Source organism: Ammodytes marinus (assembly GCF_949987685.1).
Source record: "Ammodytes marinus genome assembly, chromosome: 18".
Classification (NCBI taxonomy): domain Eukaryota; kingdom Metazoa; phylum Chordata; class Actinopteri; order Uranoscopiformes; family Ammodytidae; genus Ammodytes; species Ammodytes marinus.
In genome coordinates, this window is record NC_137222.1 from 13,360,784 (window position 1) to 13,432,274 (window position 71,491).

Genomic DNA, 71,491 nt, shown 5'->3' on the forward strand with positions numbered 1-71,491 from the left:
TATCACTATTGCTGTATCTCGCTTATGCTGTGGGAGTGACAGTTGTCTTCAGATCGCCTTAAAGATAACAGTGCGTCTGAGTGCTACTTGTTACGGGATCAAGCCACCCTCATGGCACACACATGCAATCCCCATCTTCATAAATCTATCTGAGATCTTATCTAGCCCAACTCTGCAGCCACCACTCCTCTTTTAAGTACCTCCAGTTCACCCTCCGCTGGTGAATAGCAATCAAGTGCCACTTGTAAGTGAAAATTTCACCCAAATTGATATTTACTTTTCAGTCATTATGTCAACCCACATGGTGGACTCATGCGATCCCATTGTTGTTGCACAGGGAGACTTTGAGGTTAGAGAGGTTGCTTTCCTAACCAGCGGGTGCGTCTTCTTCCAACTATACATCATCAAGGCCGAGCTATTGTGCTCTTCTCATGCTGTTATTTTTTGGAAAAGAGGAGAAGCTTGTTGCATGAAAGGTTGCAGGAAGTCAAAAGAAAAAACACCAGCTGCTGCCTTTAGGTAAAAGATTTAGCAGGTTATTGAAAATACAATTTTATAGTTATACCGTCATCTTGAACACCAAGCGGCATTACATTTCCATTTTTAGAGTTATTCATACTTGGAAAGAGCAACGTTACACTTCACAGCAGTTCCTACAGATAACTTATTCCTAAAACAGTTACAGTATTTAGCTTTTCATCATCCATTTTAATTTTCCCTTTCAACAGATTAAATAATTTAAGTTTTTCTGGATGATTGCACAGGCAGTTTTTGGCATATTTTAAGCCCTGTCAGTAGCCTCATCTTGTTTTGAAAACTCCCCAAAGAAAATCTAAATCCTGCCAGATGGTTGAGCGGCTTAAATTATTGAATTAAAAGACTGTCTCCCCTATTTGGTCCACCCTCGATATACAGTAAAACAGCACTGCACAGATGAAGTATGTCTGGAGTGTGGATACAACTCTTTCCAGGTAATTGCTGCAAATATTTGCCTTTTCAACCCCACCGCACAAATCTGAGCGGGTGACATTACTATCAAAAGAAGTGGTAGTCGTCAGGGAAAACCTTGCAGATCAACTTGTTTGTTATAAGGGATTCAAATTCACCTTTAAGAGTGTACCGGGGAAGGAATGACCCTCAGAAACTTCTAGTGTAAATACAGGTTTATTAGGGATGAAAATGTTCCATGATAAACAAGGGGGGGAAAGAACATTCACAGTTAATTTCATCACCATAACATGCTGCCCTGTTACATTGCTAAACTTCAAAAACCCACTGTCGCACTGCACAAATAGCTTCTTTACAAAAATACTCTCCTTAAGAGGAAAAAATGTTAAGGGGGGAAAGGGGCAGATTGGCCGCAGTAAATTGGAGATTTTTCGTCACCCTTAATTTGATCAATACCTTCACAATACAAAAAGAAAATGGCAACATTTCAAATAGTAGGCATACATCTTAATTGAATAGTCCCTATAGAATGCTTTTGCTTGTGTACGTTGTATGAACAAACCCTCATGAGCACCAATGACATCTGCAGTTCTACACTTGCATAATATACAGTGAGCTAGCCAGCAACAAACCGAGGTGTGATGGTAAAAAATAAATGACATGTACGTGAAACAGTAGGCAATTGGTCAGGTCAGTTTAGGATACATCAGAGGTGAATTAAGGATGGATGGAAAAAGGCAGGTCTTTAAGAGATCCTGTGGTAAACTCAGTCAAAGGTAATTGGTCGGTGAAGGTCCGATGAAAAGTTATTGGTCATTCTATGAAGAGGTAGGATAGTTGTCATGGTCCATTAGTCAGGTCCCAGGATTAAACTATAATGAACATTCATACAGTACTTTTAAGATTCTTAAAAGAGACAAAAAAATGCTGATCCGTCACCTCATGAGCGGTTGTTCCTCAAACTGTGTAGCAGTAAAAGAAAAAAAAAATAATCTACTAATTCATCCATTACATGACCATAAATATTCAGAGAAATAGTCCCAACATCTGATCTCATTGATGGGGCTTTCTGGTGATTTAGTTTGGTTGGCTCAGCTGTGTAAATACATATGCAGAGTGGGAACTAGTATCATTATAATCAGTGATGTATCGATGGTTACTCGAGTGGTTATACAACTAGCAATACATCTATATTTGTGCGATGAAATCTATCCAAATTAAAATGTTAGGACGTTTTGGGACAAATCTAAGTTTATGGCAAATGTTGAGACTTAACAAAAGGAAAAAAAATGACAATTTCAATTCAGAAACGCACACTTAATGATAACGATTAATTCATGTGTTCCGAAATGTGGTAACAAATTAAAATCCATCAAATGCATTGTTTGTTATACACAGAACAGTCCACTTAACATCTGGTCCTACTTTACAAACAGTGATCCTTCACTTTCGTCCAGAGCAATAATGAAGACACACATATTGGAGTGGATCAGCTATACATTCACTTTGCGGAAAAAAACTTATTTAACAGGAAGGCCAAAGGCTGGCTTCACATGTACTGTAATATTAAAACCACAAAGGATGATGGGACACACCTAGTACAAAAATACTATAAATTCCATTCAAAGCTAGTCTTTACTAACATTAAAGGACCATTTGTGGTGTTGCATCTACAAAAAAAGTCAAATCCATTTAGTTTATTTTCCACTAATTGCTTGATAGAAGATGTTTGAATGGATTTGTAAGCATTTTGGATCTTTGTGTGATCGCTGCACTAGAGGCATAAGGTAGGTGAAGGCCACAACAGACACTTGAGTGAAAAGGAAAAAAAAAATATTTGAAAAATAGCATGACTAAATTTTAATAACTGGCTATGGCTCCTAAAACGTAATCACATAGACATTTTCTGAATTTTAGGCCGAATACAAAAATCTCTCTATACAGTATAAAACTAGAACCGAGAGAACTTTACAAAAATGCTTCATCTGTGCAAGTAAATCTATCAAAAGGGAAACTTCAAATGACTATACCCAAAGCAACCTAGAGAAAAAAAGGACTCTTTACAGAGTTAAAAAACATGAGTGCTAAGTCTCTTACTTCTTTCTCTGGTGGGGTCGCCTTTAACCTTAGCTTTTGTTCCTTTTCAATTCCAATTCATCTTACATTTTCTTTACTACTACTTAATATTTCCTAAAAAAGTCTTAATGGTGAAATTTAACATATCTAACATATTGTATCTACATTTCTGATTGTTTTACAGTAATATAGGTGCCTTGAAACATGGCTGACTTACCCTTCCTTTAATATCTAAGTACATGACTACAGCGGGAGCACAAAGAAGTAAAGTATCTGCATTGCCTTGCTACTACTGTACAATGGTTGCCGTCTCTTTTATTTAGAAATGATAGGAAGGGTATGCCAAACACTTTTTTTCCGGAGATGTCCTTGAGTCCTAGAGCCATCTTACTGGCTCTGGGCGTCACGGACCTTGGCTTGCAGTGCATCACAGGTCTTCTTGGCGTCGCCTAGCAACATTGCAGTGTTGGGCTTGTAGAAGATGGGGTTGTCAACAGCTGCGTATCCCACACCCAGGGATCGTTTCATCACAATCACCTGGAGTGGGAGGACACACAAACAATCACTCATTAGCCTCATATTGGAAAATCAGAGACGACAGTACTGCAGAAGACGCTTTTTAAAAATAACTTTGAGGATCTGCAACTTTCATAAGATTAGAGATTCAGTGACACTTAAAGCTGCAGTTGAGAGTTTTTTTACTGTAATATTTGGCAAAACTGTCATAAAAGCCATTCAGCTATATGTAGGTGAAGTGGTCTGAAAATATTTTTTTAATCACTTTGCTCCCCCCTGCCTCTGTGTGCTGCCCCCCAAAATTGCCACCGCTCATGTTAATTTTGACCAATCAGAGCGAGGTCAGATTCTTATTGGCTGTGGGACCTTGGCAACGACGTTGATGCGTCAGTTGCGTGAGCGTTCACGACCCTAGCAGTCTGACACTAGCCTACTGTTTGGTACTAGGCTACTACGGCGGACAGCGAGTAGCAATGTCTTCACAAACAAACCCTCAATTTACCATTCCCAGGATACCAACAACTAACACCGCTAAGACAGCAAAAAAACGAGGAAAGACGAATGTTGAAAAGTTAACTGCTGAAAGGGAGACGGAGAGAGCTCGAAAAAAAGTACACCGGCCATGTCTTCTTGCCCTATCACATCAAGACCTCTCCGACCGCAACCTCGTCCCCTTCCTCTGCCCCTAGGCTGCCTGCCGCTAGCAGCAGGACGTCCACTGGCCCTATATAGCCCTCGTCCTGTGCTCAGTGTTGCCAACTCAAAGCGATTTTGTCGCTATATTTAGTGACTTTTCAGCCCCCCTGGCGACTTTTTTTTTTCAAAACAGCGACAAGCGACAAATCTAGCCTTTTTTTTCTGGTGTTATTGGTGACTTTTTTCGCCAAAGCAAGTATCACCTCTTCTCAACGAGCAGCGGGAGCACTGACACGCAGCCCGCTCCTCGCGCAGCAGTCCCGAGCAGCCCCTCCCAGCTGCGGTCAGAGCAGGAGCATAGATAGTAGATACACACACACCTCTCTGCTCTGTTACAATTAGTTTGCTATCTTGCCTGGCTGTTACAGCTACTTTTGTTAGGCCTACCAGCACACTTACAATGATTTTAAGCTAACATACATGGTATGTCTGTGATTAAAATGTATGCTCAATATGTACGTATGTAGCCTAGTTATCATTACTAATGTTTAGTCACCTCGGAATCGGACATGGTGTTTGTCTCCCGTCAATGTAACTGAATTCACATGAACGTGCATAGCTGTCGTTCGGAGGGAGGAACTACAGCAGGTAGAGCGTTGGGAAAACAGCCGTTGGGATCCCAACGGCTGAAACTCTCAACTGCAGCTTTAATCTAAAAGTAGGGTAAAGTATTTTATTTCAGTGGGTGGGTAGACAAAAAGAGTGCCCAATGATGCATGCATGAGTCATGTGGGAACACATTCTTGTCTTTTCATCTGTGCACCTGTATGTGTGTCTCTGCATTCATTCGTGTGAGTGTGCATGGTTAGGTAGAATGTCCTCTCTGATTTCCCCTGGGGGAAAGTGGGTGGAATCTAGTGGGAGGACTGTACAAATCCCAGGTCTCGGAGCGTTGCCAGTGGGATGCTCTGAATGTCATCATTCCACAGCGACAAAGTCACCACTAATCCGAACAGGATGGGACTGCACCTGGAACTGTAACAATCTGTGTCTATGTATCTGTGAGCCTGGGTGCGTGTTGGGAGTGTGTGTGTGTGTCTTTAAATGGAGGCCCCTCTACGGGTGTGTGGACTCCCCAACATTCAGTTGTGGTGATAAAAAACAGTCCAGTTGTTGTAAAATCTTCCATTCCTCTTTATCTTTTTGGGCTTCAGGACAACCTCATTATCAAGCATGCGTGCACCAGATGTCTCACCTGCTTAGACTTCCAGACCTCCAGCACAGGCATACCAGCGATGATAGAGTTAGGATCTTCCTGGGCGGCTGAGTTTACTGTGTCATTGGCACCGATCACCAGGACCAAGTCCGTCTCTGTTTGGAGGCATAACAAATTACAATTAGAAGAAATATCTCAATCCTTTAGTTGTTTTAGTCTCCACTTGATCTTGAAGTGCAGCATTTATATTCAAATTTCCTGTATTTTTTAAATGACGTTAAATCTTTTTTCCCCTCTTATAGTCTTTTGCTTATCAACTCAGCCACTATTAAGTCTATCTTCAAACACAATTTCATTTGTGCTATGGTTTTGTGGAGTTTGTCACACATGTGGCATGCCCTGAAATAACAGTGCCAACAATGGTTTCAGTACACTCCAAATCTGATTCTTCTTATTATGTGTATCCTGTTTTTGAGGATTGGAGATATGGCTCACTTAGTTGTGGCTCATTTAGTTGGAGATTGTGCAAGACACATTTGAATATGATGTAATCGCAATTGCGGGAGAAAGTGAAAAAAAAAGCTTTGAAGAAAAAACATGTCATGCATTCTGTAACAAGTGGTTTACATGTTACTGGCAACAACATGAGTAGTAGTTTTTTTGTCCCTAGATGTTTGTTAGCAAGCAAATAACAATCAACAAAAAATGGAAAATACGTTTATTGTCTGTCTTGCCCTGAGCTAGAGGAGAATATTGAAATCATTCTCATGGCAGTGATGCTACAGCCAGTTAGCTTAGCTTGAAGACTGGACAAAGGTGGGAAAACGGCTAGCCTGAAAATATGAATGTTATGTTTTGTTTGTGTAGTCTGTACAGAAATCAAACCTTTAAAATGACAAGTAATGGGGAGTTATGAGGTCTAACATTTTCTTGGTCAGGAGTATTTGGCATCTCCCCTTGTTGCCTGGAAACCTCACAGTGAAAACAAGACTACTAGAATTCCAGTCCAGTCAACATGTTGCCGTTTCTCCCGGCTTCCAGTATTATGCTAAGCTAACATTCTTTTGTCTCTCCTCCTATATTAAGCGTGTAAACATCAGTGATATCGATCTTGATCACACAAACAAATTGCCTCAATTAGACACTATAAAAAGACTGTGCAAAATCAAACATGTTGGGTAACAACAATTCTCGATGAATCAGGTAGAAATTTATGGTAGGTACATTTTATTTAAAAAAACAAAAAAAACAGAAAGGAGTGGACCTTACCAGGGAAATCTTCATTAATCTCTTCCATTTCCAGGACAATATCATATGGGACACCAGCCTCCGCCAACAGTACGTTGAGCTGACCAGGCATACGGCCAGCTACGGGGTGAATACCAAACCTGTGGGTACACGGAGCACTTGTTACAAAGACACTCCATTACAGGCCTGGTTATTGATCACTCTAAGAAAGACTTGAAAAATTAAGAAAGGAGATGGGATCAAATAAATAGCAGAGAAGGACCGGCGGAGTGGAGTCACTCACAAAGTCAATTAGCCATGTCATGTAATCAGAGCTGGAAATTGCCACAACATTCTGGTGGCTGGCTTTCTCCAGCCGCTTTCACTATGCGACGACCACCATTTTGGAGATTTATTTTGTATTTGTTCGGCAAAGTTTAGGCGGATACAGAGAGCAGACGAGAGAGCCTGACGGTTGTGGGATCTATCAGCGACTGTGTCTGCCGATTGAAAAGGTCAGCTTCATCCCCTTTCATGTAATTCCAAGCAGTCTAAATGTATTGGAGGTTTGAGGACAGCATGAAGACGCAGAGGCAAAAGTGTGCCGTACTTTCAAACTTCATACTGTTAATAAAATGTAGAGTCCACTGAAAAGGGAATAAAACAGCATGTGGGCCATTACGTTTGAAGAGGAGTTGTAGAGGGATTACACACAGACTGATAATAATAATAAGACGACAAAAGTGACAAATCAAGATAATGTATTATAATGCATAACAGAAAAAATAGCAGAAAAAGAGATCAGGGTGAAGGTTTTTTTTCTGACCACCCACTTTCCTGTAATCAGGCACAAATGCTCTAAGTAGCAGCAGCTGCAGCAGCCAGGATCAAACGACTGCGGCAGGACAATTACACAAGCTTCCGCTGTACCTTGTCCCTCCTCTCCTTTCGTTTGCATTTCCTCTCTCTCATGCTTTCTTTTTCTTACACACAGGTCTCTTCCTATCTTTCATATCCCAACTTATTGTCAACAAACCCCCATCCTGTAGCTCCTCTTGTCTGGCTTTCATAGTGCAGTTTACATCTTGTATAAAAGGTAACACATTTTCTTATTTCCCTTCCCACCTGAATTGACCATGCACATCTATCTATACTCTATGCAAATGTATACACACCCTGTGTTTATGAAAATATGTTTGTACATTTACTACAAACTTCTTACTCTGTTTTGATAATGTTCATTTACTTCAAATACATTAGCTTCATCATCCCTGAGAATGTCACTTAGCCCACCACCCAATCATTATTTTAGTCTTGCACTTTATATAGTTGAACTACAGTCGGACAGGTACTATATCACTGTGCATTGCCCTGTGCAATTGTGTATGTAACAAATAAACTACACTATCCCTTTACCTGACACTCTTGCCAGCCTCTTTAAGCAGTTTCACCAGCTCAGCGATGGGGTACTGGGCCTTTGCGGCACAGAGTCCATAACCTGAAAGAGATATTAAAATAACAAGTAAGAATGAGCTGATATTAAAACCGAGTAAAGACTACATATCTTTTGCCAAAACGAACCAGTCCAAGACAAAGATTTGAGGGCTGAGACCCTCATGTTGATACAGATGTTGCTAGAGGTTGTTTAGTGCAAGCAGCTCAAAACATGTCGTGACCTCAATGTGAACGAACCCAGACTCTATGACAGTTTTTAACAGGTTTGACCTTTATCGTAGCTTTAAAAAAAAGGGGATAATTAGAAGATGATTTAAGAGACGGGTCCAAGATCGGAGTTAAAAAGTAGCTAATGAGAGCAAAGTCTGGATGACAACTTTTTTTGTTAAATATCGCTACATTTCTTTCTCTTCAGCCACATGTCTCTGATGCGTAAATTAGCACAAAATATTAATATGACAGCAGTTGATGAAAACATGGTTTTAGCACAGTACATGAAAACCTATTTGTCAGCACTACACAATTGGTCAAATAACAAATTTGGAAATTTGGCGAAACAATTCTTTTGGATTATAGATAAAAAGTTTGAATCATTTTCGAGCGTACAAGTTTAATTATGCTGGTGTTGTACTTGATATTTAATCACACACACAAAACACATGTCAAACGGTCCAGTGGTGTTTACTAAACGTGTCAACAACTAGTCAGAAACTTCTTGTTTTAACACAAATCAAAATGACAAGGTTTCCAACTTAGCAAGGGGAAAGGAAAGAAAACAAAAACTCTTCAAGAAAAATGGTTGACTGTCTACAGTTGCAGTTAAGGCTTTTTACTATTCCCCCCCCCCACACACTCTCCCCATCATTACAATTATTTCAGTGCTTGTGCTCCCAATATTCTCTCTGGAGTTTCTCGTATAAGAAAAACAAGTTGACCCAGACCATGCAGAGATGGGCCACACGAAGCCAGGAAAACACTTATGTTTATCAGGCAGTCTTAACCGTTTCCACAGATGTCAATCAGGCAAAGTGACTATGACGGCCCCAATTAGGTAGAATTGTCAAAATGGAAACATGGAAACAAGGGGACTGACTGAAAGCCAAGACTGCGTAACAATATTAGTCTGACTACTCACTACTAGTGTAGAGAGAACACTTATGCATGTGGATTGTATGGGGCCCGAAACATATGGCCTTATCTAAAGGTAACTGTTGCACACAAGCTGACGTGTGACCTTTGTATAAATACTAATCATTTAGATCAAGTGTGTGCCTTTGATGTCCTGGTTTAGAGGCTTTGTGATGCCCTCACTGACCTTCAAAGCCTGAATACTTGATGTATTTCAAATCACTAGATTCCCTAAATTTAGTTTGACAGGTTCTATTATGATTCGTTCAAGATTTGCTTATTCTGATCCTCATATTTCACTGGTTTATGTTTTTCTAAAACCCTTTAAACGAAATGCCTGGTACTTTAATATTCAACTTGTCTCGTCGTGGTATTGTTTGCAGACAATTTTGGGAGAGAGGAAAAAAAAACACATCCTTTTTCATTTCCGCCCCTTCATTTCTCCTTATCCTTCCAACTAAAAAGGGGTTGGCCTGTTTTTGGTTTAAGCATTTGTGTCAGTCTCACACAAAAAAAGAAAAAGAAGATCTACACTGAATACTATAGCTATCTATCACTTCTTTATTCTCCCCCTCAGCCACGTGACCACTTTAATTTTGCAATTCTTGTAAATTGCGGGGGGTTTCCTCTGAAGAGTTGGGATTTGTATATAGGCACTGTGACTGGAATCGCCAATTTGCAGGCTGGATGCCTTTAGTCTGTGCTTACATGTACCCACGTGAGTAAAATACATCTTTGGAACTGTGACTAGTTCACAACAGTCTGGCAACGGTCGACTGAAATGTCACTGGGCCACACAATGATGAGTTTATGACAGCAACACCAAGGACCATTTTATTGGTCGGATGTGGGAGGTTCAGACACATATTCATAGCCAAATATTGAAAACATGTCAAAAGAAGAAAAAGCATGTAGCTGGAACAAAGGTTGGACCCCACACTCTAACCCACACAAAATAACTGAAGCCAATTTTGAATGTAGTATTTGAATTGTCAACAAAAGCCCAGCATACCCTCATTCCATCTAATTTTCCCTTGACCTTGTACATATATATACGCTGCACTGTAGAATGTCTATTTACCAGGGACTGACGACCACACAGAAACCCAAGTGTGTGTGTGTGTGTGTGTGTGTGTGTGTGTGTCCACTCTACCATGACTTGTCAATTAGCCTAGCAAAATGGTGATGTAACATGGGTCAAGAAAAGGTTAAATAAACAGAACACACACTTCGCTAATGCTGGTGGCTGGCAAAGTCAAAGTACCATGTTTTTCTACTCGCGTACAAGTTAGTTTAGAGTGAGTGTGTTTGTGTGTGTCCTACCTGGAACGATGATTACGCTCTGGGCCTCTTTAATCATCTCGACACTCTGATCCACGTTGACCTCTGTGTGAGTCCCGATGATCTCCATGGGCTTTCCTGTACCGGTGGAAGACGTGCCGTAGCCTCCCAAGATCACATTGGCCAGGGAACGGTTCATGGCCTGAGAAGGGAGGAAGAGATATTCTGCATTTCCTTTTTGTTTTTCTCCCTTTTGCGTTAAATTCATCGACTGCATACAGCAAAATATGGTAAATCGGAAGTACATTTGAAAGGGATGTCTCCTTTAAAAAAAAAAAAAAAAACACACACACATTTGTGACTCGAGATTGTATGCAGGACAGGGACTCTGTTATGGTAAAGTTAGAGTCCCTCCTGGTGGACAGGAAAGGAACAAATACAAGAAAAGGTGTGCTGATGTACCTGAACACATCACATGCCGTTCTTAACTTTACAACAGTGTTAAAGAGACTCAAGGCTAGAGTGCTACGGGGTTTTTTTTTTTTTTTTTTGCGACACTCACCACACACATGATGTACGACAGAATGGCTCCGGATGAGCCAATGAGAGCTCCGACAATGGTCAGCAGGTTGTTATTGAGCAGGAAGCCCTCTGCACAAAGGGCCCAGCCTGAGTAACTGTTCAGTACAGTGATCACCACAGGCATGTCAGCACCTCCAATAGCTGCTGTCAACGTTACACCCTAAAAGGATAGAAGAAGAAAACAGAAGGTTTTTAAGTATAAACAAAAGGATAAAATATAATTTAAATAACTTCACTTTCTCTGACTTTGATTTTTATTGTTGACTAGTTCAAGCAAGTGAAGGATCACAACGAGCACACAGATGATGATACTTTATACTGTACTATAGAGACTGATTATATCAGACACAGCTCATTTGTTTTGAACTGAATCTGAAAATATATTCATCAAACTTCTTATAGAAAATCCCTTTTGCTGTCTCTTTTTCTAACTCTTTTACCCATTTCCCTCTTCCCGATGGTTTATTTAAGTATTTTAACAACCCGAAATGTCTGTAAGAATTCAAGCAGATTCCAAACCGCAATATTCAAGTTTGATTCGGTTCGGTTGATGGGCCTCACTGAGGCCAAAAACAGTCCCCAAATACACTCACGCACCATGACAGCGGAGAGAGCAGAGACAGATCCAAGGCAGGTGATCCCTGTGAGATAACTGGGATCCAACATGTAGGGAATCATCCCACCAATACTGCCTGCCATCAGACTCGCATTCAGAGCATGACGACCAGGGAGCATCAGAGCGGAACTGCTCAGAACACCTGTATGGAGGGAGGGAGCGGCAGAATAAGGATGATGGGGGGGAAATGGGGGGGAAACAAAATGATATGATTAGAAAAACATCAATAATAACTGTAATCAAACATTTACATTTATTTATCATTCAGCTGGAAAGTCGTGTTCATGCATAATTTGTTCTCATGAAACGCTCGCAGCCTACATGGAAATTACATTGCGGCTGCCAGGACTGGTGCCAGCACATGAACCCGATGAACTCTTTCCCCCCCCCCCTCTCTCTCTCTCTCTCCTTTCCCTTCACAGCAGGCAGCAGTTGGTATGAGGCCTGAGACTTTCTCTTGTTAATAACTACAGTATGGCCAAGCCAATTGATGTGTTAACAATTGCTCAGGTGATACAATAACTAAACGTTTGCAAATACAATAGAAAATAGATCATTTAAAAAGGTAGAACAGAGAGACATTTTGAGAATCGATACCACTCTTATGGTTGTGCGTCAGGCACAGACCTTCAGCCAGGAGTCAATAAGCTTAGCTTAGCATAAAGAAACAGGCAGCTTAGCTGAATCAAAAGTTCTGCCTAGCAGCACCTCTAAATCCCAGAAATAAACACTTTTGTATCTCCTTTGTTTATACGTACACATAATGAAGTATAAATGCTAGGCTAGCCAATCCCCACTGCTTCTAGATTATATCCCCTGAGATAATTGACTACGAGCATCATCATCTTTCAACTGTATTCAAAGTTTAGGTCTTTTGTCTTTTGTCTACCATTGTCATCAAATGTGTGATAAATGCGCTTCACAGTGAAAATGTTTGCTTATTCACGACAATGCCTCGGTCACCTTGCAGTTTGCCATACGCCACCAAAGAGCCACTGAACGTGACTCCACCGATGAAGGTCCCGAGGTATGCAACAATCTTGGTGAGGTTGGCTGCAGGGTCGGTGGCAAAGTGGGGGTACTCGATCATGTATTCGGCCACGCAGGTGAGCACTGCAGCCAGCCCAACCAAGCTATGGAAGGCAGCCACCAGCTGGGGCAAGTCGCTGATCTGGATCTTCTTAGCAATGGCCAGGCCTAAAGGGTGAGACGGAGATAACAAAAATATAAATTGACCCAGAAAGACCCACACGCAAATAACATGCAAATCACAAGCATGTGCACACCGGACTCAGAGGAGGACTGCTGGGAAGTGGGTCCGTCTGAGGAGCCAGGTGTTGCTGATGAGGAATGTTCCGGGAAAAGTCCTTGTTTGTGAGTGGGTCTATACTTGTGTAAGTGTGTGCGGGTCCTGCAGGACGCTTTGTTGTATCTGGAAACAAGCGTAATCGTCTGTGTCGATGGTTAAGTCTAGGTTTCAGCTTTGTTACTGGAATGATTTACATTTAAATGATCAAACTGTCCTGAATGAACGCGGGAAAGTGAGTAATACACAATGCTGACCATTTCGACAGACCTCCTGGGACTGGCAGAAGGAGTTGGTTATGTTGTGTTTGATGTAGACATCACAGAGAGTCTCTGTGCTCTGCACACCTGCTCCATAATCTGGCCAAGTCCATTAATTTACATCTGCTGCAACACACTTCTTTTGACACAAATACACAGACTCACCGGCAGTGCCACCTACAGCCATGGCTGCACTCATCTGTGCCAGGAGCTCAGGAGTGGGCTTGAGGAAACCCAGAGTGGCAGCGATCCCCCCAGCGACTCCCATCATACCTAAAGTATTACCCAGACGGGATGTGGACTGGTTGGAAAGGCCGGCTAGGGCACCGACACAGCACAGACCTGAGCCCAAGAACATCATCTGGTGAGGGATAGAAAAAAATGAAAGAAGCCCCAATTATTATTACATTTGGAGGATGATTAGCTGACTTATATTTAGTCATGGGCTGATTGGCACCAAGGGACAAAGAAAGTTTTGGTAGGAATGTGGCCACTGCACATAACATCCTCACATACCTGTTCAATGTTGTATCCAGACTGCAGAGCAGCAGCGTAGCCTCCAAGAAAGACTCCACCAGGAAGCAGATAAAGGTAGCTATGTTCTGGAGGATCAGTGGGACGCCTAAACATGTCCAACATCTTCTTAGTCACTAGGAAACCACCTGGGAGGAAAACACAGAACATTTTGAACAACAGGTGTTTTAAAAGGCAATAGCTAGAAACTGTTGCCAAGCCCAATAACCAATGTTAGGCATTTAATGGGTCTACTTCATGTCAGTGGAAATATTTCAACTAAAAAACCTCAGTGTCAAACCAGGACCAGACAGTGTCTCACTGCTTTACAGGAGGAGATTAAATGACCGTGTGTATGTCTCCCCATTTGCCCTCTGGCATGATTGTAGCCATGTGCACACACATGCACCCATACATACAAAAGGTGAATCAGAGGCTAGCACTTGTTTCTTGGCTTTCAAATATAAAGTCTATGTGAGGACAATGTGGTGAGATTATATCTCCATACTTCGGGATCCCCCAGTCAGAGCTGTTTAATGTGGCCTGGGATATGGAAATGTAGAGGTCCATCAGGATGGATGGGGATTTTTTAATGTTATTGTTAATAATATTTTATTATCTAAAGTAGAGCTCTGATCAGGTGTTTACTCCACTTCTTTTATTGAAAGTGAGGCCGGTTGGCTGTGCTCTAGCAGAAGAATGGAAAACAAAGTAAGCAAACTTGAGTTTGCAACTGTCGCATTCAAACCCAAGCACATTTAACTTTTGTAAGTGGTAGGGAAGAATAGGAACTAGCTTATTAGCCGTCTAGCCTGCAAACTAATGTTAGCAGTGTCCCCAGTGGACGGTTGGTTGGTGACAGTTCAAAAGTTTAATATTAAATTAGTTGATTGCTTGTACACTTATACATTCTTAATCTCTAAAAGTTGACAACTTCTTTTATTCAATTTTATTATTTTTAAGATCCTTTTTTGGCATTTTTAATGCTTTATTTATAGTGCAGAGAGACAGATGAAATGGCGTAGAGAGGGGAATGACATGCAGAGAACCGGCCACGGGTCGAATTCGAACCAGGTCTGCTGCGAGGACTGAGCCTCATGGGGGGCACTAAAACTCATAAAACCCCAAATATATAAATTATATAATATAAATTTTTCCCCTTGAAGTTATGATTTTTCTCAAAGGGTGGCAGAGGAGACCTGATTTACAGAGCAGATATGCATGCTTGAGTATAAAAAACCCCATATCAAAACAGGAAAATATGGAATCTGATGAGACCTGTCAGCGAACGTTGATACTTGGATTGTGAGAAACTGAACATTTTTAGCTCAACATATTCAACAGACCCTGGTGTTTTCCATTCAATCCCACATCTTACGGCTGGTGAGACATGGAGGGAACGAGAAGCAGCCAGGGACCTGCTCCTCAAAACAGACACACAAGCTGAAAAAATGTCAGGGTCGGTTTTATTGGAGCTACATTTCACTATTGTGTTTCGTCCCCTTTTCCATGGAATGTTTTCTTCTGTTCCCATGGGGATTGTGGGTAATGTGGTAAACCGCTTGGAAATGTCCATGTGGAAACGAACCCATGGAGAACATAAAAAATGAAATGAAACAACCGGTAAGAAACTAGGTACATCTATAAAAGGCTGTGGTATTTTCGTTAAGGGCTTAATTTAAAGGAAATCTTTTTTCATTTAAAAGACTAAAAGGTGGTTTGAGCGGTAAAGGAACAGACAAGGGCCCAAGATTTGTGGTAGAATTCACAGCCTAGTCTTGAACTTAAAACTTTGTGGTGTCCCATGATCTCTCACACATTAAACTAAAATAAGCTTCAGTGCCTAAACCGCTGCAATATACAAGTGTACAACTCATTTGCTGGGTTTGGTGTTTACTACCCCTGCTATCTAGCTGTGAGCTAATCGGAGGAATTAAACACATTCATGGCTTAGCCCTGGGGGAAGGCTCCGTTTCCCAGGACTATTAGAGAGTGATGAGTATTATAATGGCTCTAGGAACACTTTGTCATTTTAATGGGAATTATTAAGGCTAATAGCAGGAACGAATGTGTGTGGTCCAACTCTAAGCCAGAGCCACCGACTCTGGTCTGAGCAGGTGGGTAGAAAGGGCAGCTGCAGAACTTGGTTTCGAATAGCATGTTATTGCACAATCAATATGAAACACTTCAATCTTCAGCCTAAGCTGATATTATATTGGCCAAAAGGTTGCTGTAACTGGCAGGAATCGCCGTGCGGTGTCTTATGCGCAGGTGACTCACCAGCAATGTTGACCGAGGAGATGAAGGCAGCCAGCAGAGCCAGTGTCTGAGCAGTAGTTGTTGGGGTGTAGCCACCTCCCATCAGGGACAGACCACCCACAGCCGTCAGACCTGCAGAACAGGGATATTTTAGTACGCATTAACCTGCACTTTAATAATTCCTTATTCAGTATGGTGAAAACGTTAGTGACAATGTAACAAAAACACAGTATCTTAATGAAACATTAATTCAATCATAACTTTTTTAAATCTCAACCCTTATTAACATTGTTTTATCAGATTTAAGGACATTTCTTTGACGGCTTCTCAAACCGTTTGCAACCCAGATTGGAAAATGATAAAAATAGAAGGAGAGAGCAGGAGAGGGAGTGTTTACCAAAAGAGGCTCAGGAAACCTTGATAACAATCAGCGCTGTAATGACTTACAGGCAGTAAGATTCAATACACTGCACCCTGGGAGCCTGCATTCACACGGAATTGGAGTTGTGTACAATTTTGGTCGACTAGCAGGTAGAGGGTGTATGTGTGGCAAAAGTTTGGCCTTCGCTCACTCTTCTCCTGTTTTCCCCCCAAAGTGAGCTTTGTAATCATGTGTGCGTATCACCCCCTAAACAACGCATGTTTTGAAAACGCTGCCAAATATAATTTTAACAACTTCTACCACGTAAGATAAATACAAGCTAATTACATTTTTCATCTGTTACATACGAGACAAACACATCTGTATGTTACTGTGATGAACATATAAAAAGGCCAGGATTAATATACACGTCAAGAAAGCAAAAAGTAGTATGGTGTCTACCACAAAAACACCTGAAAGTGTCACTACTCAGCAGTTTTAACTAAAGCGTGTTTTGTGTCCAACACAACATGGTTGATGCTGTTCAATAGAACTGCACCTTAAACCCTTTGACCACAAGGCTCCCAACATTTACTGTAGGTTTTCAATGGTACTAATTGCTAAGTGACTAAGTCAGACCCAATGTTGATGTTGAAGCATTGGAGTCCTTACTTTGTTGAATACATACATACAGTGTATACAGAAAGCTAATGCTAAAAATCGTACAAATCAACACTCAATAACCCACAAAGACTAATTGAAAAAACAAAATAAATATCCCTTTTATCTTGGAAATGTTTAAATTAAATTAATTAAGAGTTACATTTGTATGTTCATGACAGGCAAATGACATGACAGTCCCAATCAAGTTTATTTACTAAAATATTAGCGATACCGTGTCCCATCCTCTAGTTAGTTACACTTCCCTAAATGTTGAACTAATATGCATCATCTGAGACATGTGAAATAACAGGTGTAGCCCTATAGATACGGCACACCTTGTTTTTTTGCAAACTACTTAAAAAAAATAAAAACATAGATACACAAGTTTGGTGAGGATCAAAGGGACGTCTGGCCAACACTACTAACAGATTAGCCAGAAAGAAAGCCAATAGGCATCATTTGACACAGATACACCATCTATGACACAGACACACATCTATAGACTGAATGGGCCTGAAGGTGTGTCTCTGTGACAAGCAGCCAGGCTAAGGCAGCAGTGTGACAGTGAATCAGGGCTCTCAAGTAGATTAAAGCATTTCTATTAGACACCAGATATAAAGCCACTGGATATGAGATCAATGAGTGAAGAATTGAAGATGACCCCACACACCAGTCAGAGTCACTACTGGCTGTAACACTATAATCTCTACAAGAAGAATATAACTGTCCTTTACTTAAAACCATAAATTCCAAAAGGATTCCCTAACGTCTGTGAGTGACTGGGTGTTCGTGTCTTTACAACGCCTGGCACAACAACTGTTGGGTCACACCGTTGCCATAAGCACAGTCAGTGACATGAAGAAAGAAAAGGTAATAAAGGCCATCCTTAATATGATGTGGAAAATACCTGGACAGGGAGGAAAGGGACAGCTGTAGGCGAGAGACAGGGGAAAAAAAAGAAAGGAAAAGCCTTAAAATAAACTTTTATTATTTATTTATTTGATTTTTGGTTTCAATTTCTACTCCGTGATGATCTCATGCCTTTTAGGGCTGATCCAAATCTTAAAAGTTCCAGATAGAAAATTTCAAGAAGGCAAAAAAGAGCATAACAAAAAGAAAAAGAAAAGCACAGAACCAGAGAAAAAATGGAAGAATGGAAAAATGGAAAATAAAAACAATAAACCTTTATAAAAAGAAGTGAAACCTATCTCTTAGTTGTTACAGAACTGAGTTTTACAGTTGAGCTCTAATGTCCGGCTGTGTGCACAAATAAACGAGCAAAAGGACTTTCCTGACCCTCAAAGATCACCGACTGTGTGTTACTTCCTACCTCAGTGTGGGTCTTAAGAGTGATCAAAGCAAACGAGAACACACACATGCACTTACCCCTCTAACCTCTTAACCCCTCTGTGTTAAGCCGCAGCCGATGATAAGGTCACAAAAGTTTTTATTTGGACTTAAAAAGACAGTGTGGCTGCAGAGACCTGCTAGACTGACATGTTTGATCCTCTAGCTAGGGCTTTCATTGCATGCTTTGTTTTACCCATTTCATTTATATTATATACTCTTTCATGTTTTGGTGAGCTACAGACATGTTCCCACTCTGGAGGTTACAGGAAAAAAAACAACTGTACATTGTGAATGAATTACCAATCCAAATGTACTCTTATTGTAGTCCAAGTCTATCCAAATATAGACAATATACTATTTAATAAAAATTAGGCAAGCATTAGAACAGCCAATCCAAGTGCTGATGTATTAAACAATAGTAATTTGTCACACCACTTTACTATTTATTGAATATAACGTTAAAGGTGCCCCAAGTAACTTTCAGTTTGTGTTTATTCTTGCACCCCCTTTGGACAAAAGCAGAAGTGTTTTACTATGCTAGCTGTTGCTCCTGGGTGAGTGTAGCTATGACAAAGGCTTAAAAGAAAAACGATATAAAAATAGCATTCTTTACACTGACGGTCCCGTTTGCTGTTACATGTCATCATCAGAGGAAAAATAAGACCTTTTCAGAAATGTAATATAATATAATGCAATCTTTTAATTTAGAAAAGACTATTGTTTACCCCTAAACACAACATACCTGAGATGGCGTTGGTGACCGACATGAGTGGAGAGTGCAGAGCGGGAGTGACCCCCCACACCGTGTGGTATCCCACGATGCCGGCCAGACCAAAGGTGGTGACGATCTGAGTGAAGGCGGCATTAGGGGCTGCCAGACCCAAACCCAGCAGGGTGGCAGCGCCTAGCACACAGGAAATAACAAAGAGAGAGCTTACTTTGGCAGCTAAGAGACAGATTTGGTTTAAAATATTATTCAGGTAATCAAGATTATTAACATTTATTGTACAGAATATTGTTCTGTACCAGAAATAGTTATTATAGTCAAAGTGGTCCCCACCCCATAAGACAGGAGTTAACATCCATATGCAACCCTTGTCCCAGGTTTACATGAATGGTGGGCATTTTAACCAAAGAGAAGACATGAAACAATATGATATTTCACAAAAAAGGCCTAGAGTGAAAATAAAGAGTTCTCTATTTCCATCCTTGTATCTACCCATGCAGTTTTAATAGTATAAATGAGCTTTGTATATAGTAGATTGCCCCAATTCTAATCACGCTTAACTTGACTGTGAGATGTGGCAGCACTTGAACACACACTTTGTGCTTTTTTCCTGTAATTTCAACAATCGGGTAAAGTCATTGGGCAGGAGCAAATTATTATTTATTTTTTTGGAGCAATTTTCTTTCCATAAAAATTTAGCGAAATAAGCTATCCATGTCAGTCAAATAAGGTTATTAAAATGACAACTTGACATGTCACACCACTAAGCACCCGTTTGAAGAAGAAGAAAAAAAACATCAGCAGTTGTGTGGTGGTGTTAAGTAGGAAACTACTGGAGCACCCAAACAATGTGTGAACCACATTAACTACACGAGGAGCACTTACACAGGGCGCTGGGTGGTAACCATGGGAAACACTCACTACAGTGCTACTTCAAACACACACTCAGTGTGACACCACTTTTACAATGTACACTTCCTGACACTTACAGGGTGTCTGTGTGTGTGTCACCTCTCGCCCCATGTGCACATTCCAGAGGTGAACCAAAAAGCTGATTATTAACCTACCCTTCACCTAACCACAGACCTCAACTTCCCTTTAAGGCCATACGTGGACAACCAACAAGAATAAACCTTTTTAATGAGGGAAATTCTCAAAAATAACATTCTCTACTTAGCCAGAAAATCTAAATTGAATGGCTCATCAGCTAACCTCCAGTGTATGCGCCAGCAGTGGTAAGTGTATTCATGAAGGGGGAGATCTGTGCAGCCTTCTCCTTCTGCAGTTCTTGAATGGATTTGGGTTTAGGAGGAGCTGCAACTGGCATCTTGTTGGGCTGCGGAGGGGGGAACAGGTTCTTTCCATTCTAGAGGTGACAAGGGAGTGGCGGGATGAGGGAAAAGAGAACAAACAAAGCTCAATCAATCTTTTCTAACCATCATATTATTGGCTCAGCTTGAAGTCATCTCTTCTCAGAGAAGAGAGAAACCGTCAGAGTTGTACAACTAATAGTGTAATGGTCAGTTCAATCAACAATATCAAATGACATTTATTAAGAGCTGACTGTTGACTGTTGCTTTTATTCCATGATCTCATTACCTGGTGGTGTACGATGACCCCTGTTGCATTCGTACAACTGTGAAACATTAGACTATACTGTCAAGATCAAAGTAAGAAAACTAATGATCAGTAGGTACAGTAAGTAATATCTACATTCAGCATCATTCATTAGATGAGAGACCATTATTGTGAGGAGATATGGGTATTTGTTTACCCCAATAGACTGATTACAGCAAAGGAAATATCTCTGAATTTTAAGGATCTGTGACTTTTAGACTGTTATACTGTAAATAACAAGGGTTCACCTAAATGAAAAATCATGGATATTGAAGAAATAAAGACAACTCTTCATTATTTGTAGTGGTAGACAATCACTGCCTTGCACAATATCAGCTGGTATATATATTTGTTTAAGTATATTTTATGTTTAAAAAAGTAAACATTTTGATTAGGATCCAGTCAACTTTGTTATTTGAGAATGATTAGCTACATCTGTACGGACCACAATATTGTATGGTTAAATAGTGAACTTGTTTCTAAATTATTGCACAAAGAAAGAGTATGGAAAACATGAGGTGGTCAATATGTGCAAAAGTGGAGGTACTTAAAACAGGCACACAAAAACTAAAAAAGGGAATGGACTGGCAGCTGTCAAGAGTTCAATGTGTTGATACCTACTGTACTTATTACAGATAGCAGCATTTTTGTGACCAGCTGTGAGTGGCCAATAATATTTGAAGGCCAATATCTTTTCAGGCTCTTATTAACAATTCAATACTCATTAAATTGGAGCATTTTAGACAAGAGCTCAAACCTTCATAAAGAGCTGTATCTAGAAGAAAAAAAATCCAATTCTAATCAAATAAGAAATACCTATTCTAATTGTGTTTTAGTGCAACATTACTCGGTGTTTATATAAAGTGTAAATAAAGATATTAAAATGTCACTATAGGTTAGCCTTGTACTGGGAGTACAATTAACCTGTTACACCAATGTACCACTAAATTTAATTTGTTGCCATTAAGGAACATTTGGGTACAATTATCTTTAAATGGTCAAGAGGCCTTTCTCACTGACTTCACAAGTGTGAAGATGCTCTAAACAGAGGGAAACATGAGAGAAGTATCCTTAGAGTGACATCTAGTGATGGTGAAGGGGCCTGCATGGCATTTTGATTTTTTTTTTTTCCATAGCACTGCATGGGATCATCAGCTGAATATGTGCATTGTTTGCTCAGCCTCTTGGCCACAATGAAATTGCATACCTGCATGACAACAGATCCCCTGACCACATGGTCCGCGGTTCCGTAGTCAAACACTTCCTTGACGTCGAGGTAAAAGTTGTCAGTTCCGGGGCTGAGGGCTCGCATCAACTTAGTGATGTTGTTGGAGTACAGAGTGCTGGACTGCGTCGGCAAACGGCTGGGCAGGTCTGTGAAGCCGATATGGGTCACTCCCTACAAACATAATAGAAAAAAATAAATAAACAAAAGACGATGTACAATACCCTCCAAAAGATAATCAACATGACACAAATAACTGCAATTTATGTGAGAATGTGTGATAAGCAAGTGCACTGACATTGTATACGGTCAGCTCTCCAGGTACTGTGGTCTCAATGTTTCCTCCGGCCTCTGCAGCCAAGTCCACCACCACTGACCCGTCCTTCATGCTCTCAACCATGGCTTTGGTGATCAGGATAGGTGCACGAGTCCCTACAATGTTACAATGGGAAAATAGACATTGAGGCCTTACACATGCTTGTCCAACAAGCGAAAAATCCAATCAAAATGTACAGCTGCTGTAGATACTTGGCCACACAAAGTACAAAAACCATCATAGTAATGGAAAAAATATGAAGCCATTGTAAAATACACTCTTTAACATTGTGGTCGAGTTATTTTCAATGTTTAATATGCCGTGACTCATTTTTTTCTTCTAAATTCTGTAAACCACCAGCCCAGGGCTACATGTCTCAAATTTTTTTATATTTTAGATTCCATGAAAAGATATATTTTTTTTAAGTGTCCTTCTGTTTGAGGTCAGTCTTCCTCAGCAATGTGTCCTTGACTTTTTATATATTGATACAGTGTTTGTGCACGAGTCTTTGCTTCTGTGCATACCAGGGATAAGAGCAGTAGTGACGATAATATCCACGTCCAGACACTGCTTGGCAAACAGCTTCATCTCTGCCTCTATGAACTCCGCTGACATTGTCTTGGCGTAGCCTCCCTGGCCTTCTCCAGACTCCTTAAAGTCCACCTCCAGCGGCTCTGCGCCCAGAGATTTAAACTGCTCCAAAGCTGCATCTCTAAAGGAGGGGGGGTGGGAAGTGATTTCTTAGCCAGGCAAACAAGAGAACTGCAATGAACATAACTACTGTATAGTTGCAAAGCTTTAAGTTGCATACAGCTGAAAGAATGCAGTATATGAACAGTAGATAAAGGCCCCTATATAAACTCCTTTAGACTAGAATGAAATAAAACCCTAAACGTATTATTTATAGTCAGCCTTTCTTCTGCAATAGTCCTCTATCACATTTCCAATAAGGAATTACATTTCTATATAGAAACATACAATGGTGGCAGTGTAATCCAGTTGTATTTGGTCTCATTTATAATAGCCTCAATGTTCACCGTTCATTACTTCTAATTAAGTCACAGCTAATGTAAACTGAATTGTTTCTACTGCTGTTGCTTCACATGTAGAGCATCTTAATGGTGAAACTATGTTTTTTGCCGCGGTTAGCATTGACCACATCGGTTTAAAAATGTGCCAACCAAAAGAAGAAATACATACTTTTTCAGCCCAAAACGTTTTAAATGTTACAGGGAAACGATGGGACAAGGGGAAGCAGCGGCCAGATGAAGAGCTGCAGGCGACAGGATCATCACCTCAAACTCCTCAGGGGGGGGACTCAACTTTACCGAGCCCTGCTGTTGTGTGGAAAACTACTCATTCCGTGTGCAGCAAGAACACAAACTTGGTGACTCACTCACGGCCTATTGACAGACCTCTTTGTCTGTTTGGCTATGTTGATATATCTGTTGTTATTCTGTTTTATTCCTAATTTAGCGGGTGCTCAAGGAGTACATTTATTGCCCCTAGGAACAAAATCTTAAGGTTATTGAATATTTATACTGAAGGTTGGGTCTATTTTCAAGTTGAGTGCTGCGGTCATGTCATTGGAGACCCATCATTTCCATCATTTTATTGAGTAGAAATCATGTATACTCTTACCAACTCATAGTCCCAAAACAATTTTGTGAAGATACACTTAGTTTAAAATCAAACCTGGTATCAAATCCTCTGACAATGGCTCCCATTGACCTGGCGGTACCAGCTGCTGCCAATCCAGCCACACCACCTCCAATGATCAGAACCTGTCCACATACACATACATGAACGTCTAGGATTTACACTACAGTGATTTAGCATGTGAAAACTAACAAGACATTCATACTTACTTATACATTTATACTTTGCAAAGACAATAATTGCTCCCTACAGCCTTACTCATACTACACACCTTTGCAGGTGGAACTTTCCCAGCTGCTGTGATTTGTCCAGTGAAAAAGCGCCCAAAGCTGTTCGCTGCCAGGACAACTGACTTGTACCTGAAATGATACATGGCAAAATAACACAGGAATTAATATAGAAAGTGGCATTTGAAAATATTTAAACAAATGTTGTATTTTTAACACGTCAACTTCTTTGGACTCCATCATTTGAACAAATTTGATCCTGACTCATGCAGTCTCTCGTAAATGCAGTAAACACAGCGCCCCCCTTGAGGTAGGACATCCTTTACATACCCGGAGATGTTGGCCATGGAGCTGAGTGCATCGTAACCCTGGGCGATGGTGACACGGGGCACCTGGTCCATGGCTACGACTGTGGCGTTCTTCTGGGACAACAAGTCCATCAGCTCGGGATTCTGAGCCGGGTAGATGAAGCTCATTAAGGTGGCCGAGTCCTTCATCAACTCCACCTCATGGACACCCAGAGCTTCGTTCAAGACAGGAGCGCGGACCTGGGAGCAGGGGACATTTGTGAAAAGAAATGAAGATTTTTGGGGGGGGGGGCAGAAGCTGAATATTCAAATAAAAGCAGTTTCGTGGCTATCTTTATTAGTTAAATTTATTTGGTGAATTAAAGTTTAGGAGGAGGAAGTTCTGGATCCTAAGGTCCCATCAATGCATGGCTGGTAGTCTTCCAGTTGCTCACAGTTTCGGGTTTGTTTAATTAATTGGTTGTATTATTTAAAACTTTAAACTCTGATACGGTGTCTTTTTTCTTATTTGTTGCCAGCTACTAAAGTATGAGCCATGTGTGATATGGTGGCCATAACATGTAAAAGATAGAGCGGTATAGAACATCTCTTCCCCCTAGGGAGAGAGATTACTGAGCAATGGAGACAAGAAAATACATTTAATTCAGAAAAAATATAGTTCTGTTCCATTCCATACAGTAATAACAATCTTAAGGTTGAACTTGCAGTTACCCTCCTCTTTTCATTAAAATGCTTTCCAACAAAAACCTATCTCTGACATCTCTTATGGACGTAATGAGTGTTGATTTTTCTACCATTCATGTTATGATTCCAGGATGTCTGCCAAAGCTACTGTAGGGAAGGATAATTGTCCCGTCACTTCGTTTTTCACTTCTCTGGTCAGAACATTTAAAATCAACATTCAAACAAAACTGCTCTCTGTTCCATCTCCCAACCAAAGACATTGTTCCCACATATTTCGCCTTCCTCAAATAATTTCAGTAAATTTTGGTCCCATTTGACCAGACTGGTTCTTTCCCACACTTCCGCAGTCTGAGGAATTCTCTCTCTTCCCAGGTGCCAAAGGCTGCTGCCATCTTCAAAACACTGACTGGCCCACCCTGTACCTTCCCCTCCTTTTCCCTCTTCCTCCCATTATTCCTTATTAGCTCTTCATATGTTTTAACCAGCACGTCTGAAAATATGACATCCGAGACGTCGAGAAATGTAATTTACATCCAACTTCCTTCATTCGTACCTTAACCAGCACATCGGATGCCAAGACATCTTTGGTGTCTCTAATGGTTGCTCCGGCCTGGGTGTAGTGTTCATCGTTGAACTTGGAAGCCTCTCCTGCTCCGGACTCCACGACCACATTGAAGCCCTGTTTAATGAGCGCCTGGACTCCGGCGGGTGAAAGCGCCACGCGACGTTCATTCTGGAAGATTTCTTTGGGTACGCCCACTGTGAGTTGTTTGTAAGGAACACCTGCAGAGAGGCCAAGAGAAACAACACAGGACTGTTTTAGATAAAAAGACAACTGCTATATTAATTCAGTTATTCACGTTTCATCCTTTAATAATGAAAAATGAGTTCATCCGAGGCTAATGAACAGTTGTTTCTGGTCTTATCAAACCCATTATACGCTTTAATGGATTTTATAACCAACAGGCTACATAACAAAAGTACTGTTGACAGAGTTGGGTTGTTCAAAAGTATTTTGATGGATGTTTTGGGCCCGATCTAAGCTCTAATGTGTTTGTCATGATCTACAACAGGGGTGGCCAACCAGTCAGAGACAAAGAGCCACATTTTTAACTGTGTTACTGCAAAGAGCCACATCGTACACACGGGTACACACAGTGGCGATTCCAGGAAATTTTGACTGGGGGTGGCCAAGGTGGGCCACAGAGTTAGAGTGGGGTGGCCATCGCACCCCTGAATGAATAGCATGTGATATGCTGTACAACCAATTCAAAGATGATTTATAATCCCAAATGCCCACATCATGTTAGTATCCATTGTAATGTTTGTCAGAAAACTAAACCCCTGAAGGGGGGTCTGGGGGCATCCCCCCCCAGAAGATTTTTTTTGTGTTTTTAACATGTAATCTAAGCATTCTGGTGCATTCTGGCGAAGATAATAAAGGAAAAAGTCAATATTTATTTCAGCTCAGATGAATAGTAAAATTAGCAAGACAACATAACTTGCTAGCAGCCAGATGCCTAACAACTGCACAGAGGGACGGATGACCACTAGCTTTTGACCAAATATCTTGCTAAAAAAATAAACCTTTATTTATGAAAGTCTGCCCTTGCTAAGAACATGTTACACTCGCTAACTACAAACTTTAATTTTTTTATTCAGATTTCAAAAATCTGCTGGGACACGTGCCTATACACATGCATGGGTGGCACGCATGTCACAAGCACACTTATGCTGTTTTCAAGACCTTTGCTGACCAGAGACCAGTTCTAGTGCCTACCATTAATTTAGTAATTGAAAATTGAAAACTGATCTCATATCAGTGGATTGGAGTGTTTGTGTGATGAACTTGGCAACTACCTATCAAAAAAAGTTAAGAAAGAAAAAAAAATACATATCATCTCTGAACTAGGATACATATCAGGAAAAAAATGTAATTAAAAAAATAAAATGAAAATAAAAAATAACATTTGAACTGGGGGGGGGGGGCACTGGGGTGGCCAGTAAGATTTCAGGGGGGGGGGGCGTTTTTATTTTCGCGGGGAGCTTGCACATGCATGCACAAGCATTATTTATCAAAAAAAAAAAAAAAACACGGGGCCCCACACTAGGACTTGAAACGGGCCCCCAGATCGTTAAGGCCGCCCCTGTGATAATGACAGGACTGGACTCCTACAGTACTAAAGACGACAGGGCAGTCATTTTCAACAATGAACATTGTGTGCACTGCCTCACACACAAACTCTCAGTTCAACCAAGTCCACTAACAAAAATATAACAATTTAAAATAGCGTTTTTCTCTTACTATGCATGTTGCTTTGTGGGACTTACTTTTAGCATGGAGAGAGGTGAAGTGGCGCCGAAGATTTGAAGCCTTGAAATGCGCAAATGACACCTGGCATATAAGGCAGAATGGCTTGGCATAACGTTCAACAAAAAATATGAACTCTCCCACTCTGTTTCGGAACGAACTTGACACAAATAGTTTACTCACGGAAAACCTCCCTCCAAGCTGAGCGGGCAGTTTTATGTTGCGTCCGCACCAAACGTTTGCGAACGTTATGTTGCGTCCTCAATTAAACATTTGCGAACAGGCATACACATAGGGCCTACACATTAATGAAATAAAAAAGGAAATAATAGACAACATGTAAAACGAACGTAAGAGCCGCATGAAACGTTTGCGAACATGCACACACATAGACCAACACAAAAAAAAAGTATAAAAAAAAAAAAAAAAAAAAATTATAATCACATAATTTGATATGAACTGAAGAGCCGCACGAAGCTGGGCAAAGAGCCGCATGCGGCTCGCGAGCCTCGGGTTGGCCACCCCTGATCTACAACATCAAAACAACACACAGGAGGACACTACACTTCAGTTACTGTTGATCAAATGGAACATTGCAAATATTGCAGCTTTTCTCTTTCGCAAGTTCAAGCTCAAGATTTAAGACATTTTGAGTTTGAACAGCACTAAGTACAGCACTCTTTAGTGACACCTCTACAGCTTCAAGGACATGACCAAGAGCAGAGATAAAACTGTGTCTACCATAAATACTACTCTGTATATGCAATGGCCTCTGTAGGCAGGCGGACAAGGTCAGTACCACTATGACAATGTAGCTACAGCCGTGTTAGTGGCTCTGTGAGACAATACTTAGTTTAGCATGAGCTTGCAAACATTTCCTATTTAGCATTAAACATGAAGCACAGCTTAAACTTGACGGAAATATCTTTAGCTTTGCAGGTATTGGGACGTAAACCAAAGTTTTGCAGAAAGCAAAATTTCACTTTCAGGGTCACTGGGAAAAACCATCTGCGAATGATGATGTCTCTACCAAACTGTGTGCCAACTTGCTTACTTTCGCTAAGTTGTAAATTGAAAACATTACCCATTACAAGAAAATAAGTCCAGGAAACTCCCAACTCATTAGGTCGTATCCTTTGGGGACCACAAATATCTAGGCAAAATTGAATGGCAAATCCATCCTGCATTTATCAAGATATTATATAAATGTTTAACTGACTGAACGGCACTCCCTAGAGCCCCGCAGCTAGCTTGGGAATGTAGCAAATGATTGCCAAACAAATGTAATTTTGTTTGCAACACAGATGCAAAAAAAAAAACGTTCCTTTGATATCCAAAATTTGAAACAGACCGGATTCAACATTTGTGAGAATAAATAGGAAGCTTATATTTAGCAAAAGGAAGATGCAATGTGTCTGATAAAGAACTGACCTATTCATATTTTCAGCCACTGTATTCTTTCTTTTTTTAGTACTGTCATGTGTCCAAGAGAGACAGGCAAATAACATTCCGCCAGCTCCTATGGAAAATTCCATTGCTCCTTCCCCCTCTATCTCCTCGTCTATACACAAACACAAGAGCGTCTGACAGGGTGCCTTTCCTCTCACCCTGCTGTGGTGACCCTTCCTCTCTCAACTTTTGCATTTACGAAACGCTCTTCTACACAAGACAAGACAAAAAAACGCTTGCTAGCTTTTTGAATGTTACATTTTTTATATTTAACCAATTGTCACCGCATGCCAATTTATATCCAATTTGTTTCTGCTAACACATTTAGCAATTAGGAAGTAATCTTCCAAAGAGATTAGAGTCCGAGAGCTTGGTGGTGTATCCCATTGCTATCAGATATTACTAAGAAGAAATGCAGTTCAAATAGTTCCAACTATTCTCATAACCCTTAAAATACACAATAATACAACTAGGTGAAAAAGCACTATCTTGTGTTGGGATTATCATAGTAGGAATAACATGGTAATCTATAGAGCTAAATATCTAGATTAAATATATAACTGTAATTAACATAAACTGTTCATAAACTGTTTTTCTATATGATTTTTCATTTTTTTTGGTTTGTTTTTATTTTAAACAAAAAGCTTCAAGCCTGAAACAAAATGTGGAGCCCACTAACTTCCAGTTTCAGGGCATTTTGACCATTCCCAATCTCATCTACAGTTTGAACCCTGGTAAACCTATTCAGCAAGGTGTGTGCAGTGTTTGAATGGGCCCCTGTTTCAACTGCATTTCTTGCTCAAGCACAAGGATTCCTAATCATGCACTTGCTCGCAGGCAATGCAGTACTGTACACATAGCACTATTCAATACTTGGTGGAATTAACTTGCCAAAAAAACAAATTGAGAATGTATCAAAAAGAGGAGAGAAGAATAGAGCCACATTAACATTGTGTGCATTGACACTGAGACTGAGAAATGATTCTCAATGTAACCATAAAGCACTGAGTCATTCTATCATAGTCCACAAACTCAGTCACCTCACAGCACCACAGTTTATATACAGTACGTATATAGCTTTCTTGCTGGTCAAAGCATGTGCACATCTATATGAAGTGTGTGCTGTGTGTAAGCTGATACTTGTACAGTATGTCCAGAATAGACGCTGCCAGCTGTTGCTATAGCTAGTTAAACTGCAGTAGTGTCACCATGAACCAGGTCACACCCTCCCCCTCCCCCCCCCCACACACACACACACACCGCCCCCCTCCCCCTTGAACACCTACACATACAGAGAGAGACCATGGCACATGCATAAACCCCAGCACAGGCAGACAAGAAGCACCTGTAACCAGCTGGTACCAGCTTTTACAGAACACACACACACACACACGCGCACAAACAAACCTATTGGGCACAGAGTGAGGTCATGGAAAATGGAGAATAATGCCCTAGGACTGCAGTATCCTAAATGTCACCTTGGGACTGAAATAAACTGCAGGTAGCAACAAAGACCTCTAGAATAAACTTTTGGTTCAAGGAAAAGCTACTGCATTGGATAAAGGATGTTCTCTCTTTGGTTTGATTTACTTCATGGATAATAATCTTCATAACAATTATTATGGCCTTAAAAAAAGGAATACACATGCAAAGATATATGAATGAATTAATGAATGGCTAGCACTCTACTCTATACGCATAAAGTATATCACAATGACAGATTTGTGTTACCAGCTGCCAGGGCCAATGACGGTGAATGTTATGAATAGCATACTTGTCTGTCCACTCTAATGCTGAGTAGGACCACTTTGGTCCTACTCAGCATTAGGACCACCAACCTAACCTCTGTCATTGATTATGTACCGAGTGTGTTGCCACCTGCCATGTCACACAGGTGCATGAGAATGCACACGTGAGCTACAGCTGGTATTGCTTTTTATGTTGCTATCAGTAGTTAAACATGTATCAGTACAGTACGAACCTTAACAGATCAAGTTAGAAGTGTTTTAAATGTAGGTTCCTAGAGGAGAATCAGCCTGGCAACCAGTGAATCAAACCTTCACTTTATGATCCCATTTGATTTTAGAATAAACACTTTAACTACTGCAATTGGACATAATCAAGTTGCTTGCTTTGACAGAACAATAGTCCATACCCTAATATATTATCTGTACAATGCTATAAAAGTAGAACATCGTTCAATGTAATTCAGAAGCAATAATGTCAACCACTGCAGCCATGCTGTCAAAACATAAAAAAGGGCCAGGAATTTACATTTTTTCTGCTAATGGATGGCTGGAAAAGATTTGAATGTTGAGGGGTGTTACCGTCACAACCTCTGATTTCAATAAGTGTTGTACATATAAATAATTGTGTTGTCATTTGCCTTTTATCACAGTGTAGTTTGCAAGATCACGTGAACTCAGTGGAAATCTTTAATTACACCATGTTCAAACTTCTTTTCGTCACTTTTCTTTGCACCAACATTGTTTTCGAACAAGTCGAACCTTTCAAAACAGAATATCTCAGTTTTCAGGCATTGCAGAGATTTCTCTTCACTGACCATTTCATAAATGATTAAATGTTGAATGCACAGTGTCTTACCTGGACTGGCACATCGCCTGAGGGATTGTTGAGTCCTGAAAAAGCGCAGGCTCGCCGATTTTAAAGCAGTGCCACTCTGCAGGTTCACGCAGGACACCCCGCTGAACACAGGGACAGAGCAGCTGGTCGCCACAACACGCAGGAGGCTCGCCATGGTGCACACACACCCGACACTCACACACCGGGAGGAGCTTTACGGGACAGACACAGCAGCCCTCCTGCAAGGGAGGCGTGGGAGATAAGGGAAACGACAGAGAGGGAGGGGGAGGGTTATGGGTAAAGAATAGTAACAGGGGGACAAAAGTGTTTGAAAGAAAGGGAAAATAAGCTTAAATTCTCTACCATTTATCCTGATTAAGTTTGTAATTCAATTGCACATATTCAGATTTGATAAAGTATCTAGGCTATATAAGATCTGCCAAAAAGTTCCAAAGTAATAATGTTACCTTGTAGATCAAACACACCCTTATGACCTTAATGAAACAGGTTGAACTTTCCTACATGCATTTGGACCAAAATCCAACTCTTTAATGCACTTTGTTTTTTGGACCCGCATTACGAATCTCTTCTACATGATTTAATTGTGCCCTAAGTTCATGCAATATTATTTTTGGAAATCTTAGTCAAGTATATTATATGGCATTTACACAAACACAACCATAGCCAGTTTATTTCAAGCCGCTGCCCCCTGAGTGACTCCGAGGTGGCTAACAAGGACAGGGACAGCCACGTGTTCACTTTAGAGATAGATAATGGAACTGGAATAGCTTGGCTGGTGTAGTAGTGTTTAAACTAGAACTGCAAACAAATAAAGTCCACTCTGCCAGAGTATAGATAGGCCTATGCTTTTAGTTAGGGATAAAAAACAAACATCAATTTCAACAGAGTAAAAAACTAATTAAAATGGAAAAACAAACACAGCTACTCAGACACTGGAGCTAAAATCATGAGGTAATAAGACAAGTATTGTATCAATCCTTTCGTTACTTGATTAAGTCAATTACAAATGTTTGTCATTTTTCTGCTTCCAACTTCTCTAATATGAGAATCTGCTGCTTCTCTCTTTTCAATAATACCTGTAAATTGGTAAAAAAAATATTCAGTTTTTGGACTAGTGGTAACGTTTGACAATGTTTGGCTACAATCTAAATTTTCAAAAACGAATAAATTAATTCTCCAAAAACAAATAGTCTTATTAGGCCTACTTGATGAAAATAATTGTTGGTTGCAGCCATGCGGCATATCAAAAAAGCAGCACACACTTAAAAATGTACCTCAGGGTGCCATCATCCTACTAATGGATAACTGACCTAGTTCAAAACAGGATCAATAAATCATTGCATCTAATCAATAGCCTACAATCAATAAGAATCATAAGAATATCAAAGCATTAAACAGGTCTAGTCTGAAAGTAGTTTATAATTTGGTCAGTCTCAAAATATCTAATTTATATAAACCCTTACATTTAGAAAAAGTGTAAACAGATAATTAAACATTGTATTTAGATATATGATAAAGGATTTACGATGGGTAAAAATCTGAATATCTGTTTACAGACTAACCATAACCCTTTCAGCACAATCTGGTTAAAAAAAAAGTAAAAAAAAAAAAAAAAAAGTTTTACAATCAACAATTTTAAAAAAGAAACGTTTTTGAGACCCATCAGGACACTGGACTGCAATAGTTTTACTTTCACTAAAGCATAGTCGTGTTGTGTTCAGGCCCTCATATTTTATATCAGAAAAAAATGACCCAACCACGTCAGCAAGAAGAACTGCGGTTTGAATGAATCCAAAAGATAAAATTGACATTTTGCTAGCACAGCACCTTCAGCTCATAAAGACATAGTTCTCGAAAGAACCCGTCGTCATTGCACACGTTTGTTGCTTTTGTCTCGAAAAAAACAGGGCCACTCATGACTTGAACACGGCACGCATAAACCTCTGGCTAACGGTATTTTTAACGTTTCTGATCAAACAATTGATCAATAAAACAGCGCTTAATTCAATGGCATTCCGTACGAGAACATTGTTTCACGGCTGTGTGGCATTCTCAGAACGTGAAATAAGTGATGGAGTTAGTTGTTTTTGTAGGGCCAGTGCTTTGCACCGTGTCAATTGAGTCAAACAAACAGGATTAATTTAGAGGCAGCCAGCACTTCTCTCTTTTAGTCTGCGCTCACTGCACTGTCGGGCTAACATTAGCTAGCTGGCAGCTAACAAACATCTGTTTCGTGCATTTAGATTGACTCAAAAAGCCCTCCAACAAAACACACCAACTCAGAAATGCAAACCGAAACAATTGCACTGTGCAAAGTCAGAGAAGAAAGCGAGCGGCAGAGAACTCAACTGACCTTTGCAAATGGTCCTGGCCCTGTGCAACAGCAACAGACAAACTATCCAACGAACCCGGAAGGCGTCTGTTAAAGTGGCCACCAGCATAGGAATATTATTGGATCAGATATGAGGCGTATCAGAAGATATCCAATCACCTTTGATGAGCCATACAAATCAATATTTTAGTAATTGACAGTAACAATAATGTTCAGATTTTGTATAAATCCTATTTTTTTTAATTAGTTAAGCTTTATGTTATGTTTAAAACTTTTTTGTTGGACACATGCAGTTGTGGTTCTCGTCTCAGACGAACCACAACTGCATATAGATATGTTTAATATGGAATTATAAAAAAAAATTGATGAATGAGCAGATTTAGGTGTGCAACACAACATAAGAAATGGCGTCACTGAATATGCAACTCTTTGTAGTTCCACTTAGGGGCGCTCTTTTACCATTTTAAATATCTATCTACAGTAGGCCTATCATCTATCTATCTATCTATCTATCTATCTATCTATCTATCTATCTATCTATCTACAATATTTGGTAGGTCACAATATTTGGAAAATATAGCAGGACCTTCCTTATTATAGGAATATTTTTTGTGCATTTCAAAGGTTCTATGAACAGGCCTACCAATAACATGACATTGTTTGGAAAATGTTGGTCTGTCTGAGGGATTTGGCTAAACGCTTCTTTGCTGTAATAATAATGAACAATTTAATCAAATAATGTAATTTAATCATAATACATCAGTAGTATTTTAATAAAACAATTAATGTTTTTATTGTAAACATTTAGAATATTTATAAAAAAGCATGCTTCACCGACGTGTGAGAATAATGTTTTATAAAATGGATTTATTTTACCCTCAGACTGATATACACATTCACTCCTAATAAAAACACTACTTTATTCACTGACCAAAGCATAATGGAGGAGTTGGATATACACTCAACAAAAATATAAACGCAACACTTTTGTTTTTGCTCCCATTTTTCATGAGATGGACTTAAAGATCTAAAATTCATTCCAGATACACAATATTACCATTTCTCTCAAACATTGTTCACAAATCTGTCTAAATGTGTGATAGTGAGCACTTCTGCTTTGCTGAGATAATCCATCCCACCTCACAGGTGTGCCACATCAAGATGCTGATCTGACATCATGATTAGTGCACAGGTGTGCCTTAGACTGTCCACAATAAAAAGCCACTCTGAAATATGCATTTTTTTGCTTTATTGGGGGTCTGGGGACTCAGAACCAGTCAGTATCTGGTGTGACCACCATTTGCCTCATGCAGTGCAACACATCTTCTTCGCATAGAGTTTATCAGATTGTCAATTGTGGCCTGTGGAATGTTGGTCCACTCCTCTTCAATGGCTGTGCGAAGTTGCTGGATATTAGTGGGAAGTGGTGCACACTGTCGTATACGCCGGTTAAGCACATCCCAAACATGCTCAATGGGTGACATGTCCGGTGAGTATGCTGGCCATGCAAGAACTGGGACATTTTCAGCTTCCAAGAATTGTGTACAGATCCTTGCAACATGGGGCCGTGCATTATCTTGCTGAAACGTGAGGTGATGTTCATGGATGTATGGCACAACAATGGGCCTCAGGATCTCATCACGGTATCTCTGTGCATTCAAAATGCCATCAATAAAATGCACCTGTGTTCTTCGTCCATAACAGATGCCTGCCCATACCATAACCCCACCACCACCATGGGCCACTCGATCCACAACATTGACATCAGCAAAGCGCTCACCCACACGACGCCACACACGCTGTCTGCCATCTGCCCTGAACAATGTAAACCGAGATTCATCCGTGAAGAGAACACCTCTCCAACGTGCCAGACGCCATCGAATGTGAGCATTTGTCCACTCAAGTCTGTTAAGGCGACGAGCTGGAGTCAGGTCAAGACCCCGATGAGGACGACGAGCATGCAGTTGAGCTTGCCTGAGACGGTTTCTGACAGTTTGTGCAGAAATTGTTTGGTTATGCAAACCAATTGTTTCAGCAGCTGTCTCAGTGGCTGGTCTCAGACGATCTTGGAGGTGAACCTGCTGGATGTGGAGGTCCTGGGCTGGTGTGGTTACACGTGGTCTGCGGTTGTGAGGCCGGTTGGATGTACTGCCATATTCTCTGAAACGCCTTTGGAGACGGCTTATGGTGGAGAAATGAACATTCATTGTACGAGCAACAGATCTGGTTGACATTCCTGCTGTCAGCATGCCAATTGCACGCTCCCTCAATGCTTGTGGCATCTGTGGCATTTTGCTGTGAGACAAAACTGCACATTTCAGGGTGGCCTTTTATTGTGGACAGTCTAAGGCACACCTGTGCACTAATCATGATGTCAGATCAGCATCTTGATGTGGCACACCTGTGAGGTGGGATGGATTATCTCAGCAAAGCAGAAGTGCTCACTATCACACATTTAGACAGATTTGTGAACAATGTTTGAGAGAAATGGTAATATTGTGTATCTGGAATGAATTTTAGATCTTTAAGTCCATCTCATGAAAAATGGGAGCAAAAACAAAAGTGTTGCATTTATATTTTTGTTGAGTGTAGTTCAGGTGCATAAGTGTTTCAGTGCTAGAGGCACATGGCACAACCTGGTTGCATGGCAGGTGGTCTAGCTTCCTTTCAACCGTGAAATCTTTGTTGATGAAAAGCTAACATTGAGACAGAACCTGCTGTGTCACTTATACGAGTAAGAGAAGCAATAACTTTTTTGTGTGTCTTTGTTTATCTTGCCTATCTTATATCTTTCCACTCTGCACAAGCACACCCATTTACTTACGCTAAGGTATGTGTACTGTATAATAATTTATATAGGTTACTCTCAGTCTCAAAAATACTGATCATCTGGTTCTGGTTTATTCGGGTCAGAGAGTGGAATGCATTGTTGCTACGCCTGGTTTTCATTTCTGCTTTTTTGCACAAAAAACAGCTCTTCTAATTGCATCGGCTTTGTATGCATGTCTTTGCATTTTTCTTCCCCTTGACATTCTCTTTCTTTCTTCTTAATGAATGACATTAAAACAACTACAAATCTTACTAAAACTGTATGTGTAGTTTTACAGGTCAGGTAGCAGGGGTCAGGTAGCAGGTGTAAAAAACGTTTCTGAATGTAGAGCCCCTAAAAACTAAGGTCAACGTGAGTAACACTATCTTTATATGATACCTGATTTTTACACTAAAAAAGGAAGCATAAATTAAACGTTGATACATTATCTTCAATTAAATCACACATAATAATTCACAGTTAGTATCAGTTCAAAGGGACAATTCTAGGTTTGAAGCTGGAAGGAACTGATAGTTGTGTGATGGATCAGCATTTAGTGATATCTGACTGCTTTAGGGTGGTTAAGATTTTAGTTGGTGGAGAGAATTTATTAGGCAGTAGGATTGAGGAATCCCCTTTTCCTGACAGAAAGGGTATGGGGTCAACTGGCCTGTGGGCACGTTTGACTCAGATTCACAACTTTGAACCAGTGTGAAATGTTTTTCAGCCTGTCTGTTGTTTATGGTTACTGCCATTTACGAGCTTTAACTTCTGCTGAACCCACACAGGTATTTATATGTCACTGTGTGTTTTTATATCGTTTGTATGTGAAATACAAAATAAACTAAACAAAGGCTCCCACTTTTACCCTCTCATATAATATCAATGCCCATGTTTTTCTTAAACCATTTTTTTATCTCCCCCTACATGTGTGAGGTAGCCAGCAATAGTTGGTGATACATATTGCTCAGCTCAGTCCCAGTGTCTGATGGATAGTGACAGATGTTAAAATAAAAAAACTGTGAATATCATCAATCAATTTTCACCTGGTGTATCTGTCAGCTGTGAGACAAAAACGTGTGTGTGTGTGTGTGTGTGTGTGTGTGTGTGTGTGAGAGAGAGAGAGAGAGAGAGAGAGACTACAAATTCAGAAAGAAAATGCTTTGAACTCACTGAAAATTCCAAGAGTTTCCTGTTAACGAGCCTTGGATATAATGTGAACCAGGAGTGTGTGTGTGTGTGTGTGTGTGCGAGAGAGAGAAGAAACAAGAAGAAACATTCTCCCCAGTCAGTCCCTCTCTGCTGGAGAGAGGGGTAAACATCACTGCAGTCTTTGCTGTCCTTTTTACCTCCGAGATTCATGTCGGATTCGGTAACACCTGTTTGTTTTTTAGGGGTACTTCAGCATTTTGTGGGGTTTTGTGTGTGGCTTCAAGGTATGGATATTTCTCTGCTGGGAGCTTTGTGACTGACAATCGGGAATTTGATGCAACACTGCTGATCACAGGGGGACGCAAATCTGTCAGAGGAGGATTTGGGAGCTGCCAACCAGTTCCACCTGATTCTATAAAAACAACCAATCAACAGTGTCAGTAAGGATGTTTCATTTCTGTAACTCACAGTTGCCTCTGCTGTTGTTTGCTGCTCTGTGGAGCCTTAGCTACCCGGGTCTGGTCAATGCCTGGCCGGGAATCAGTCGAAGCAAGCCTAAGGATCAGTTGGACTCTAATGTAAGGGACTGGGGAGACTATTCAGACCTCCCTCCAGGAATTGAGCAGGGCTTGGGTTTGGATGAAGACGTTGAACATGGAAGCAAGAGAACAGTTGAAGAGCCGTCGTCAAGCCTGGCTCCGGAGTTGGATTTCCTGGCTGACTTTGCAGGCAAGACAAGTTGAGCAATCAGCCGATAAGTCTATTAGTCTGGTGTCTACCTATTTACAGTGCCTTCACTCCCATTCTCCCCTTTTAGGCAAAAAGCGACTGTGGGTGATAACAGCCCCATCGCACAATGACCACTACCTTCATATGATGGAGAAACAATTGGAAGACATGGAGCGGGTACTGTACTGATTCACTTACATTTGGAAATTGGAAAATACTGAATGAAAGAATTTCCCTCAAATAATTCTCCTTTCTATCTCTTCTGTAACTCTTTTCCTTTCTTTTCTGTGTCTATCAGAAAGGACTGAACTGCCAGCTAGCAGAGAGGGACACATTCATCGTCACCATCATCCAAAACGCCATGATGGAAGGTCGAATCCAGAAAACAACCTTCCAAGGAGATGCCACAGTAGAGAGCTTGGACCCTGACACGGTTACCAAACTGCTGCACTACTTGGAGCTTAACAGCCAGGTACCGGTTCATTATCAACAAGTTACAGCAAGATATATTTTAGCTACAGCCAATCTGAATGATTTCTATTAAGTCTCTTCTTAAAATTGTCTTTTGTCTTTGTTGTAAGTACCTCGGCTTGACTTTTACTTATTGTACCACACCTATGGTTTTAGGGGCAAGGGTTCACCATGCTGGTCCTGAAGAAGAACCTACGGGTTAGCGAGGTCTTCCCTTATCCAGTCCGTGCGGAGGCGATTTTGGAGCTGATTGATCAATTCCCCATGAGGAAGCTGGAGAAAATGACAAGAAAAGGGTCCAACTTGAGGTTCCATCATACCACAGTGTCATTCACTAATAGAGATCCTAGGACGGATTTTACGATATATTCATACCACTTTATATTTAATGTCGTGCTTTTTGTAGAAAGAATAGAAAACTGTGCATTAGTATACACATTTAGCTGTATTCATGTTGTGCATTGTTATGAGTGTATTATTGGGTGTGATACAGGTTTAAAATAATGTTGAGTCAGGCCATTTATTTCCATGCTAGTGGCATGGTTCTATAGATGTACTGTACCATAGAGTGACCTTATAGTGCAATTGGAATGAGTTTTTAGTGTTTTGTCATTTTGAAGTAATGTAGGTAAATATCTTCAATATTATGTTTATTTTTTACAGGTGTAAAACCATTAAAAAGAAGGTTGTGGTGGCAAGGAGAAAGATGAAGAAGAAGGTGGTACTGAGCCCCCTGAGACAAGGGAATGTGACCTCTGTTGTGGCTATACCAAGAAAATCCACCGTGGACAAAAAATCTGCCCTCAAGAGTAAGATCCAGGATATACTGAGTGGGCGGTCTAGGTTTGTTATCCGTAAGGCGCCTGCTGTAAGCTCCACGAGGGGAAAAGACTTGAGCAGCGATGGTCGGGCCACTTCTGACAGACAGGAGAGAGCACAGAGCCCTCAATCTGTGTCAACGAGCATTGAGGAAGTGAAGAAAGAAAGGTGGCAGCTTCATATTTCTTGGTCTGTTTTTCAAACATAATTGACATGAAAATGTTGTTTAGTATTTCACTTAAACCCTGCTTGGGTTTTGTGTTCCCCATCTAGTATGACATGCCTCCCCATCCCCTAACAACACACAGTGATGTTTTTCTTTGTGCTGGATGAACATCAAAGTCCTTTTTCCCTATTGTACTGCAGGCCCGACTCTACTGTGGAGGAAGGAAAGAAAAGACATGGAGGGAAAAACAATAAAGACCAGGAAGAGCTGAACGTAAAGGATGACACGCAGGAAAAACACAGCTCTAAGAAGGGCAAAGGGAAAAAAGGGAAGAAAGGGAAAGGGAGGGGGAAAAAGTCCAACAGAGAGGTCAGCGAGAAGGATAGAACATCCCTGAAGGAGTTTATGGACAGTTTAAAGGGGTCAAGAAGGTTAATGGTGAGAACTTTCTCTTTCTCTTTTGGACTTCCCTTTGTATCCCGGTGCAGCGGCATTGCGTATTCATTCAAAACATTAGACATTCAATATCATTCATTTGGAGTGACATATCTGTTTGTGTGTTGTCCTTGTGCAATAGTTGATCTCAACACCCAGTCGAGATGCAACGCTGTACATCCAGCAGAGAGATGAGAACGAGAAGCAACACTGTGCCCTCGCTATCAGGAAGGTCACCGTGGCGACCATTGTGGGTGAAGGAAGTGACGCCACGCTCACGTTGCAACACCACCAGCTCGGTAGGAAGTGTTTGTACATGTCTGTGTGTGTGTTAGGCCTTACACACCGCCGCAAAATCGGAGCTAGTTCGGAGCTAGAGCCAGTTTTTTGGTTTCACACCGCCAGAGAGCCGGCTCCGGGCTGTAAAAACCGGTTCAACCCCAACCCCAGGATTGAGCTGGGCTAGAGATGAGAACTGCCTGCTCCAGCGGCCGGGGGAGGGATTATCCTGACCAACCAGACCAACTCAAACCTCATGCCCGCCATATTTAAAAACACTGCTACTACGAGACGTAAACATAACATAATTACCGAACGTAGCGATCAAATTGACCACTGAAAATACGCTGTATGTGTCCTGTTTGCAAAGCGAGAGCCAACACTTGTAAAAATAAGACGTATTCGCCGCTGTTGTTGTGCTTAAAGCTAGCTTTAGCATTAGCCACATGAGCAGCGGCGTCGGGCGACGTACACACACGTTTACAGTGACGTCATGACGTTGCTCTCTTGCCGGCTCCATGGCTGGCTCTGGTCGGTGTGAAACCAACCAGTTCATAACTGGTATAAGGCTGTAACCAGTTTTTAACTGGCCCCAGCACTAGCCCGGAACTGGCTCTTGGTTCTTTTTGGTGTGAAAGGCCTGTGTGTGTGTGTGTGTGTGTGTGTGTGTGTGTGTGTGTGTGTGTGTGGGTGTAATATTTGCATTTAAAACATTTAGTTGGGTTCCCTCCAGGGGTCATCCAGGTAATCGGAAAATCTAAAGCAGATATTATCTTCTTTAGACGGATATGGTTTCTGTTGGAATGTTCTGAACCAAACAAGACTCATTGTATAGTTTACTAAAGCGTGACAAAAGGCAAATATGGTGCTTACATCACAGCAGCAGGAGGTAAATTCACTTTGAAGGGGGTTAGTCTGAAACAGTTGATCTGTTCACTCTTCCTTTTGTTTTAACAAGGATCATACTGGTGCTTTTCATGTTTCATCCTCTCCACTTCAATTTATTTGTTTAAAGAATTCTACAGCGGACTGCTCTTTCTTGTTTTGCCAACAATTCTTATTGTGCTGCGACGTGTTTATATGCTCTGGTTACTTCTGACTCCCAAGACTTGAGAGCTAGCAGCTGAACAGCAGCTGTTTAATGGAAAACAAGTGTGTACAGCAATGCTGTAGCAGCTCTGTCAAATTCCACTTAGGCACTAAAAACAGGCACAGTGGTGCTTTGAACTGGATGATAAGACATCTGATATTAGCATTTTGGCATGATAACATCAACACAAACTGCTGCTGTGGCTGATGAGAATGTCATTTATTTTGTAGGTATTTGGTCATAAACTTATAAACACTAATGTCTGAACCAAATTTCATGGCAATTAATCCAACAGTATCAATAAATTTCACTCAAAAGCAACAGATTTCAACCTCATTGTGGCGCTAGAGGAACAGTCTGGGGATATTCATAGTCATTAGGAATTATCGCTTGGGAACCATACGGAACACAAGTTGATTTTGATCCACCTAATAGCTGTTGATATACTTCAGTCTGGACCATATCATTAAATTCAATTTTTTCCCCATGTTTTCCTATTTTCCTACAACACACCTATGGCTTGCTGTCTAGCAGCCTTAAACGTTTTACACAGGCATATCAACACAAAACAAAGCGTTCTTTGACTTCAGTTTTTTATTTCCAGAACAAAAGCACATGCCTGGCTTTTGACATAATCTACTGTATATGATATTCTCAGTGTTTAGAAAGAGCCTCTTAATGAAACCCATTTCTGTTTGTTAATTTTTCTTTTGTTTACATACTGTAGCAGGAAGTAACTGTGATTTTTTTAAGTGCAGTGGCATGCAGCCTGTAAATATTTAATTTGATTATTTCAGCAGTGTGCTATCCAAGCAATGTGATTCTAGGCATCATTTAGCCCCTAACCACCAACTTACACCAAATATTGGAAAAGCACATGTGAACACATAATAAAATAAAATGCAATAAATACTGGCCTTGAAAGTTATGTTGGGTTAATTATGTTCTTGTTGTGCTGGGTTGCATTACACATTAAGATGTCCCTGTTCTTTTGGCAGCTCCCTCTGCATCATTGTACACACATTTGTTAAATACCTGTGTGTGTGTGTGTGTGTGTGTGTGTGTGTGTGTGTGTGTGTGTGTGTGTGTGTGTGTGTGTGTGTGTGTGCGTGTGTGTGTGTGTGTGTGTGTGTGTGTGTGTGTGTGTGTGTGTGTGTGTGTGTGTGTTTCAGAGTCAGAGCCTCCACTCAGTGACAAATCAGTACATGTGTCAGATTCAGGCCTGATCTCTCTGTTGAGAGCAGAATTTGGCCTGTCATCCTCTGACCTATTTTCCATGAGCGTCTTGGACTACGACAACAAGCCAAATGTAAGACAGTCTCCTCTCCTCTTCAGCCCTATACATTTTTTAAATATGCACCACTCTCACTCACACCTGGTACTAGTTTACAGCTGCTCAGAGTTATGAGAACGGTTTCACATTTTCTACTTATGCAAGCCAGTGCAGGAGTACCCCAGGCAACATTTCTTTCAAAAGTATTTGACTAAGCTAGTGCCATTTGTGAAAAATAAAAGCATAATTTAGTAAGATAAGTACACGGTAATTAATTAATTCAATCCATTTTATAATCTAGCTGTGTCACAGCTGTGTTAATGCAGTGTTCTTTTATTTTGTGTTGTATTTGTATTCAAAGACCCTTGGCTTTAAATAAATGTAATCGTATTATGGAAGAAAAAAAAGTAACACACTTCTGACACTTAAAGTACACTTTCTGTTGTTGTTGTTAGACTAATAAGCTTTTATTTTCTCTAAGAGAGTATTTGAGGCTCCTCCGTCGAGTCCTGCTCTGTTCGAGTACATTGACAACTTTCCCTCAAGGCGCACAGAAAAAGAAAAGGAAAGGAGAAGTCCTCCAGCCTGCTCCATAAACAAGCAACAGCCTGGAGCTGAGGATTCACTGCTCAGGTAGAGTACTGTTATGCAGTTCACACTATTACCTAATACTCCTCATTTATCACATGAAAAGGTGTTGCCTCACTGGGAATGTCCCTATTTAACATGCCATAATGCAGAATTGTTGTTAGCTTAGCAGTTTTTGACTTTGGTGAATTCACTTGTTGGTGTGAACACATGATAACTGGCTTATATTGTACAATGACAATCAAACTTACATCACCATTCACGATGGTGGGTGTTTAGGTTCATGTCTAAGAGAAGACTGCTGCTCATCTCTGCTCCGTCTGAGGACGACTACTCCTTCCAGCAGCAGCTCTCTGCTCTCAGTGGACAGGAGTGTCACCTGGGTCAGTACCACACCACACCTACAATACATGTACTGAACATTACACTATCCGTCTGCTCTCTAGTTTGGGGTACAATATGGATATTTGTATGTCAGTCAAGTTTTCCATCTGACCCTCAGAGCCTGGAAAGACGATCCAAACCAACATTTTCTTTGCCTCATCGGGCAGTTTTACATAATAACTAAAGTAAAAAAAAATTTTCATACGTGTACATAAATGTATTGCATTATTTGTACTAATATATATTTTTATTAATATAAAAGCATACCTCATACAGCTTCTTGTTACTCACCTATCCTCAGGCATTCGTCACTTTGCCATGTTAAAGCTGACTGGAGTTGGACAAAAGGCGTCAGGAACTGTGGAGCATTTTCCACTAAATGGTGAGTCAGTCATGTGGGGCAGTCCAGGTGCATGCTACTGGAATTTGATGTCAATGTCAATATGTCAATATAAGTAATGCATAAGAGACATGTCCATACTTTTGAGATTAAAGATTGAACTGTGTTTTTTCAAAGATTACTTGTCGTTGTGATAACTTTATCACTGTCTTTTACGACCATTTAACAGTAGTTTTCACTCTGTCGATTCCTCTTCCAGGTCGTAGTCAGAGTGAAGTTGAGCCATTGTCCCGTGACACAGTCAACAATCTGAGAGAGCAGCTGAAGATCAGTAGGGACTATTTCAGCATGCTGGTTGTAGGGAAGGACGGAGATGTCAAAGCGTGGTTCACATCACCCATGTGGTCCCTGGATAGCATCTACGATCTGGTGGACTCCATGGAGCTCCGCCTCCAGGAGGAGAAGCTCCAGAAGAGACTGGGGATCCACTGCCCTGAGAACAGGGGCAGAGGAGGGAGTGAGGGGGGGCACTATGGCGGCCGTGATGAAGAGGAGTCCTACCTGTATCACCGGTCAGAGGAGTGATGGGAAAGATGGAAGAAGAAGATGAAGTAGACCGAAGATGAGGTACCTAAGTTCTTTAGATGACACCGCAAACAGAGGAACAATGACCTAAAAAAAAACTCATCTTCAGGACCCACAGGATACAATTTCAATATAAGATGATGCATCTGTTGGATACCAGAATAATAAGCTGTATATTTTATGTTTGCAAGTAATAAACTTGAGAAGCAGAGCCTGAATGCTGTATGAAACCAAATGTTATTTTTCTTAAGCTATGAGCTTAACATCTGCTTTTTAAAGAGCTGCAGTCTTCAGACACCTCAGGGTTAATACAACAAAAGAGTTATTGATGCTGGACTCATGCATGCCTCAGGACATTCTTTTATAGCAGGTCTTAGAAAAGCATAATTTAACATGTCTGCAAAATACTTTCAGTTGTTTGAACGGTACCAGATCTTCCATTTCAAATTCACTGTCCTATATGGAAACCACAGCAGTGCCTTACACAAAAAACAAACATAAAAGCAACATGTATTGAGTTTTTTTGTATTCATATAGAATTCATGTAGGGGAGAACGGGGTAATCTGAGCCACTTTTTACATTTGCTCCCCTCTAAGCGAGCTAAAATTATTTATCAATCAAATTTACACATTTCCCATTAATTCAGGATGTTTCCTAGAAATGGGCATTAGCAGAATTTTTTCAAGACAAAGGGCAGTGAAAATATGATTGTTTTAAAAAAAGTTGTCATGTGGCTCACTTTACCCCAGCTGTGGGGTAAACTGATCCACTTACTTTTTCCACTCTGAAACTACCATAACAACACATATTGTAACAGTAAGAATCCTGAAAGCTAGCCACACATTCCAGAACTAATGTCGCACTAGTAAAATAATTTATGGGGTTTGGTCAATTAAGCAAAGCAAATGTTCTAAACACTTGAGAGTAACTCTGAACAAAATCAAATACAACATATTATAATTCAAAAGGTTTTAATAAGATTCAAATGAAAGATAGAACCAGTTAGATTAGAACACAGTCTGGGGGTCAGAACACAGGACTCTTAGAGCCAGCTTGTGTCTGGGGGTCAAAGCATAGGAAAATCAGAACCAGCGAGAACAGCCTGGGACTCAGGCAAACACAGGAGAAGACCCAACTGGATTATAACATCAGCATGTCATACTCTACAACTAGAACTACTCTACATTCCAGCCCTGAAGGTTACAGGGAAAGATGAGAAGGTGCTCTTTCCGTGTGGTTGCCCCAGGTCGTCTTCCTGGTGTATTTCCTTGGCATGATGGCTTTTCTACAATGTGTATGACATTAAAATAAAACATATGTCATGTAATATTACATTAAAATATGTTTAAGACTAAACTTAACTTGTGCCTCATTGTGGGGGAAAGTGAGACAGTGGCTCACTTTCCCCCACCACCACAATTTGAGCATTTCAGGCTAATCTTCAGTTATCAGCATCACATGGTTTCATATGTTGGTAGTTCATCAACACGTATGATATAAGTTGTTCTACGTGAATACATTTGCTTTGGCACAACAGTTGATTAAGTTGACAGCAAGAAAATTTACTTTTACATGCAAAACACCTATTTTGGTGAAAAAAACATGCTTACCACAGCACCATGAGGTCCTCTCTTTCAGGGCCATTGGGGAAATGAGAGGGGCTTGAAAACATATATCTCACATGACCACAAATGTTTTCCGTTGCCTAGATACAGGGGGTGGCTCACATTACCCGATGCCTCAGATTCCCCCGTTCTCCCCTATGCTTAAAAATAATTCTCAAACAGTGATTGTGCCATTTAAAAGCAATATCTATAAATCTAAACCAATCCAGGGCCCAGTATAGAAGAATAGAGAATAGTTAGAAATCATGACATGGCAGTGCTGGAAATATCCGCTGAACTGAGTCTGCCTATACATTCAGTATATGATGTGATGATTTGAAAACACTTTAGCAGGAAAATGTATACAGTGAAGTAAATAACACTTGAAGTTGTCCAATAAATGTACGTGAATGACAAACATTTAAACCTAACAACCTAACAAGATAAGTAATATTACATGTTAGGAGAGACGGACTGAATATCTATAACAGGATTAATGACATTTGCATGTTGGCGTGATTTACCTACCACGGAGATGGCAGTCAGGCATTTAAGAGACATTTAATAGTCTACACGCGACAACCTACCATCACCTTAGCATATTCATGTGAATAAGGAAGGAATATAATTTTTTACTACACTGTCTCTCATAACCCTACAAATCTCTCATAGATGACTGGAAAACAATCATATCTATTAAAATATGGATATTCAAAACTGACAAACAAAAAAACTCTGGTAGACATGTTTTTAATAAGTATGAAAATTGCAGGATATTAATAAATGGTTTGTTAGTTATTTTCTTTGGTTGTTGAATTTACTTACTTGTTGGATAGCTACTGAGTTTTGAATTCATCAGTTATCGAATGGCTATAGAAGCTTAACTTTAACTGCAAACCGTTATCTTACTCCCCTTTCATTCATAGTAAAATCCATGTTACAAAGTAAAACTGCAGCAATATAACCCCTTTACTATATACAACTCTGAAAAAACAAACACAAAATGCATGTGACGATCATTAGGAAGTACAGTCTACTGAGTCTTTACAGCCTACTATGCTTTGCCAGAACATGCCCTGGTGCTTTTTGCACAATTTGTTAGTGACAATACAAAGAAAACCATGACGTCCACTAGGGGGCTATACTCGGCTATAATAAGATCCGTTTTCCAACAGAAAGCATAGCTGACATCAAATAAAATGCTTTGCCACAAGATTTCATTTTTATCTGATCCTAAACTACCACAGGTGACAATCAGTTCTACATGGCTTGATATTTAGAGTTATTTTAAGACTATGATTGTCTTCAAAGCTGTATGTGCTGCATGTTACTGACTTTGCAGGTTGACATTTCCGACTTGATTTAAATATCTATTGGACTATTGCCATGAAATTTGGTAGAGATTTATGTTCCCGTCAGGACGAATCCTGGCACTTTGGTCTACCCCTGAGCCCTGACATCCCTGACTCTTTATTTAGCGCCATATCATTATAATATTCCAATTTGTTTGTACTGTTTGACAAGATACCTGCTCATCTGGTGACATTCAGTCTGAGTTGTATTTTGTGCTTAGTGCTAATTATAAATCCTTTAGCATGCTAATAGTCCGACCTAAAATGTAAACATTGTATCTGCAATACATCAGCGAATTAGCATTGTCACTGTGATGCCATGTTTGCACTAAAATTTGGCACCTAGCACATGCAGTACATCAGATTCTTAACCGTACTGTCCACTATGGTTGTTGCTCATTATAGTTGGATCCAACATCCAACATTTTCATTTTCCAAATTCACTTTATGATATAAACAGTGTGTAATACGGTTGCTAAGGAACAAGTCTGACTGTGTTTTATTTTCTGTTAATCTTCCACTGAGTGAGTGACCATCAGGTGTTGCGCATATCGGGAAACTGCAGGGAGTTTGCCAGGGATAGGCAAATCAATGAGATGAAAACACACAGATAACAGGGGGTGTGAGACTCACACTCAGACCAAACACACATACTACTAAGAGAGGAAGTAGTCATGTAGTCTGCTCATGAACTGGAGTTTACGTCCCACCACACAGACTCACACGCTCAATGCTTTGTCACACTCCTTGTCGCTCACCAACTCTCGGTGCCTTTCTCTCTTCGACAGCAACAGAAACTCACTCACATACACTGAGCAAACACATACACACTCACCACCAAGTTAAACAACATTTGGACATAGCAGAGGTGCCTGGGATTGCTGTCCTCAATATGGTGAGTGGGACTTATCTATCAACTAAGACAAATTCAAAGATATTATATTTACTCTGGAGGATTTTGGTAAGATTGGATGAATAAATAAAAAAGCAGCTATTGATAATCTGTGTAATGAGCCTTTTACACTTATGATGTATAGTGTTCTTTGTAACAGAAGCCTCAAGTCATTAATTCTTGTACACATGAATTTGACGATGCCATTTATTACTACACGAATGATTAGGACTTTAAGGTCACTTTATCATAGTTATCATAGTATAGTGTTTAAGATCCAGGGAATTATTTTCATTTCATTTTAAGTTTAATTCTATGTTACATGAAATATTTGCCACATTTCTTCATTAAGTAATAAACAGGAGAAGTCACGGTGAGGGGTTTTCTTTTTGGTTTTGTGTCAGCTGGATTGAGCAAGACAACTTTTCAGCAGCATCCACTTTTCATCACAGTGGAAATAGAAATCATGGTTCCTCTTTGTTTTGACCAGAATATCCCATCCCCATTTCTCAGACATTTCTCAGCCTGTCACAGGTTGACTTGAAATGCGGTTGTGCTTTAAAAAAGAATAGACAACAGCATTTTAATTTCTATATTTGCAGTAACAGGGAAACTAGCGAAACAGCTTTGTGGAGTGAATGTTTGTGGCCAAAATAGAAATGCTGTGATTCTCACTTCTCACATGAATTTCCACATAATTAAAGTGACCCACTAAAACAAGGGATTGGGTACAGGGCTGACTCGTCTAAACCTATACCCAAAATACAGTCAGTTCATGGGTAGCCCTGCAAAAAATCCTACCTTGACGATGGTTATCATATGGTTAATCATGTTTTATCATCTGTAAAGCAACAGTTTACGGTTCTGTTGAGTTAGTTTGTGTTGTTCTGAGAGGTGTTTCCAGGGTTCGACAGAATAATTTTTTTTTTGTTTTTATACAAATGCGCATTTTTTTTGAGAAGCAGTTAATTGTGACTGTGTAATACAGAACATATTAGCTCATTTTAAGCTTACTGCGGTTAAAAAACAGAAGCATGTTGAGGGGACTTTCCCAATTTCTCTATACTTCTGATTACATATTCAGTGACATGTCATGCTTAGCATTAACGCACTTCGTTATGCCACCTCTGCAAGTTGTTACTAGCACCATTAAAGTGAAGTTCCACGCCAAAACCTTCATCTTTAGCACCAAATACCACATAACCACAGTTGGCTTGTAAGCTGGCCTGTAAAAATTGACAGTTGCCTTCTCAGCATTCACTGAATACTGTGTGATAGCTTGTTCGCTAGCATACAGTATGGAATCAAATTCTCACAATTTTCCGCAGGGGAATAAAAATTATCAAAACTTCTTAAACTTCCTCCATCATTATCAATCCCTCCTTTGTCCATTCCTGTGCCCAATAGGCTATACTATATTTGGCTAAACTATGACTTAATAAATAGCTTCTGGGTTACACTCATGCCCATTTAAAGTTCAAAATGAAGAAGTGTTTTTAATAATATTTTGGATGATTCCACTCTGTTAAATGTCAAAAAGAAAAACATAATCTGCAAAATGTTTGAATTAAACATTGTTTTCCTTACAATATCTGCTCATGGATGATTGCAACTGTGCCACATACACTACATCTGATGTTCCCTGTGGTTGAACTTCCCGTTTAGCTTCATAGGGTGCATTTGTACTTTCTGTTTAGAGTTTTCCCTCACTTTTACTGCTCTGCTGTAGGAATAGCAGCGGCTGTGTGTCCTCATGCTCTTATCTCCACTTCCTGGTATGGTGTGTCTGGCCCCAGTCAAACCAGTCTCATTAAAATAGGTGCGGCTGCTACTTGGTCAGTCAATTGTGAGACGTTGTGTAACAGCTGCATAACGGACACAGGACCAAACTTGCTATTTTGGACACATGTGGGTCAATATGCACACCTCTGACTGCACAATGTGCCTGAATTTCAGATTCAAGATGCTTGAACAGCTTGTTCACTAATGTCACAGCCTAAAAAAACACTATATACTTATTGTCACTTCAGCATAAAAAGCAATACAACTGCAATACCCCATACATTATTTTGTTGCTAAGTTTCATTCAACCTCAAAACACTCATCAACATTCATTCCCTCCCCTTCTTTAACAAGAAATACTTGAATTGTATCATATATTTCAATGATACATCACTGGAGAATGTGCAAAAGGTCTATAATTAACCAATGTGTTCAAAACAAAGATAAGCCAGGAAGTGAATACTATCTGTGGTTTTTATATATAAACTGTGACCTGCAATGATGACCTATTTTTTAACGGTTCAGTAGTAAATGTCTCTCCTGAATTGATCTCTTTGTATCATTACATGTTTTAACTTTCTGCTTAAAAGAATGTTATCTTTTCAAAAATCTAATTTCCTCTAAAATATTGATGTGACGTGTACATTATTTACATTACAATGTAGATTACCAAAGTAATTGCTATACTTCCCATGTAAAAGAAAATTGATTTTAATCAGCTAAATTACTCTGTTGGCACGAATATAGGACTTAAGCAACTTTTTTCTATGTGATCTTTCAATGGCAGTGTAATGAAGTAGGATTCATATTTCCTTTACTGTAATTCCTCTTTTGCTTCATCCAGCAGTTTCTGTTTCTGTCTTTCCCTTTGCGGAAGTCGTTTTATATTCTAGCATGTACAGCACATCCTAACCAATTTCTAATTTTGGTTTTGTATTCCGGTAAATAACTCTCTGCCTGGTCCTCTTCTATTCTTTCCAGCAAAGCAACAAAGCTGATGTAAAGTCCATCATGGCTCGCTTCCAAGCGAGTGGGGCGAGCACAGATGAGAGTTCATCCACACCACCAGGACGACCCAAACCGCCTCTGCATCCCACCCTCTCCTCCGGTCCGACCATACAGACAAAGAAACCTGTCTTGGAGAGTCTCTCAGGCGGTGCCATAAATATTCCTCCTAGACCCTCTTATTTGAAAAATGCAGCATCTGCTAAAAGTGACGGAGAAGCACATGAGCCAAACACAGCTAAAGCCTTAGCTCACAGGTTTTCAAACACCCAAGATGACACCAACACCCACAGCAAACCTTTCCTCCCCAATAAACTGCAGAAGCCCCCGCTTTCACAGGCTTCTGAAGCTAAAGGACCTGTACAGAAGCCCCCTATCAACAAGCCCTCCCTCAGCTCCATCCTGTCCGACTCTAAACCTGTGTTTCCTAAAGCCTCTCCATCAGTCGGCTCCAAGCCTAGCTGGATGAAAGAAGACAGTGGTGGGGGTGTACCCTGCTCCTTACCACCCAAAATTCCTTTAACACAAAAACCGAGCAGCAGCAGCATTTCTAAATTAATTCAACAGAATGAAGGAGCTAACACGGACACCGCAAGCAGACCTTCTCCACCAAATTCACCGTTTAAGCCTGCCGGAAACTTCAGGTCTGCTCAGAGTATCTTTAACAAAGACAAGGACAAGACAGAACAGTCAGACTTGGATGTGATGGCAGACGGATCTGCTAATAACTCCATCCATCCTCCCAAACCACCTGCCAGCAAAAAACCTAGCTTGAAGAAGCCAGCAAAGCCTTCTCCTCGTACCAGCAGCTTAAACGGTGATGCCGGTTGTGTCCCGAAACGTAACCCCCTCCCTAACAGTTTAGCTTTGGGCCCTGCTCCTGCCAAACCCAACCGGCCCCCCAAAGTCAACCTTGAGAACTTTAAAAGAGGTGCTGCGGCCTCTGATGATGGTAAGTTGGACTTGGATTAACATTTGTTCAATAGTGAAAACATATAAATATATATGAGCAACACTACTGATTGTGAGAAGATATAGCCAGCCACCAATCTAGTGAGTGCATATATTTATCAACAATTACACAAATTAAATTTATCGCCAATATGGTGAAAAAAATGCAACACAAAGGTGCTTACACTACTATCTCACAGGCACCACCAAAATATAAACAGCTTAAAGGTGAAGTAAGCGGTTTATTTATGTTAATATAAGTGTAAAACCGCTCTTTATTCATACAGTGATCACTTACATAATGTGCGCGTTTCATAAATCCGATCTCTCAGTCAGCTAAAAGAACCATTCCGCTTACAGCACCTTTAACACACATTGCCTCAAATAGGTGTGATCACACCCCTTACGGGCCCAGAGGAACTGAAGCAAGCTTCTTCATTAAGATTCAGCACACAGTTCTTGGTTTTACTCTTGCAGGCTCTAAATAGCTTTTTTAAAGGTGGTTTATCCACCTCACTTCCCCACCCTTCCAAGAAGTGTTTTTGAGGGTTCCTATTGGTGTTGCTGATCATGGTGAAAAGACACATAAGATGAGCTCAAACAAAACGATAGAGTGATTTCTGAAGGAACATTACAACTGAAAGACTTTAACTCAGTTTTGCTTCTGCTGATATTGTGGTTCATGACTTCTTTATTACTGATTATGATATTTGTAAAATATAGATACAAAAAAATATACAAAAAGATGAGATTGTACGACTGTGGCTCAGGTGGTAGAGCGGGTCGGCCAATGACCGAAGGGTTGGCGGTTCAATTCCCGCCCTGCCACTTCCCTGTCATGGTTGTGGTGTCCTTGGCCAAGACATTTCACCCGACTTACCTCGTGTGAATGTGAATGACTGCTGTATGTTTGTGGTGGTCAGAAGGGCCGTAGGCGCTGAGTGGCAGCCACGCTTCCGCCACCGGTATGACTGTGTGTGAATGAATGGAACCTGGAACCTTGTAAAGTGCTTTGAGTGCCTAGAAACGCGCAATATAAATCAAATCCATTATTATAACATTTGTCCTAGAGGGAACATGATGGACTTGAATGATGGATCTCAGAACTAAAATCAAGGCTACAGAGTAGGTTACTGACTAATCTTGCTGTTTGATAACTAATGCCAGGTCTTAGCTCAGCATAGCTTTCCCTAATGGAATAAAAAGTAATAGCCTAGTGTACGGAGAAAAAAAAATCCAGTATACATGGTTTTGCTCTTGACACAAAGGGGAAGGTTTAAGAGAAATGTTGGCATCAAGCAGAGACACATGGCCCGGCAGGCAGGGTCAATTCTAGATAACAATATCTGGTCGAATTTCCATCCTTTGTTTACCATGTGCTGTATGTCTTCGCTCCCATTCAGCATGCAACAATACAGCAAATCAAACATTGCAAAAAATGTCAGGATAATTTATTTTCCGACCTAAGACATTTAAGATAATCAACACTTCCTCTAAGCCAGACACTTGCTGTCAAGAAGATCAAATGACACAGGGCAGTAAACAGGCTGAAAGAGAAGGGGTTCCTCTTATTTTTTTGTATCAAGTTAATTTCCTCCATACATACATAGCAGCGCCACTTTGGACATACTTGGTGAACGCATTTCAGATGTGTGAAAACGGTTTGCCTCACAAGCTAGTGTGGTTAATGTGCTGAATGCAATGTGCAATGTGTAGCCTGAAGTTGGTGACTTACTGTTACTTGGGGTTATCTGACCAAACAGACAACCACTTGTGTTTGTTCATACTGTACATCATCCTGCATTTTGTACACCCTGTAAACAGGGTACAACATTGATGCAGGAACTGCTGCACAGTTGTTCAGACTGCAGATAAAAGCCCTCAGTTACAGAAACACATTTGGTTCCTCTATTTTAACTAGCCAAGTTCCCTGTCCGGTTTCTCCTTTCTCCTCCCCCTCGCTATTTGCTCCGACAGCTGAGTTTGTTTCACCACATGGGGAAGTAAGTTTGAGCAAACAGTGATAGTTGCGAGTGAAAGGCTCTGTTTTTGGACACATAACTTATCTCTATTGATTTCCAGTCAGAGTTGGATAATGAATGTTGGTTTAAAAGCATCCTAATATTGTTAAACAGGGGCATACACTGGAGAAACAGAAACTGACTGTTTTGATGTTGCTGTCACTTCTTTGGATCCTTAGCAAACGCTGTAGTTTGTGACAAGCAAAGGTTGTGCCTCCCCATTCTTTCTCATGCTATCTATCATTTGTCTTATTTCACCCTGAAATGTCTGAATACACACATTCACCGTTTCAGGGTTTCATTGAATACATACACGCTTTTTGTTTTGAGTTTTGGATCCATCACTTCTATTTGATGGGTAAATTGTTAAGGCTAGGTGTGCTCCCTCATGCCGGAATGTAATTAGCACTACCGTACTTAAGTACAATTTAGAGGTAATTTGTAGGTGTGTTTTTCCATTTTGGGCTGCTTTATACTTCTACTCCACTAGACCCACATATTTTACTTTTTGTTCCAGATTGTTTTTATATGTATTATAATCAAAAAATTATATAAAGTAGTTAAAATTAGCTCCTCCAACTTAAACTATAAAAAAAGGCTCACACATCAATGCATCAATAATCATAAGCTATAACACTGACATTCAGGAGGCATTCTGCTCCATTATGTTCACCTCTAACTTAAGTAAATATTCTGATAAGTTAGTAAGATTTTAAATGCAGGACTTTTACTTGTAAAGGACTACTTTTACATTATCTGACCCCTCTGAGGATTTAAAAATGTATCCATCCATCTATTAATCTACACGCGTACTATGTGAGACAAACATAGAAACCCATTGGGTAACACACTCAAACTCTCTGTATTTCAACACCATTTGTTTTTGTTACAGGTCCTAGCGCTTTTAAGAAACCCAGCATCCTGAATCCTTTGGCCCCTCATCCCAGTAACAATAGCAACAATCTGACCCCGTCTCTACCCCCTCAGAATGCACTTCCAAGTCTTCCCCCACGACACCCCGGAGCAATGCAAGTCACACAGTTATGCACACACAGATACACCTATACAATGATATACAACTTGTGTGTTCCGCATAAAGCTACTCAATTTAACAAAAGGTAAATCCTGACTTTCAGGGTCCAGCAAGAGGATTTCTATGATGATGTGGATGAATTCAACAGCTCCCCTCCACCTCTACCACCATCTGCAGGTTCAGTATAGTGTTTAATGTTTGATCAAACGTAATGCAACATGACAACCATGTTGCAAGCCTTTTATATTTTTAGCATCACAGAAGGACAGAAGAGGGCGGTGTGATGTTGACCCTTGTACCATATACAGCACATTTGAAAGGGACTGTATTAGTCATCGTACCTTAGCAGTGAATAGTCTGTCCTGTTATGGTTGATTTGGTTATTTGATTATTTTTGACGTATGGCTTAATATTTTATGTAAATTGTTTTCTAGAAAGTTAAGTTTAGTCTCATTGTATGTTTCACACAAATGTTATTTAAATACATTCAGGAAAATCAAGAGATAAAATGTCTTTGAATGCTCTGTGATCGCTACTGAAATACTAAAGATAGATTTCTCTTGTAACATTCATTCATTGTTTCTCTTTAGCTCACCCGAGTCAGAGGGCAAAGGTGAGACATGCTGAACTTCTTTCACTCATAAATACAGATTTGCATGCAGTTACAGGTGCAGGCACATACACACACTCAAACATGTGTTCATAAAAGCCCTAGAGATGTGTTCAATACAAACAAACATTGACCAAATTGAAGTGACTACACTGAGTCACCATTGTTTTTATTGCTCTTGTAATCGATGTTTTCCCTGGCCTATAGGAGGACAAAGATGATGATGACAGTGATGGAGAGATGTATGAAGATCTTGATGAACGATGGTGAGGGAATGTTCTTCATTAAAATCTACTGATTCTGTTCTGTTTGTGAATGGATGGATGCAAGATGCAACTCTACAATGTGCTCGTCACTTGAGCTTAAGCCCTCCATACATATTGGTTGAAATCCAAACTCAGCTATGTCCCTGTCCACTTCTATTAACACTACTCTCTGGTGGTTGTTTTGCAACACTACGAGAAGTAAATAATTGTCACTAGAGAAGCAGAAAATGTTCCCTTTTAAAGCTATTTAGTTTAGGCATTAGTATATGGTCACTCTTCAGCTCATTTGTCGAATAGTAACACGACATGAAGGTTAATACCGAGTATATGGCTAGAACAAAATGGGGTTTAAGTATCCTAGTGTAATTGTATGTTAATATTAGGCTACTGTTAAGTAGTGAAGTATGCCAGATGTAGGCTACATTCGGATGCATTGTGTCAAAACATAAAAGTCGGCTCTTGGTCAGTAGACTTTGTGGTGTCTGTGAGCTCTCCCTGACTGTGTTGGCAAAATAGCTTTATATTGCGCTCTGTGCGTCTGCTTTTACTGCAAGCGCTTGTGAGAGAGAAACTCCACACACTAACACGCTGGGGTTTCGGGTAACTTTCTACTGTCAGAACATTGTGCAACACTCGCGTTGCAGTTAATATATGCATGCACGTGTGAAGACTTATAAAGTGCACGTTCAAATTTTTTATTGCTCACTCAACATATGAGAAATGTAATTCCATGGCTTCAACCAACCTATCACTGGGCATAATGCGGACAGTTCAGGACTCCTTTCCCCCTTGTTGTGTGTGTCAGACTGTCGGCAATCCTCTTGCGTGTGTTAATTTTGAAAGGGCAACAACAAATGAGGAGACAAAGACTTTTCTGACCTATCTGAATTTGGTCAACCACTCACTCAGCAACATTTGCATTAGGGCTGGCCTAGCTCAGCGGTCCAGCCAAAAATATGTGTTGTAATCTTAGGCGCATCTGGTAGTTTTCAAGAGAGTAAGCCTCATTTTGCAAGTGCATTTGGAAATCTTTCAATCTTTCACAACTATTCTATAGACCATAACTATACTCTTTATGGTTACAACTCTGTATTGCTCTCTGTCAATCTCAAAAGGGAAGCGGCTGAACAAAAACAAGACAAAAAGAAAGACGATAAGGAGGAGAAAAAACGACTGGAGGCTGAGAAAAAGGAGCAGAAGGAACGTGAGAAGAAGGAACAAGATGCCAGGAAGAAATTCAAAGTGAGTAAACAAAATTGCAACTCTTAGCTGAATAACATGCTATGACACCTCAAAAGAATGCAAAGGAAAGTTTATTTTGTGTGTGTGCCTTTACCTATGTAATGTAAGTCCATTTGTTTTAGCTGGTTGGCTCCATGGAAGTCATACACCAAGGGAAGGCTTGTGTGGACTGCCGAGGAGGTAAGACAGACCTTGCTCTGAAGCAGGGAGACTGCGTGGACATCATCCGAGTCATGGGTAACCCAGAGGGGAAATGGTTGGGCCGAACGCAGGATGGATCCGGTAAGTTTATCCCTATTTTTTGTTGCCATACTTCCAGCCGCATCTGTAAATACAGGATAAGACTTTCAGTTACATCTCTCAACTGTATAATGTTTATATTTTCGGCCAAACCTCATTTTTCAGATATTAGTCTAATATTAGTTGATTTAAGCAAATTGTACAAACATGCAATCGGTTATACCCAGAATCTTCATCAAGTAAATCAAATCAATATTTTACTTTTCTCTTTGTTTTAAACAGTTGGTTATGTGAAGACCACTTCAGTGGAGATTGACTTTAACAGTCTGAAGAATCTTAATGCCCAGCAGGCTTATGAACCTGAAGTATACGATGACATTGATGTGGTCCGTCATGATAACAGGTACATGGGAATGTTGAAATATACTGTATATTGGGACGTCACATCAGCAAGGACACCACTGGTACCAGAAGTATTATTGATTTTTAACTGCCAATAAGAAAACCTCAGGGTAACACAGCCACAGACATACATATATTAATTTTTAAAATGCCTCCAAAAATTGATTGCTCTTTGAAAATCGTTCTGCCTATTTGCAACTTGAATGTACAGATGTTTCACTTTCATGCCGAAAGTGGAAATGCTCAAATGGACCCTTCACATTTTTTTGTGACAACAAATTAATATGAGTTTTACTTTTGTTTACCTCATGTCACACTTCTTATCCAATCTATGAAAAATTAAAAATCACTAAATTATTTAATATGTATATGTTGTTCTTCTCTCTCCACAGTGGGATCAAAGCACCAGGAGGTATGCTTAAAATCTTACAATAATAAGGCATTTAATGTTCAGTTCATGTCATTTTTGACATGTTTTATCTCAGTAAAACAACCTTGACATCATGCGTCTGCTTTTGTCTTGTAGTTGTCCTACCCCCCCTACCAGGAGAGGAAGGAGAAATATATGATGATGTTGTTGATCCACACCTGGAAGTCAGGTGGGAACTGATTTATTTATTTGAAAGAAATGGGTAAATTGAGAATGAGACTTTCAGAACAGTGCTTGAACTCTTTTACAAACACTGAATACGAATGTTACATGAAAATAGTTACACAGGACATATAAATAAATGTAAACAGTAAAAAAAGGAAGCTGTTTCATCCTTGGTTGGCTTTCTAGTCCGATGGACCCCACGTCTTCTACTACAAAGCCTCGAAGCTTCCTAAAGATGTTTGACCGGAACAGACGTCCAGCCAGCAATAAAGTGTAAAATACACTCAGTAGTAAGACGGATCACAGATTTACTGTCCCCCGTTGATAACCCCTAATCTTCCACTCTCTTTTTAACAACTTAACAAGACCTCTGAGATGAGGTTGCACGTGAATGTTGATTTCCTCCCCCAGCTCGGATCAAACACTTCACCGCTCGCACACTGAATAACACTGAGGGATGTTCGTTTTGAAAATCTACCGCATGTGTTGTTTCTGTGATTGCAATCAGTGCAGCTGATTATCTGTGATTACACTAATCTTCTTTAGTCATTTGCATGTCCATATTTGATTTATGGCTGTTGACTTATTCAAAAGAAATCAAGGCATGATCATCTGCTAACACCGCCAAAAGAATGTGTTTAACAAGATTACTAATTCACACTAATGTGTTGTAATTCATGGATATGCGGATTCATTTGTGTAGCTTTAAATCATAACCCACTTTTAGAATGATGAAAAGATATACCTTTTGTAAAATGTATAATTATTTTTATTCTGTTGTGCCAGAGTGCCTCCGCCCAGCCAGTTCATTGCAGGTAAGGATAATGGATATTTAATGATATAATAATAATAATAATAATAATAATAATAATAATAATAATAATAATAATAATAATAATAATAATAATAATAATAATAATAATAATAATAATAATATTATTATTATTATTATTATTATTATTATTATTATTATTATTATTATTATTATTATTATTATAATTACATTTATTACTGAATTCTTACATAATAAAACACACTGTCACTCAATTCAATACACACATTGACTTTGCTGATACAGCTTCACTTGTATCTGGTATGACCTTTAGCTCAAAGTGACTAGCATACTTTAAATAGATATTGTTTTTAAATGTACCATTACTCTTTAAGTAACTTAGGGCCGGTTTCACAGACAGGGCCTAGATTAAGCCAGGAGTAGGCCTTAATGTGGACTAGTTAAACTGGGACGTTTAAGTCACTTTCATGGATATGGCTTAAATTTGGCTTAGTTAGTCTGAGACTATGAAGTCCTGGAGTAAGGTAAGTAAGCCTGATTGTAAACACCTGCCCATGAGTGATCATAAAAACCCGGAGTGGAGCAGAAACACCATTCCTTATGAGAAAAAACAATGGCAGAGGTTAAAAAAATCCTGTCAATAAACTTTAATGAATTTGAAAAAAATCTCTTAAAAAAAAATTGTTTGAAACCATCCGGTTATTGAATCTAAAAGCCATACTGCTGGGACTGAGCAAATAAATAGTTGGGTCGCAATTTGCAACAAATTCAGTTCTAATGAAAATGTTACTAAGAGAACAATACACCAACTTCAGGTTATCTTCATTATTATTGGTATTTCACATCTTTCTCATTTATAATTTTGACATATTTAATGGTATCTGCACTGATAGACTCTGGAAAACCCGTATCTCGCTTTAAAGAAGAGCTTGCCACAACCTTTCAACAAAGGACAAAAAAGATGACATTGCATGAAAGTTAGCCCGAGAATTCCATGAACAGAAAATGCAATATCTGAAGGAAGTATGACTTGAAAATGAAAATTCTTCAGGTGAAATTGGACATGTAGTTGGAAGAGAGAGCTATGATTCAAACAAGATACAGTACTGAGACAATTGTGATTACTAATCACACTGAAGATATAAGTAGAAAATAAAAGGTGTTCATGTTGTGTTTTGTCATTTTGTTATTCATGTGTGTCAGTATTTTAAATCACAACAAGCACATTTGAAAACAGAATTGTTTTACACACTCATTGTATTATGCTGAATACATCTTCAATTTAAATGCATCCATCTAATAAAATCAAGCAAAGTTGTTATTTCCAGTGCATTTTCCATATTGAAAACAGTCTCGAAATGTAAATTCATCAAATAAATGTTTTGGATAAGACCTATCCACAAGTACTCTTCTGGCTGGCCTCTGCAGTGGGAGTTGGTCTTCAGTTAGATATTCCAAATAGTCCATGCTCTCTCACAAACACCACTAAACTGAAGTTAAACCTGCCTCTTTGGAGGATTAATTTAAACTCAAATTTAGACCTAGAGTAGCTCTAGTCGTCCATTTTGCAAGTGGCTTTGTTTAATCCAGAATATCTTTAATCTAGGACTATTTTAAACTGAGTCTGTGCAAGTAGCTTTGAATTAATCCGGCTCAAACAGGCATTTTAGTCTCGGACTAGTTTTAAGCCTTGTCTGTGAAACCGGCCCTTAATGTCTCTTCTCCACTTGTGTTTATTGTAACGTGTGGCCACAACGGCTGTTGTTCAGGGAAGGACCTTGCATTATTTCCCTAGGAAGTAATAATAGTATAAATTAATTGTATGACTTCAAAATGGGTCTGGGCAATACGTCTTAAATCAGCTTCATTAGTGAAAATGAAAATTGCCCAACACCTACTTTTTTAACCCTTTACAGCTGACAGTTTAATTTTGTTATACATTGCCTGGCTAAAAGGTGCACCTGCTGACTTCTTCCTCCTGTTATCACAGATCAGCTTGGAGCAGCAATTGATGAGGAGATATACGATGATGTTGACTCTCAAATGTTGCCGCCCCCTCCTCCACTCAGCAGGTACAACTACATCAATGCTAAAAAAAAGAAAAAACAATTGTGAATTTCCCAAACTGTCAGAAGACATATTTGAGTTCTGAGAAAAATATCATAAATAACCATAGACTCATTACATATTGTACTCAAGCGTATCTATTGTTTTGGTCTTTTGCTCTCCAGCCTTCCGACCCTAAAAGGAAAAGGCAAGACTGAAGAGATTGACTCAAAGAAGCAGAAAAAGTTTGAGAAGGAAGAGAAGGACTTCAGGAAAAAGTTTAAAGTATGTCTCTTCATTTTGTCTTCAAGCATGTGTATCAATCCTTCCCTCTTACTGTTACCAAGATCACACCTGCTGACAAATCTTGAAAAAGGCTTATAGTGCAAAAAAAACCTGTCGCTCTCTTACTAAAATAATTTAACAACCTAGAAAAAGTATAATTCAAATTCAAATTCATTAGAATGTTTGGTTCAACCGGTCGTTATAGCAAGTTAAACTTTCCATGACTTTCCATAAACCTATTAAGAATGTTACATTTGAATCAATATTGATTGTGTAATTTGACCATCTTTTTCAGTATGAAGGGGAGATACAGGTGCTGTACCAGGTGACCATCGTCCAGAGACTCACTAATAAGAAGTGGGCAGGGAAAGACCTTCAGCTCAAAGCAGGAGAAAAACTTGACGTCATTGTTAAAGCCGTGGATAACAAACTGATCTGTCGAAACGAGGAAGGGAAGTGTGAGTATCTGCTACTACCCGTTATTGTTTGTGTTTGACACGGCAAAGAAAACCAATCAAAACATTCATTCAAGATTCCAACACAGTGTTTTTAACCTGTCTGAATATGTTTCTACAGTAGGCTATGTCTCGACCAGCTACATCGATATGGAGTAAGTACCAAAGACATTCACACATTCATGCAAACCCAGATTAAGATAGGCAGACTTCACTATATGCTGTCCGTACTGATTACTTCGTTCTTGTTTACAGCGATGGCGATATCTACGATGATATTGGAGATGGTATGTGTTATTCATTTAATCTTTTATCATTTCATATAAGTATGAAATTTGTATAAATCCACACAGTGGCCCTTAATCACCATTCATAATAGAAATAATCTCCATTTCTAATTTTCCTTTCAGATTGCATCTATGACAACGATTGAAAAAAACGTTGCACTCTGCAACTGCACTGGGTTTATTGTTCTACTCTGATAGTTCAAGTTATTTATTGTGTTCATTGATGATATACATTCGGAGCTGCTTTTGGTTAATCGGAGAAAAAAACATTGAATTTTAATATTGCTTCATGATTTAGTCAAATTTTAATCGCTGGATAAATTGGACATCCTGGCGATGATTCAGAGATATTGATTTGATTCCTTTACATAATATCATTCATTTAAATGTTGTTTCTACAGAATAAAAGAAGAAAAAAATATATATACATACAGCGCCTTGCAACTAGCAACTGCTTAACAAAGTGAGTAACAGTTGTATGAAAAACAGTATTTGAATAGTTTGAATCTGTTTTAATGTGTTCTTGGTGTTTGCCCTGTTTGGACTGCCTTTATAAACTCCACAGCACTGAATTTACATGTGTGTTTCTAATATGTTTTGCAATTTAATGTAAAGTTGTAAACATTACTTGCTCTTTTTTATTTTGTATTCATGTACATGATATGATACTATGTGAATAATACATTGCAACTGTAAGGCCAACTGATATTTTACAGCTGCTACGATAACTCTGGTGTCAACATGAAGACTAGACATGAAGACATGAAGTGCCAAATTGCAGCTTAATTACTGTACACACTTATTATGAAATACATGCATACTAGCTATACAATTTTTTTCTGAAAAAAAGTGTTGGATTTTTTTATACATCTCAGTTTGTCCTGTTGTTAAAGTAAGATCATATCTTAAAGAGAGTGCTCTGTCTTTCTTTGCAACAAATAAATTCCAATTTCTCAATTGTGACTTTCTCTGTGCAGTTTATGTAGAAAAAGGTTGACATCTAATGGCAACTATCAGGAACTACAACTATAGCAAACGTAACACATTTGGATTACAAGTAGAAGTTTCATTTAAATTGTCAGATTATTGATACAATGCATGGTTTAGCAGATAAGAATATCAAGTTTACAATTACTTTTAGGGCAGACACAATTAGAAGAGTAGTCGATTGAAATGAATTGGCAGCTATTCTTAGTCAGTTTAATTCGCTTTTCGAGCTAAAATGCAATACATTTGCAATTCTTAAATGTGAGTAGGTCTATTTTTGCTTTTCTTTGGCTTTTTTACATTTTATTATACCATGGTAAACATAAAAACTCTTCAACGGAAGACATCTGAAAACAAACTGTGATGGAATTAGTTTTACATAAGTGTCTGGCATTTTAGGCTTATATATTTATTAGACAGTAAATTCATCTATTAATTGAGAGAATTATCAGCAGATTGATGATTCAACCAGGTAGGAACTGTTTCAAGGGAGTCAAGCTTTCTAGCACTGCTTTGATACTGAATAAACGTATCTCATTGATTAAAGCACTCTATTGCCAAGAGTAATTTTTTTTTCTTAAATAGGGATTATTCTAGCCTACTCACAAGGGTAAATACATTTTTTATCACCTTAAAAAATATGAAATGCTAATTTTAGTTGTTAACAATTACATGTGATTTATTGAAAATGCATATTAATGACGTAACCGTCTGTTTATTTATTCATTGTGCTAATTGTGCATGCATTTTATGCTAGCTAACTCTTTGGACGAATCATTACCTTGTCATGCTGGAGTCCATTCTGAAATGTTATGCATTTTATTTTCTGTTGCTAAGTCCATTTTTTAGGAGTGAAAAGGAGAAAAGAAAAGAAAAAAACAATGGAATTGTTATACTTCGGTGAAGTAGGACTACGCTTAAAATGTAGCTCCACTGGCTTTTACTTTTCTCTTATTTCAAAGAATCATAACTTCCGCCCTGACCGGAAGTCACATACTCGCTTCACAATGGTTCCTCCAGTCGCAGTGTCGCCGCTCATTAAGGTAATCATAACACACACCGTTTTCCCTGAATATGCTTTTGTCATAATTTGTCAATTTAGCGGAAGAATTATTTTTAGAACCGCTAGATTTCCTTTGAAGACTGCAGTGCCTGTTAATGTTAGCTGGTCTAAGTAGCATGGCATAGCATGTTAGCTCATGTTTGATAGCAGTGACATTGAGAGGATGTCACCCGTCAGGTGAACATTTCTCCACAAACAGACCTGTAAAATCTGGAGCATCTTCCACAGCTGTCTGGTGCGAAGGTCGTAGTTGTCAATATTAGTTGTACAGGTAAAATGAGGTTGTTACCTCAGCTACCCAGTGTTTGAAAGTGACATTCACAGAGTAACCTCACGGAGTATGACGCAAAGTCACTTCATCTTGTGTATGTCTGAGCTAAATCAGTTAGCTTCCTAGTCATGGTTGTTTCACTGTTCACAGCGCGTTTGAATCACTTTTTTTTCAGACGGCCAGGTGGTCTGCCCTGCTGGTCGGCTTGGTCTATGGGAAACAGAGGTTCGGTGAGTTCATGTCGGCGCATGCGCCAGCCTGTGTACTGTATCTATCTGGTGGCCACACTTCAAGGGCAACATTTATTGAAAAGTGGTGGAACAGTGTAGCTTTGCTCTTATACAGGGTCACTGTAAGGGCATAGTGGGACACTACTATTATGGCAAGTCAAAATGTCTGCTGTGAAAATTGCCTATTTTAAAACTAAAATGCAACACACAACCTGCCTACTTATTATTATTATTATTATTATTATTATTATTATTATTATTATTATTATTATTATTATTATTATTATTATTATTATTATCATCTATGTTACTTTGTCAGTTTAAGCTGTGTGTCAAGAAAGGAGCCACCTGTTAAACATACAGGGGGTAAGCCTTTGATCATACTCAATATATAATTACAGAAGAACTGAAATAAAATACATAATGTACTTCACAATGATCATAAAACCAGATTGTGTATTGTGGAATATACATTGAGTGTCAGGCCCCTTAATGTTAGCCAATTACTTTTATGAATTCAGTTTTTTATTTGGTGTGTATCGATATTGTGGACTTTGCAGCAGCTAATGTATATTTTGTCAATCCCACTCTTGCTTCAATATAATTAGGTGCTAAAACAAAAGATATGGGCTTATTAATACATTAAGCCTCAATTCTCCTACCCTGCTTCATGTTTGAAAAGCCACATTTAGTGTTTTTGGAGACAATTTAACATAAACGAAACCCAGCCCCTGTGCAATCTTTGAGTTCTGATAATAAAATAAATGTGACAGTCCTTTACATCATGAAACAAATCAAAATAAGTAGTCCACTTGAACTTAGATAATTCTATATTCAGAAGAATATCCTATCATTGTTTTCTGATCCATCAACTTGACGTCAAATGTTTTCATTAAATATAGGATGTTTAATAGTGTTATGATGTGGTTGTGTGTCTATTTCGATTAAGTGACTGACATTGGCCTGCTCTGATCTAAAATGATGTATTAAGTATATTGTTAATTAATTTATTCCTACCTGCAACGTGTGCACATATCGCTGGCCCCTTTAGTTATTTTACACATGCATGAAGCAAAGGTTAACATTTTTTATTGTCTTTAAAAATGATGTTAAAATGATGTTATTCTTACTCAGAATACCTAAAGCCCATTGCTGAGGAAGAGAAGAGGGTTGAGGAAGCGGAGAAGAAAATGAGAGAGGAGCAGGAACGCATCTACAAGCAGCTGGCTGAAGGTAATACAGGTCTATCTACCTGTCTGTCGCAAACACAGCTTGTATTGTTATTTAGTTTAATGATGCATCTTATTTACATATTTTCCCCATATTGTTTGTTCTCTCTCCTCTCTGCAGATAATTCTGATACCATCCTCAAATGAACCATCTTGACCTGTGTCGTCATGTCTCAAAATAAATAAAAACAAAAAATGTTTTTTGTGTAACAATGCGTACTTGTTTTTTTTGTAGGGGTTTAACTTAATTAATAAATAAAATATCACATCAAACCAGTTCATTCATTCTTCAGGTGTAATTTCCTCTACACCTTCATGCAATGCAAAAACACACTGTAGCACAGACATTTTGTGTATATGTGTTGTGCACCTGTCCTTCAGTAGGAGATGAGCCCGGTTGTAATCCTGGCCTAGTTTAGCAGCAATCCCAGGATTGGGGTCAAGCACTAGTAGTAGAAAGTGCATCGTGGACAGAATGGGTCCCTTAGTGCATAATGTGTGTTGCGTAATGGTGTAACCTTCATTATGATATCTATATTGCATTGTAATTGTGATGGCTTAGTGATTGCAAATAATTTATTGGTAGATTTATTGTTGCTACATGTGACTCAACAAACAAAAATCTGTCTTCATACTTAAGTTAGTGATGCATCTATAACAAACAACTATCAACATACCCAATCATTTTAGTTTTTCAAACTAATGTCAGCATCTGGTAGTCAATGCAAGCAGTAGCCTCAAAAAATGCATAAGCTTTATTATTTTCATCATTGTAAACATGGTGCACAAGAGGCAAGCTTTAAATTACTGTAGATGCATTCTATTTATTTTATTTTATGTATTTTTCACAGCACATTAATGTACATTTATTGTCTAATAGTACATGTCATCTCTGAAATGCCCACTCCTTCCATATGTGGCATACTTAATCAGTAAATTGAGGCAAGCATGATAGAAATGCATTTCAATCTTTTAACGGAATTACTTGACTCATTTGCCAGTGTTTACCAATCACACTTATTCCATTTTCAAAAAATAATATAACATCTATATTTGAAACTAGAACTTTTATTTATGTATATATTTACAGGGAGGAAGGGAAATATGTACAAGTGACTACCATACATTATTATTTTACACTGTTTGACACTGTCTATGCTTTGTCTTCAGAAACATTGCAGACACAAGATGGCCTAGATGTTAGCACTGCTGCCTTGCGACAGTCCTGATACTTTTTGCGTTAAGTATGCATGTTCTCCACATGCTTGTGGGGTCTGTTTACTTGCACTTTAAAAGGTTAATATACTGTAAATACTCATTACCCTTCAAGACACTGGCCTCAGGACTGGAGTTAGTCCATGGGTTCTGTGTATCAGATAATAAAAATCACCTTTTGCAGCAGGTGGAGAGAGATGGTTGTTTCTTCTAACCCATAATGCTTTATAACCAATTTGAGTTACCATTAAGGTCCAATTTAGTTCATTAAAATATGTTTATCTGGAACCATCTTATTTCCAGATTAGTAACTGGGTTTCAACCTGCTCTAATTAAATAATACATACAGTATTTGTATATTCATAAAATATAAATCTCAGATACTCTACCAGAAGTATATACATTATGAAGGCCTCATGACGAAGCAGCTACAGTAAACAAACACTCATTTGTAAATGTCACTGGAAGAAGTGGAAATGAAATCGTTCTCAGATATTACTATGTACAGTGATTCAATATCATATATATCTTGCTTTTATCTGAATGTACACTCTAAATAAATATTAAATGTATGTAGTACAATATGTACAATACAGTATGTTTGAGAACAGCCTAAACAATCTATACAGTTGTCATCGACTTGGGCTTTAGGGTTAGTATAATACAATAATTGAATAGTGTGTTTATTCTAACATTATACATACTGTGCATGGGTAGCAATCACTACACAGATGTGTGTAGGAGTTGTATCCTCTTATATGTGCTATGTATTACAACTACTTTAAAGGAACCGTAAAAATAAATAAATAAAAGTTTGTCCCACAGCAAATACAGTAAGCACACAAGCTTACACACAGCATCTCTGTGGACCATATGAACTAACACACATCCTCATGCTGTGCTTTATGAGGATGAGAAAACCTGAGATCTAAAAAAGAATCTTGAATTATATTTAATTTCAGATGTTCCCTAAATGTAACCTGAAGTAGAATCAATCATGTCCGTTTCTGTTTTTCCTCTGATGGTTTCTCAACATGTGACTGTGTGCCGTCTTTTTCAAAATCCATTTTCTTTGTGTCACCTGGTTAGTGTCCCTTAAAGAATAAAACATCCCTGCACTTTTTAGCACATGGAGCAGGTCTTGGATCCTGAGCCTCCACCACTGGAGTTGTTTGCAGCTGGTGGACAAAGACAAAAGGGTCAATATACTGTATGTGGCTTACCAGCAGCTGGTTATTTTAAAGGCTTAGTTGTTTTTGTGTATTACCTCATTTCAGTCTTCTAACTAGATAATAACCCAATTTTAACTTTTTGAGTTCAGCGTTTCTGCACAGTCATACTATTGAACAAGTCACCCAAGTGATTCAAATTGGAATGCAGTGGCACACATTTAAATAACTTTAATAACTGTCCCAATACATTTCATAGCTGTGTGATTATTCCAAATAATTACCGCACCTTTACCAGCTCCATCTTTAGCAGCTTTCTCGTCCTCAATGGCTTTGAGTTTAGCCTCATACTCTTCTTTTCTAGCATTCCACTCCTTCCTGTTATTTAGGATGCCGTCCAGCATTGGTTGGATTTGTGGGTGGAAGCGAGAAAACTCCTGAAGAGTAAAGAAAAAAAGAAGTAAAGTAAGTACAGAAAGTACAAGATTACTCAAATTTGGAACAGGAAAATTCCTGATATTTTCTAAATACATTATTTACAATAGGTACACTGAAATTAACCATGTACTGTTTGGATAATAATCCGAGATGCATTATTGGCATTACCTTGTAGACAAACGTACAGACAAAGTCAATAAAACCACACTGTAGCTTAGGAAGATCTGCTGATTTGTTCCTATCCATCATGGGCTGGTGGGAAGGACATAAAGTGTTTAAGAAACATCATATTAACATTCAGAAAATCAATAATAACAGCTGCTGCTTAAGTGATTAGAATTAGTGAGACTTCATTCTTCTGGCTTTGCATGTGTCTACGTATGTACTGTTGCAATATATTTCTAATTAATAAATGCTTGCTGTAACGTTAGTTGCTGTAACGTTAGCTACGGTAATACACCAAGTATAGCCCACACAGTTATTTACTGTTACCATAATGTGCTGTCAAATATATACACATTCACTACAAACACTTTGTAAACTCACAATAGGTTGTTGTTCCAGAACCGTCCTCTCCAGGTCACCCTGCTCCCAAAACTCTGCTGCTACAGACAAGGCAACCTAAAAGACACACACACACACACACACAGAGTCATCTGTAGAAAATCAAATCACAAACACTCAGTGAGTCACTTATTTATTACGTTTGGGTTTTTCTCACCTTGCTCTGTACCTCCCAAGGCTTCGTGATAGCAGACAAGTCACATGCGGTCATCATCATAGCCCTGAAACAGAAATAAATGTAGACGCTCAGAGAGATGTTAAAGAACAAACAACTATGTACATTCTATTTTTACTTACATGAGAATTTCTTTTCTGGTTGTTTCTAGAGACATGAAGTCGACCCACTTCTTTTCGTCCTCATATGTGTGTGAAAGGTCCACAATCTTCTGGAACATGGTTCTTTTCCTAGCAGATTAAATGAAGAGAAAATATTTTTACAGTTTATTTTGATTTTTATTTTTTTTGCAGTATAGAGTATGAAGGAATTAACAAGAACAGTGAGACAATGAGAGAATGTGCTGACTTGAAATAAAGAGCCAGGTCAGTGGCAATGATGGCGATGTCAGTGAGATGAATCACATGGTCTATCTGTCGCCTGTGAAGGTTCTGATAGATATTCAGTGACTGCAGATGAGAGGAGAGAGAGAGGGGCACGTGACTGCAGTATGTGACGAAGAGAGATTTTAGTTGGGTAAATTTAATCTCCTCTTCACTTCTTCTTCTTTCTCACCTCGTCAGCCAAAAGGAACTTTCCGAACTCCAGATGGTGTCGTTCTAAGATTGAAGAGCCATGCAGCTTGGCCAGCGGGTTGCCAGATCTGTTGGCGTTAATATAATTCCTCAGATATAAACATAATTTAAAATGAAAGCAATCACCATTGGTTTGTCACCAAGTTTGAGGCTTCAGCATTGACATTTCATACAACCTTATAGGCTTTATAAAGCATTATACCAAACACTGATTTTCGCCAGGTAGCCTTTAAACTTTTTTAAAGCATTTAACTTTAAATGACTTGAAACTTGTTTGAAACTATTTTATTCAAAGCATTATTTTGCATTTGCTAAGAAGCTAATGGCACCCTGGGAGGTATAAAAACAAGAAAAAAGTTGTCATCTTGAGAAAGAACACCTCTTTTCATTACAAGACTATAACAGTGTTGCCCACTGATTAAAAAAGTATACATACTACTATATATCAAGTTTCTCTTTCTATTTCATCCTTCAGTGCTTATTGTGTACTCTATTTAATTGTTCCATCCTATTCTAACTTAAACTACTTTACCTCAAACATTTGAGGAGGGCTCACACTGCATTTCATTGTGAAATACTTGTGTCATGACATTAAAGCTGAACCTTGAACCATATACTTTCAGTTAGAAGGTAGTATGTGCGCACGTACAGCATACATTGAGTATGAAGCATTATTATGGTGTTAGGGTTATCAGCGTTGTTGTTGTTGTTGTGTATTGATATTTTGTATACCCAGCTGTG

The 71,491-nt window shown here is 39.4% G+C and overlaps 5 protein-coding genes across 6 annotated transcripts in view; 3 read left to right on the forward strand and 2 right to left on the reverse strand.

Moving 5' to 3' along the window:
• Window positions 1-1,166: 1,166 nt before the first annotated feature.
• On the reverse strand, window positions 1,167-33,924 carry nnt (nicotinamide nucleotide transhydrogenase). Its single transcript, XM_080046767.1, has 22 exons — window positions 33,874-33,924; window positions 31,521-31,738; window positions 25,710-25,939; window positions 24,495-24,712; window positions 24,209-24,296; window positions 23,974-24,062; window positions 22,803-22,990; window positions 22,261-22,394; window positions 21,945-22,136; window positions 20,333-20,486; window positions 19,136-19,297; window positions 16,041-16,151; window positions 13,764-13,909; window positions 13,413-13,608; window positions 12,645-12,878; window positions 11,663-11,823; window positions 11,046-11,225; window positions 10,526-10,685; window positions 8,036-8,117; window positions 6,662-6,780; window positions 5,432-5,547; window positions 1,167-3,561 (listed from the first exon to the last, which is right to left on the reverse strand). The coding sequence occupies exons 2-22, from the start codon at window positions 31,672-31,674 to the stop codon at window positions 3,412-3,414; spliced, it is 3,264 nt and encodes a 1,087-aa protein (XP_079902893.1). The 5' UTR covers window positions 31,675-31,738; window positions 33,874-33,924; the 3' UTR covers window positions 1,167-3,411.
• A 4,136-nt stretch (window positions 33,925-38,060) lies between these two features.
• ccdc80l2 (coiled-coil domain containing 80 like 2) lies at window positions 38,061-45,237 on the forward strand. Its single transcript, XM_080047338.1, has 12 exons — window positions 38,061-38,542; window positions 38,631-38,719; window positions 38,841-39,014; window positions 39,170-39,321; window positions 39,677-40,000; window positions 40,199-40,436; window positions 40,576-40,732; window positions 42,975-43,111; window positions 43,557-43,708; window positions 43,943-44,046; window positions 44,349-44,429; window positions 44,647-45,237. The coding sequence occupies exons 1-12, from the start codon at window positions 38,260-38,262 to the stop codon at window positions 44,970-44,972; spliced, it is 2,217 nt and encodes a 738-aa protein (XP_079903464.1). The 5' UTR covers window positions 38,061-38,259; the 3' UTR covers window positions 44,973-45,237.
• Window positions 45,238-48,694: 3,457 nt separating this feature from the next.
• On the forward strand, window positions 48,695-63,748 carry fyb1b (FYN binding protein 1 b). 2 transcript variants are annotated; one of them, XM_080046801.1, is made up of 19 exons: window positions 48,695-48,824; window positions 51,585-52,560; window positions 55,473-55,608; window positions 55,717-55,790; window positions 56,204-56,226; window positions 56,431-56,489; window positions 57,605-57,731; window positions 57,854-58,013; window positions 58,254-58,374; window positions 58,766-58,785; window positions 58,900-58,972; window positions 59,155-59,241; window positions 59,755-59,783; window positions 61,752-61,833; window positions 61,993-62,092; window positions 62,388-62,550; window positions 62,669-62,702; window positions 62,803-62,834; window positions 62,958-63,748. In XM_080046801.1, the coding sequence occupies exons 1-19, from the start codon at window positions 48,822-48,824 to the stop codon at window positions 62,978-62,980; spliced, it is 2,322 nt and encodes a 773-aa protein (XP_079902927.1). In that variant the 5' UTR covers window positions 48,695-48,821; the 3' UTR covers window positions 62,981-63,748. The 2 variants fall into 2 exon arrangements, with proteins under 2 accessions (XP_079902927.1, XP_079902928.1); XM_080046802.1 differs by lacking the exon at window positions 59,155-59,241.
• A 1,054-nt stretch (window positions 63,749-64,802) lies between these two features.
• Window positions 64,803-66,827, forward strand: atp5mea (ATP synthase membrane subunit ea). The gene is made up of 4 exons (XM_080047072.1): window positions 64,803-64,864; window positions 65,331-65,385; window positions 66,520-66,618; window positions 66,736-66,827. Exons 1-4 carry the CDS (start codon window positions 64,829-64,831, stop codon window positions 66,759-66,761), a joined length of 216 nt encoding a protein of 71 aa, XP_079903198.1. The 5' UTR covers window positions 64,803-64,828; the 3' UTR covers window positions 66,762-66,827.
• A 2,124-nt stretch (window positions 66,828-68,951) lies between these two features.
• pde6b (phosphodiesterase 6B, cGMP-specific, rod, beta) overlaps window positions 68,952-71,491 on the reverse strand; it is a gene marked incomplete at both ends in the record, with an annotated part of 8,503 nt that continues 5,963 nt past the window's right edge. The window contains 8 exons of the mRNA XM_080046621.1: window positions 68,952-69,007; window positions 69,294-69,435; window positions 69,605-69,688; window positions 69,983-70,057; window positions 70,158-70,221; window positions 70,298-70,405; window positions 70,524-70,624; window positions 70,731-70,818. Of these exons, the coding sequence (XP_079902747.1) occupies window positions 68,952-69,007; window positions 69,294-69,435; window positions 69,605-69,688; window positions 69,983-70,057; window positions 70,158-70,221; window positions 70,298-70,405; window positions 70,524-70,624; window positions 70,731-70,818 (718 nt within the window). The remainder of the gene's footprint in view (window positions 69,008-69,293; window positions 69,436-69,604; window positions 69,689-69,982; window positions 70,058-70,157; window positions 70,222-70,297; window positions 70,406-70,523; window positions 70,625-70,730; window positions 70,819-71,491) is intronic.

Bases quoted from the DNA above. Each gene is read 5' to 3' on its own strand.
- nnt (XM_080046767.1), bottom strand. From the start codon at position 31,674: ATGGCGAGCCTCCTGCGTGTTGTGGCGACCAGCTGCTCTGTCCCTGTG. The intron at 22,395-22,802 runs GTATGCACAGAA...GTAACATTGTAG, and splicing joins CACTACTGCTCTTATCCCTG to GGACTCGTGCACCTATCCTG. The intron at 10,686-11,045 runs GTGAGTGTCGCA...CTCCCTTCTCAG, and splicing joins TGTCGTACATCATGTGTGTG to GCCATGAACCGTTCCCTGGC.
- ccdc80l2 (XM_080047338.1), top strand. From the start codon at position 38,260: ATGTTTCATTTCTGTAACTCACAGTTGCCTCTGCTGTTGTTTGCTGCT. The intron at 38,720-38,840 runs GTACTGTACTGA...TGTGTCTATCAG, and splicing joins AATTGGAAGACATGGAGCGG to AAAGGACTGAACTGCCAGCT. The intron at 40,001-40,198 runs GTGGCAGCTTCA...ATTGTACTGCAG, and splicing joins GAGGAAGTGAAGAAAGAAAG to GCCCGACTCTACTGTGGAGG.
- fyb1b (XM_080046801.1), top strand. The intron at 58,786-58,899 runs GTATGCTTAAAA...TTTGTCTTGTAG, and splicing joins TGGGATCAAAGCACCAGGAG to TTGTCCTACCCCCCCTACCA. The intron at 59,242-59,754 runs GTAAAATACACT...CTGTTGTGCCAG, and splicing joins CGTCCAGCCAGCAATAAAGT to AGTGCCTCCGCCCAGCCAGT.
- atp5mea (XM_080047072.1), top strand. From the start codon at position 64,829: ATGGTTCCTCCAGTCGCAGTGTCGCCGCTCATTAAG. The intron at 64,865-65,330 runs GTAATCATAACA...CTTTTTTTTCAG, and splicing joins CAGTGTCGCCGCTCATTAAG to ACGGCCAGGTGGTCTGCCCT. The intron at 66,619-66,735 runs GTAATACAGGTC...TCCTCTCTGCAG, and splicing joins CTACAAGCAGCTGGCTGAAG to ATAATTCTGATACCATCCTC.